General features: G+C 35.6%; 2 long non-coding RNA genes across 2 annotated transcripts; both read left to right on the forward strand.

The window, feature by feature from the left end:
- Positions 1-7,738: 7,738 nt before the first annotated feature.
- On the forward strand, positions 7,739-40,897 carry LOC146739249 (uncharacterized). Its single transcript, XR_014930139.1, has 2 exons — positions 7,739-8,028; positions 40,273-40,897. It is a non-coding gene; the product is annotated as an uncharacterized LOC146739249 (long non-coding RNA).
- Positions 40,898-57,462: 16,565 nt separating this feature from the next.
- Positions 57,463-58,544, forward strand: LOC144343803 (uncharacterized). Its single transcript, XR_013419057.1, has 2 exons — positions 57,463-57,642; positions 58,142-58,544. It is a non-coding gene; the product is annotated as an uncharacterized LOC144343803 (long non-coding RNA).
- The last annotated feature ends 13,545 nt before the right edge of the window (positions 58,545-72,089 follow it).

Consider the following 72,089-nt stretch of genomic DNA (forward strand, 5'->3'; position numbering starts at 1 on the left):
AAGACTATTCATTAGAAGCCCAAGTACTCCAATCATTTCCCGGCTATTTTGAAATAACTAAATCAATTGATGAATGATAGTTTCTCCCCCTACTTATATAAATTGACCTCTACTCTAAATCTTAATGATAACTTTGTTACGAAGTCATGGTCTCTCATATTAATGGTGTTTCTAAATTAAATCAGCACTCTTTGTCGCTTCGCTCGTATATTATCTTTGCACGATAATGTGATGTCAGCGCATGTGATTATTTGACACTCTATGCACGACATTGCCCTGTATCTTCGCACAAGGCGGCTCTGCGTTTTTCAACTATTTGAATGATACCAATCTACATCACTGCTACATAAGACGATATCCTGTACACTTCACCTCAGGCGCTGTGCTCTGTTTCCATCCAATTCAAGGTTGTCTGGCTTTGTGCATAGTACCACAGCATGATGCAGCCATGTGACATACAACAACCTCAATGACAGGAAAAAAACGGCTAAATTCTGTACTATTTGCGATCCTTTCAAGGGTTAAAATGGATATCTTTACTGATTGGTTATCAAACCATGCTCTTTGAAATGTATTTCGGCATTTTTGATGCAGCACATGCGGTACCTTATGATCAGTGTCGACACCATGTTGAATAACCTGGCATTAACACTCGGTCAGTTTTTAAAAATTTCATTTTAACGCACCCCGTCCCGGATTTGTCACTGTTCACATGGCAAATAAGTGATTTAAATGATAAATTTTCATCCAAAAGTATTCGCAATATCGCTTTCAGATACTCCACTAAACGTATTTAGCCGATTTTGAATTTCGTTTTATTTCTAAAATAGCAGCCCTCCGTATGTTAGCGTCGCGAAAATAAACATCGCCATAACTCTTTTCGCCTCCACCCTACCCTAATCTACCCCTACGTGAATCACGCCTGTTGAAAGACTGAACTTGTAACGTGAATTTACACACGCGAGCGAACACCACCAGATATCCAGGATCAGGGCTGGAAGGAATGTTGTATTGTTTTTGCATTTATTATAGACTGTATATTTAGAACTTGGAGAGAAATCATTGGAAAACGTCAAATATTGTAAAAAAAACGAGACAAGATTACCAAGACACAATCAAGTAGCTATAAATTCGAGTTAGCCATAACACACAGAACACTGTTAATCTTTCTAGAATAAGTGCTTACATTTACGTAGAGATGAGAATGAACGGTTTAATGTTCAATTGTAACAATTACTTGTGATAGAAATAAGCACTTCCAATTAATCTATCCAGATGTGTAATCCATTTCACATTACATCAAAGCCAATATATCATGTCATATTATAAGATTACGCCAGTAAAGGAAACAATTGAATTCGAAGATTTACTTTTGTGTGTAGAGCAAATACTAAAAGGTAAATTTTTCGGGTTATTCATGATCACAAAGAAAAAAATTTATTTTATATTTATTCATTTAAATTCCCGTTGTGTTTAATGCATCATTATTATTTGGTTTATTTTATTGTTGTTATGTATTCCACTTGACAATGAACTTTTCTAGTGATGTCGATTTTTGGAATGTCGTTTGTTTATAACACCAAGTAACTATCATATCTTAATAGCCAGGGGACAATTTAATGTTTCTATTATTGCAATTATTCACACAGGTGGTTATATTGCATTATATGTACAAGACAGTGATTCGTAGAAGCTACAATAAGCTACGGTGCATTTAAGTAGTTATTATTGATGTTTGTTTATGGACATGTTCAATGTCCACATCCATGTGAGTGGAAATAATATACCCGACCGTAAATATTTAGACAAATATCGGATAGGGTAATTTACAATTACAAAAATAAACAATCTACAAGAAAAACAACAACTGACAAATGTACTAGACAACATAGTCAAATTAAAACGATACCACTCCGTTGTATACATGCGACACGGGTATGACACTTAAAGCGGCAGGGTCGACACCTGCGCACGCGCGGGAATTGAGCCCCAAACGACGATAACAACACACGCTAAAACGCAAAGGCTCATATATAGACGCTTGTTTGTAAGCAATGACACGCTATGGCCATCTGACGCATGCGCAGGTGACAACTCCCCCGCTTGAAGTGGACACATATACTCGATTCATTCGTGATCGCATTATCATCTATGTTATGCTATGCACGAAAGGCCATAATGCTATGAACCTGTCGTTGAACTTTGTATCCATATTCATAACGGGTGTTAAACGCTGACCTATTCATGATTGTTACTTAGTGCATTCATTGGCCACCTGCCATATATCGCATGAATTATTACAAGCTTTCAGTATCACCTGGTAACATAAATATTGTCAACATTTCCCACTTTGCTGTAGCAGTCTCTGGAGACCATAACACATTTCGTACATCTGTGTCCTTAGAGTGAGTGGACCCGATGCTATGACTGAGACTGCGCAATAACCTCTAAATGACCAAAACAGAATGTCTAGCCGTATAATGTGACTAGGTATTATGGGTATACTGTGTATATTACAATATTCGCCTGAGAGACAGATAACATTTTACCCACATATTAACTCAACTTTTGAAAATTGCAATTCTACAGAAAATAATATAAATGTGACAATGACACAAACTGTATGTGACCATTTTATTAGCATACAATATCAGCATACACTCTCATTGTCAAATGACCGTTGAATAGCAACACATAAACTTTAAAGTGTGAAGACAGCTTGCGCTTTAATTCACGTACAATTCACACTTCTGGTATGATTCATGCAAATGTTTATATATAGCCAATGGGCTAATGTAACAATATCTGTGTGTACAAAAAATATGGACCAACCTTGCATTTTTTGAGAAATTCAAAGTTATTATTAGTTCCACAGTCAGATGTGAGTATCACTGGAATTTACAGTTTCGAAAGTCTTGCTCACATCGGAAGTCACATGGGCCTAAGAAGTATAACACAGCTTCAGAAACGCACGAAATATATTTAAAAGAACATGAATCTTATGTAAAAAAATATGTTCTTAAATTATCACCACTAAAAAACAAATAAAATTTCGATAAACAAAGACGTTAACAATGTTATTCGTTATTTTAATTCGTTGATAGAATTGACAAATTACACGCTTAACTGATTAAAAAGTATGTTCAAAAACTGTGAAAAAATGTTACAGAAAACCAGTGACTACTATTCTAAACGAGCCTTGAACGATTCGTGCTTCTACGAAGAATAGATATCACGAAGTTTCTCTTCTAGAATTTCAATATGCTATTACAGTATTGTAGGCCTTATGTGCAATAAAAGTCTATAAAGAAAATGATCATGTCATCTTAGTCAACATTAGAAATAATATTTTCTCTTAATTTGGAACCATAGAATATATACCATTGATGAAGACAGATGGACAAAAGATAATTTAAAAGTAGAATACATTTTGTAAATTTTGAAAATATTGCACACAAGTCGAATAAAGTCGGAAGCTACATATTTGAAACATTCAAATGGGATACCATCTACACAACAGATTTTAACCAATTTCAATGGAGTTGATTTCATCTAATGTGATTGGTTGGTCTAAAACGTTTAATGCGCATTCGCCATAATTAACATTGGTATTAGATCAATTAAGGAGAAGGTTGCATTGATGTATTCTTTCATTTCATTGTAAAAGTCCTTCAATTCAATGTCATAATTCTCCGGGATGTTAAATAAACGTTGGAAACATTGTAACCAATATTGGAAAGATTGATTCTGGTATACTAGTGGTAACTTGCCTGAGTAGTGACCAGACCCGCTTTGGCTCACAGGTGGAATCAGCAAGATGAGTTTGCTGAGGGAAATAATTTATTCTTATGACGTAATGTAATTAAGTAATATCTTGTTTGTTTTTCTAACGCACTTTAATTTTAAGGGATATATTGTTAGGAATCGTTTGAGTTTGCGTACTGAAAGACGAAAATTGTCCTTTCGTGTTTGGCACAGATCTACTTCTTATATCCGAACTTTATCTATTCAACGCATTCACCGATTAGTCATCTTCGTCATCTGACATCACCTGACCGGTATGTCTTGTAATTAAATAACTACATTTTAAAACTCAAGTTTCTGTATTCGGGAAAGATAGTTCGTGCAACAATCCCCATACATAATAAAGGATATGATATTATTACGCAGTGAAATCGCATTTATCGCTGGGGTTTGCATCGAATTATAGGGCAATAAATTCTGTTGACTGTTCTGTGCCTTGAGAATAATTTCAGGTGACAATATTTGTTCAATTTTTACTTGTCAACTTGTTTGCTGTTTTTATTGAAACACACAAATAATGTGGTTGTCTGAACGCACACTGTTACAGAGTCGTTACATTGCAAATTACATACATCTCTGATAGCTATTTTGTATGCGAAACGACTTCCAGATTGCTTGTTCATTCTGGTCATGATGCCGGCCTTGGATTCGTTTTTACTTTACAGTATGACACTAATATCAATACGTATATAGTTCTATACATTAAATGTATTCACATTAGTGATGTTACAAACGGTTATAGTGCAATTTTGTTTTTATATCACAGTAATTACTAAATAAACAAACAACTCAATCTGATATGTATAAAGGTGATGCCATCGTTTTTTAAATTAAAGCTAATTTGTCGAAATAATTAAAGCACATGTATATTTTTTATTTAAATTTCAATAGAAAAAAACAGACAATTCCATAATGCACAGAGCATAGACAATATAGTGAGTATTTAGTGACCATGTTTATTCAACTATTGGTCATACTGTCTATTCAAGCATGTACTGTATTTGTGATTTAAAATAACACGTAAGCGACGTCATTCCACATTACATGAAACAGCTATAAATGAAACATGCAAATGATGACATATGAGTCCAAATTACTGGAATGAAAGGACGAAGGAACGAATGGAGAAACATTACATGCCGGGTTAGAGTACATAAATACACGAGAAGGATAGTTTTAAAGATAATGTATACGGAACCTTGGTCACCCAATATAATTAATCATACCCTCTAATTGTAGCCACCGATGTTAGTGATATAGAAAAAGAAGAGAGCCATGGTTTATATAACCATTAAATAAACGTGGATATTTTGTCCACTTATAGTGTTTATTCCTGTCACGTGTTCTCGCTAATTGATTTCATTAATATGCTAACAATGTGCCATTCAATCTTCTTCAGTGTACCATGACGTCATCCGTTCTGGGAATAATGCTTTTCTCTCAATTTCAGGGGTTTTACAGGTACCGCTATGAAAATTGATGCGAATAATTGAGTTGTTCTACAATGCTATTCATGTGGCAGTATATACACACTTAACTAAACACGTTATCATGTGAACTGCATCATATTTATTAACATTTGTATGAGTTCTGTGTATGCCAAGCACGGATGAATGGGACACTACTGAATGTAACAAACGAGAATATAACAATACTAGCGCCATTTCGCGTCTTGTCGGTTCAGTTGGGGATCAGTGGTCTAAACCCATATACTATTAACGTGTCATTATATTAATATAAATGCGTGTACCTACCAAAAGGATTATAAAAACGAATTCTAACATATTAATTAATTAATACTGATGTGTAAATCACTATGAATATGCTAATGAATGGATTTGCATATATTAAGAGACCCTGGCGACTTCATTAAAAAAAGCTAACATTACTCTCATAAAAAATATAGAATGCTGAAATGTGCACATTTCCAGTGAAACGTACTAAATAATGTATATTACCTATTATAGGAAATGCGGTATTTTTAGGAACACATTTAAATACTATATGTACAAAATAGAGTAAGCGGAACCGGAAATGCGTCTACATAGGATATGAAGCAAACAAGAACAGTTTTGAAATTTGCGAAACATCTCATTTTAATCTTTATATCGTATTTGTTATTTTCTTTTCTTCGCGAATTCGATTGAAACGCTTCAAACAGTCACACTTTCTGTTGTCTATTCACAGCCGTATACCCCATGTCTCTCCCGGCCCTGATACCACGTGATATCTACAATTTTATTGCACAATAATTTATGCCGAATATATAAATTTTAACTGATTAATTGAGTAGTTGTAAAATCGTCACTATGGCAATTTATTGTTCACTGTCATAAATTCTCCATTTTACTTATCCTCTGAAGATGCTGTACGAATAACAGTAACTATGTTTATTAAAAATCGGGAAAAGATTTAAATCTACGCCTGAGTGGCTTACGATGTTATGTTTTGTACGAATAACTCAAAACTTTCAAATTTACACATATCTATGAATCTGTAATTAAGTTTCAAGTTCGGCTATATTTTGTTATGTACTAAATATATTTGATAAACACTGACTAAATATGGTGTAGTGACATTCTTGTCTTGTATAAAAGTTATCGTATTCTCCACACTTAACAAATGTGAGTCCTATGTGATGTTTCTGTCATTAATTTAAGACCGTTACACTCGCATAATGCTCCCAAAATGATGATGTTTTTTATTTATAGCAAATAAGAAATTAGGCTCATTGAGTTTAAAATACACAATATGCAAACTATGGCGCTCTAAACATTAATATCGCATAATGAATGTAATCGTCACAGAGTAATGTATTAGGCCCCGTAATAAAATAAACGAATCTGCATAGGGTAAATTAATATATCTGCACATAATGCATAATTTAGACATAATGTCAGCGTCCCATTTTGGGGTTAAAACAGAATATTACCGCCTGGCAATCATGTCCAACTGGAACGATCATTGCTTCCGTGTCATTGGGTATTGCAGGTTCACACCCAACATACGTATAGTCAGGGAAATTAAACGACACGGACATGAGCTACTACTTCCTTTTTACACGCACGATATGTATAAGTAAATATGATTTCAAGTTCATGACCCTATAATATCCGACTCATTAAGCTTGTACAGTAATATTCATCTGCTCCTAGCCAAAGGCTCTGAACAAATGACAATTAATATATTCATTTAATAAATTGGATTGAATAGGGTTACCCGTGGGAGATCCTGCATATATTATAGATGAAGAATATTTTTGGCTGCAAACTGCGTTAACCTGACGATAATTCTATAATTTTAACCAGCTAAAAAAAGTGTGACCCATCACAGCGATAGACAATAAACTCAATATGCTGTTCAGTGGTTTCAACCGGTTATGAAATACGAGCGCATACAATATATATGATTTATTGCTGTTACTACGAATGACTTATACAGAGACAAAGTAGTCACTGAAAACGACAAGACGGAAGGAAAAGTACATTTTAATATTATATTCAGAATTGTAATACCTTGCGCCAAGCAGGACATCAGCATTCCGTACTATGATGGAAAATATAATAGAATAGAAACATTTTAAAATTTTGTATCCGGCTTTCTACTTCCGTACACATCATTTGTGTTATTTAGTGTCCTTAACGTCCCATGAAACAGATGTTTTTTCTCTTTTATTCCATTTAATTGAAATAATGATCGCCGCGTGCATCCATCAGTTGCCAAACGCTCCAGTAGTTTATTATCGAAACCTAGGTTAACAATTTATTTTTGTTTTTATATGTTGTAATAGGGAAAAATACTTTAATATCATTTAACTACGGTAGCTGCATTATGTTGTTTTGAACGTTGAAATCTTGTATTTTTTTTATTATTAACCAGCAGCTTGGAGGCTCTCATCGTTTTTCTCTGCAAACATAAGGAGTTCCCTTAACATCTGATTGCAAACGTGATGTATGACGAAGCGAGGTGTGTGTTGGCAAAACTCCGTTGAAAGATACATATTGCTTGACGATGCAAGACAGCCGGTGACATTACTCCCTCTGTATATCCCGGTGGCTGTTATACTTTTGAGTCAACCCACGTGAATTCAACGTACCTTTCATAGAGAAAATCTGGCTCCGGTGAAGTAGCAACATCAGTGTTTCTAGCATTTCGCCTTTTTAGGTTATGATCTGAAAGTGAAGTCAGCCGTAAACATATGCGAAGGTTGTACAAGATCTGTGGGTAAGTGGATATAATGATCGACACATGTGTTCAGTGCATCTTTCCATACGCAGTGTTCCGTTATATTGTGAATACCTCATATGTTTTCATTGTATGTGCTGCTACATTTACAGTAACCGTTTTATGGGATTTTGTTCAGTTGTGGCTAGTTACGCGCTCTGCAATGTTACAATGCAAACTGGGCAGCTCCAATATTATACGTATTGGGTCTAATAAAGTTATTTCCGGGAACAACAGATAGTTATTTCGATTATAATATATTTCTGTTCAATTAAAGGTACCTGCATTAAGGTATCATGTTAACTGTGCATAAATGTCATAATATGTAATACCTTTTATTGGAAATGGGAGGCACCCGGGGCTCCGTGATATATTGTTTGCGGGACGTCTTCTGAGAGTTTCTATGCTGATTGAAATTCAAAGCACCTGCTTTGCTTGCTAAGAAAAGCGATGTAATCTTAAACTATTAATATTTATAAGGTATTTGCCAGGGCAATACATAAGAATAAGTTAAAAATGAAAATGAACGAGTCACGTGGTTGTATGGAATCTATGACCAACTACAATACACCCTGCCGTGTCACTCTGTGATATATACTCGACACATGTGACAGAACCTGTGTTAAAATGCCAAAGAAATGAATGTGTCATTTTGAAAACAGTTATGATACTGAACAAATCTTTTAACATGTCACACAAAAAATATAGTAGCAACTCTCAAAATAACATGAAACGAATCTCCTACCTTTCACAATTATTTAGCATCGGTACGGGGCATCGCATACGTTAACACGAGTGGGAACCTAAACATTTGAACCTGAACGCATGTTTCTACCGGTTTTGTTTATAAACGTTAGAAAAATGGATGTCACCCCTTTAACCTAGTCATTTGTTTCTTAGAAATTTGATTAAACTTTTTTTATCATAATTATTACACTGAAGACAAATGTTTATACCCACACATATTAACATGACTTGTTTGGAAGGCACGCATGTATTTTATACTAAAGCAATATAGGCTCACAAGAATAGGTCAAGCGACATTTACGACATTACCATGACGCAGGCCACGTGACGGCAATGCCAACAACCGTAGCTTAAACAATTTAATTGAATGCATGGAACCCGTGAAGTATAATTAACTTCTTGCCACAAAGATATCAACAAATCCCCAGGCATTTAAATCCCATCTAGTCTTATTATGGCATGGCATAACCCTAATTGGAAATTCCCACCAGTCAAAAAAATAGCATTTATCATAACGACAACGAAAGCCTGTCAAATAAATATACCGTAATGTTTAAACCACGGGTAGAGCGGCGTATGTATACAGCATGTATATCGATGCTCCAAATATTCTGCCTCATAATAAACCACGTTCGAAAACATTACAATATATAGTGCTCCCCCATGTCCCATATTGGAATGGTTCTCAGTCTCATTCATAAATAATCTATTTCCTGGGTCAGTTTTGAATGAGACGATGACTGGGATATAATTGACCTTAGCCTTAGCTCACACTCAGGTATGACCTTGTATATTAGCAGGATGAGACATGTAATGTTTACCAAAGTAAGTAGTGAACTAGAAAATATGAGTGATGTAATGCGACTGGATTCGAATCACCTATTCATTGTAGTATCAACGTTAAATGTGCTTCTCGATTTACAAGCCATATTTAATAGCTATATCCATGAGAACAATATTTAAGACTTCTATGACAGATGATGATAATTAGTAAGCATATATTCTCCTCATTTATCATTCTTCTTATGTTTCAAATATTGATTTTCTTTAAACCAAACGTCACATTGTCAACGTTCCCATCTCGATCTAATTGATACTAATTGCGGTCGACCACGCGCACTTTATTTGCATTTGGAAAAACATTTTCATAATGCTATATAAGCAATTGCCTTTTTGGTGTGATGTATATTTCATACGATGTAAGTTTTTTTCAGATATGTGAAAGAAATACAATGACTAAAATTTTTGAATTAAATTTTCAGGTATTACACATTTAGTGAAATGACCTTTCCCTAAAACATACAGTTATGAATAATTAGTTACCCGTCTGCATATCTTACAATATCAGTGTATTATTACATCACATTATAGACAGTGATACCGAGTTGCACGGAAAAATAGTAATATTGTTCATCTAACTTTGTCTAATTATAGTTTGACTTCCGTTAGGGTTTCACCCAGTGCACATAATATAACAATGGACACATCGCAATAATTTCCCGACGCTGTTTCGTCTACATCACATTGCAACAAATAGCAGGTCGAGTCCATTTGTAGATTCATTTTCCTGTCTAATATCATTTCCGGGTCTGAGTCTAATTTCACTTTGGTGTAAAGTATTACGTTTATAACTTCTGGGAATTGTGTGAAATGTTATTTTGTTTCTAAGGAATACACGCACATCCTGAGTTTACGTGATCTTACGTACTCGTGTGTGGCATACTAACTTTCATGTAATGTTATTCATGGAATAACACTCTGTAAAGTCAAGTAAATTTATAAGGCGAGTCACCATTCCCCAACTATTACCACCATCTATGTACTGAGTTCATAGTATTTGGAAAGGGCGAAAGGTCTACACACCTACAAGTTGCGAAAACAAGACGTGTTAAGGAATCACGACTTCATTCGGTTCATGAATATATTTGATTGGAGATTACTAGAATTTAAAAATCATCGATAATTCTAGGAATTTTGTCTTTATAATTGTAATTGTACCAACAACAATAACAAAGACATCCCAGGGTCCCAGAGTGAAATCTTAAAACAAAAGCCTGCTGCTTAGTAGTTATGATACATTTGTGTAAATGCATGAACATTCCGACATTTTACATATATGCCAGAATAAAAAAAGATTATCTGAACCATTATGGTAAAGCATACTGCTTGAGATTGTCTACACTACATTTATTCTGCGGACGATTGTTTTATTTTGCATCAACCGACAACGTAGGGCCGTGTCGATTTCCTTATTGACATATACATATCATATACATATTTATCATATTGCAGTTTTGGTGAGGACATATTATTTGATAATGCTTTCATTTGAATATTTAGTGTACGCGACTAAGCTAACAAGTCGGATAGTTGATATGCTATAATATATCCAATTATTCAGTAATTTAAAATGTATTTAGAATTACAGTAACATACACATACCAGTGTGTTACGTGTAATTAATTATTTCGTAACGATAAATCAAACCTAGAACCATAATCAAGTTCGCAGCATATGTCGTGCTCCTATCAGGTGTGAGCAAACGTAGTGGTCGTTTGGATTATGTTGTCAGTGAATGCTCGCTAACACGAATACCCATTTACTTGACTACGTTTGAAATTAAGGAATGGTAGTTTCATTTTCGATTAATTTAAAATTGTTACCCGCCATCACTTAGACACAAATTCCATAAACTATACAGTTATTTGGTAATATGTAGGTGTTGTGAGTTTTAGATAGTTTACTGCAATACTAATACTCCTTGTCTCGCCAAGAAGCACGTGATCTGAATTGTAATGATAGTTATCTACTTCATACTTATAAAACGCTAACCCCTGTGATAACTCTTTCAAAACACAAACCATGCTGGTATTGTTATACTGTCATTTGTGAATACTCGGGCGCATTACAAACGCATATCTATCACTATATTCAGGTATATGTAGATGATTATTTTCGTAATTATATGCAAATACGCAGCAAACAGTTAAACGTGCACGGAGTATTCAATTATAATAATGAAATATTCAGATAAGATGTTCAGTATTCATACATGTACGCTGTTGTGTGTAAGTTTGGTGTGTATCACATTCATTTGTATTTTCTGCCATCGAGTTTTTACCTCGGAACATGCTAGAGTTTGGTCAATGTAAACGAATATTAGCGCATGCTGTTGTTGCAGTGGGGTTCACCTTCGCTACCTACATGGACTCTTAAATGTATTTGTAATGTGGTATCAACAAAGAACGCTCGGGACGTTCTTATTCATAAACAATCAGTCAGTGTCTGTCTCATTAGCAAATAGGGTTACTATGCCCCAGCCACCAAGAATAACCAATTTTTATTACGAAGAGATTTTTACTGTTTCGGCTTCAGATTTGATTTTATATTGCATTGTTAGCTGTAAAATTCAAATGTGTTATTTATTAATACACACTGGTGAAGCGGGAAACACAAGAAGTTGAATACAAATACTGATTTAGCCATATCTGCGAACCAATTGTAACTGCTGTAAGCCGTCTCACGAATGGGTGGTTATGAAATCGACACATATTACAGAAACGACATCGCGCATGTTCATTAACCTAGCAACCGAATACCGCGAACGTGATTATTTGTTTTGTTTCAATAACGCTAAGATAACACCCACACGACACCAAATATAGCGATTAACTATGGTCGTCACAATTATGAGTTCTCGTTTCACCCACATTTCCACGGCCATCTTGATGATGTATTGACTTCTAAAAACGTCTCAAACCTGTGTTCTGGAAGAAACATGTTGGTTTGTTTGAAACGGTTGTTAGAACGTTTTATTGGGGTTCGACTCCCCCCCCCCCCAAGGGTTTGGAAGTTCCATGGATTGTTTGCTCCTAACTACTTGGCTTTTCTGGTGTTGATTCTATACGAACACTTGACGCTCTTACATACAGGACAATAGGGACTCGGTTCATTGGAACTATTCCTCATTCTTTTGAACTCTGTTCCTACTTTTGTGTTCTATACACCGAAACAGCGCTATGAGTGTTGTATCCTGGGCTTTACGCAACGTCTCGTGATAACTAGCAAGAACTAGAAGGTTTTAACGAGTTAGATAGGGTATTTGTCAGCGAGTGAAAATACTCATACTTTTTAATAACAACTGAATAAAATAAAACATAAAATAGAATTAACGTTATTTGTATTATCTTGACTATTATAAAATAGAGATTTGGAAATCTTCCCTACAATGAGTTACATTACAGACAGTGGTTTGATTGACACAAACACTGACATCGCGTCCCCGACAGTCGATATACTTCGATAATAAACACTTGGCTGTCTAATACTATGTATTATCATTATTGTCAGAATGTCAATGTGTTGTGAAATTAGATTTTATCACCACTCCTTGGCTTACAGCGGTCAGAGCATTAGCACAAAATTAATTAAGTTCATTATTTCTGAACAAGATACTTTATCTATTTTCGCATAACAATGAGTCATATCTGAGATTAAGAACATCGACTTGGATGTTACTAGAAATGTGTGTCTTGATGATTCATTTGTCATGGCTAGGAAGCAAATGTCATTAATATAATCTTTTTACGCACCTGTTTGGGAAAAGTATCCGACAGCGTCGCGTGCATGTGTGCTGTTATAGGGTTGTTCATTTTATATGTTGTGTTCATGATATTTGACAGTACTGAGGTTGTGTGCGTGACTTCCACATATTCCCCGTCATATTATATGCTCTAAGTATTGCCTATTATTCCACAATGATTTTTTTTTAGATTATAGGGCTTGGATTCATTGATGCAAGTTAAATAATTTCTGAATATGTATCTAATTTGCGCAACGAGGTGTAATCCCGCAATATTTCAACATGTTTCTGGGTCATATCATGTAGTTGGAAATTTAGAAGCGGTTTACAATTATTCGTCGGTCCTGGCTTTGTGTGGATGCTCAAATGTCATTCAGATTTTAACGCCGTCCGATTTGTGTTCACATCGACAGACTTCTTACTTCGATTCTAATATATCTTGTCTCGACACGCGAAGAAGTGATCTGAATCCCAATAGCAATCTCCCATGTACTTACAGCCCTTAATCCATCTGCTATTGCTGGGTCTCTTCTAACATGTATGCCGTAGGCAAAACAATTTGGTGGCTTCTAATTTCTATAGCTGATATCATGACTAGTGACGAAATATGACAAATCACCTAGGCAGATGATCTTTGATTTTCTCTTCACGAATTGACTATTAGTACTTAGATTGATATATATGGCGGGTGCTACCTTTTTCTATAACGTCTTGGTCTCGAGGTCCATATATCATTCTTATTACATTATTTTTTGTGAGTGATCTGATACTTGTTATCATTTCGTGAAGCCCAATAATTTCTGTATTTCTGCATAAATTGACCTATGTATGTGTGTAAACGTACTTTGTCTAATGTACATTGTTATTGTTGTATGTTAGTTCCCCTTGTTAAAGTCCCTATGGGAATATTCAGATTAATGGATGAGTATGTCAATGCTTCTTATTGTTCCAATCCATTAATTTGTGTAAATTGACTTTCATTTTAATGATTTTTGGAAAAGGTAACATGAGCTCTTGAACACAATTGTAATTATGTCATAAAATCATAAAGTCACCACTTGTCTGATGTAGTCCCAATTTTATTATAACATAATGAAACTATTGATCACTCAATAACAAATTCTTAATCTATCCCAAATACTGGGTGTAATTCGCAGTTGTTTTAGTCTAGTAGAGATGTGGAGCCGAACATATAACATCATATCTCATTGTAGATCCAGCCATGTTTTAGTGTAGCCCCCTTATAAATAAACCAAATGCCTGCAATGCACTCTAATAAACCTTGGACTACGGTGCATTTTAGGGCTTAGAATGATAAGGCAATAAAACTTAGGACAGATTCTATAAATAAAACAATATATCTGGCAAAATAAATATAAATAATAAGTGCTCATTATCACTACTTGATTTTAACTAAGCCAATCATATCAGTGTCGAGTTACATTTGTATTGGTTTCACGTTTCAATTCAGAAAAAAACATCAGTTACATTTCAAGTTCCCATTACTGTTTAGGCTATATTTTTCCAAACTTTACAGCTATACCAAATTTGAACTGCACCGACATTAAACATTGGTTGATAATATCATAAAGTTTGGAAAAATATTGAACAAAAATTACCGGAGTTATCTCAGCCACAATAAATGTTAACGATGACAACGACGATGACAACAGACACTGTAACCACTATATACCTCGCACGTTCATTATAATTTCATACAAGTTAATAAGAAAATACAATATTTGATATACAATATTTGGGATGTAATAAGACGGATGTCACATGAATTGTCTATATATTGGTTCTTTTACTATGTATCTTCATTACTTTGCATGAACTTAAACTTTAAAAACATTTATCGAGAAACGTGTTATAGGGACAATTTGGTGATGAAGTTGAGTACATTGTTAAGAAATGTAAACTTGCAGTTAATAATGTATTTTGTGACGTATATTTGTAGTGTCCGTACGTGTCAACACGGGCACGTGCCCAATAGTTCGTTTTAATATATACAATAAACCTATCTAACTCTAAATAACAACAATTTACATCTAAAACCAATAGACACTTAATCCGTGTGTATGTTAATTGCCTAACATGTACGGTAGATTTCAGAAATCCGTACCCTTGAACTTTGTACTGGTATGAATAGTTTGAAGTTGTTGACTTCAAACATATACCTATTACCTTCATTTATTTAACGAGGGTGATTGATTTATGACAAACATCCCTGTTCTAATACATTGGTTCGGATGTACCCGATTGACAATAACATATGTCTTCTGAGAGGATCAATTGCAGTAGAAGTTTACGTCATGGCTTACTTTTATGGTTAGCAAATACCTAACAAGGATCACAACGTTAAGCCGACTAAAACATCTATTTCTAATTTCCGATTCACGTAGCCACTGTAGCATAATTTATAAATGACAAACGATTATTAAAAGTCTTTCTCCGTGTGATAGACACATATTATTACTGATTCATTATAACATATTTGCTCGTTCTCCTTTCAAGCAATATTTCAGAAGTTCGAGTACAAGTATCATAGGAATAGAGTTTTTACTTTCACAATTTCCAACTTTGTGCTTTCTAGAATAACAATAAATATATTATAATATATTGGTCATTAAGCGCATATCGCTATGAAACACTGCCTTTTTTTATATGTATACTGAATTAGTTAACGACTTTTGGAATAAACATGTATTTCAGTTTTACTGAAACTTGGGAATACACTTTAAATCAATTCCATGAAGTTTCTATTTTTAACTGCGAAATTACTATTGACAGTGCGCTAGTGGTCTCGTGTGGACGAGTCGCCAAACTCGTTAAATATCCACCGGAGATATTATTACCTAATATGAAAAAAATAACTATCGAAGAAATAAAAATAAAAATTATAAATTGCGATCCATAATAAGAATTTAAAAATGAGTCCCGGAAATTACTTTGCAGGTTAAGTAATTAGTACCGCGCATATCAAAAACAGTTCTATTCAGATATTCAGTTTCAATTAAAACGGTGGTGATCGTCGCACTGCTCATGCACGAGATAAGGGGCCCATATTAAAAACGACGCCGACTTTGATTATTGCGCACATCAACGTGTAAACAAGAGACGTCATCAGAAGACTCAAAGTCGGTATTTAGTGCACATCACGACCATATTGATTTTTACAAAATTATTGTTTATCATCACAAATTTCGCACATGCGTGGTACGACGACCACCGCCCTTTAGATGTATGAAAACAGTGCTGAATATTATATTGATCCTCTGAAACATTGCAACAACATGCTTCACATATTTTTTACAGTTATGTACCTGTACATGTGCGTTGTGTACTTTGCAAATTTAGCCTGTCCATTTGCGTGTGGACTGGCGGTATCTCGTGCTTGTTTAATGTACTGTGCCTTGTTTATTATTCATCACTAGTTTATTCATAATGAATACACATCACAATTCCTAATGATTCATTTTATGCTAGAAACATCGAAAGTAATATTGATAGCCATCCTTCACATATTTATTTCTGTTTGTGTCACCGACCTATTCATCAAACCGTCCTCTACTGGGAATTGGTCCAAGATACTTCCCGACGTGGCCATCCAATTAAGTGTTCATGTTTCGCAGCGTATGCCGCGGCGACTGTTTACATTATTTGCACGTCGTCTTACCTGTATTTTTAACTGCAGGTATGGGATATATAAACAATGATTGAACAACGAGCTGCCAACAAATTACTGACATTATGAACGAGACGACTTTAAGGCCGTGCACCTCTTAAATGAATGAAAAAAATATTGAATAAAAATTAGGAGCATATGTGTTAACATTTTATGAGCGTATGAAACAACTATAGTGTAGGTGTCCAGTGTTAATTCAAACAACAGCTCGACACAAGTTGACGACGTGAATTCCTCAGTGACATAGTTTGTATATAATCGTACATAAATAATAGAATGTCGTATAATTTTATTCAAAAAGCGATACATGGACAGGGTGTGTTGAGGGCAGTTCAATGATGAATGTCAGTGTATGTAATTCAGTCCATAACTTTGACATATTAATATCGTTCACAAAGAGAAATAGCAAGTAAGCTTTTTCCTGACTAAGTAATCGGTGCTATTTCGAACGTCAACTAACAATTAATTTGTCTCTTGTCAGTTTTCACAATTAATCAAATCAAATGTGTAAACAATTATATTATTTCTACTTTTTGAGGCTCATAAGAACTACAGGAATTTGTAACCTGGAAGCCAACCAATTGTTCGGCTGGTCACTCGCCCTCCACTGAAGTCTGGCGATATATTGCCTACACTATCATTGGATAACCATGGCGCTGATTGACTAATCCATACATTTCGCATCTAATTTCAATATTCTAATTATCACAGAAAAATTGTCAAGTAGAAGTTGTAAAACATAAGATGAATACCCAGAAATGTTAAAGCGCGGCAGTCGTCGCACTGCGCAAGTGCGACATTTGTGTTGACAAACATTGATTTTCCCACAATCCAATGTGCTCTTCTAATGGAAATCACAAGTATGAGGTTTTACCTGGACGCGACCATAGCCACTCTATGTGAATATTCTAACAATGGCAACTATAAGTGAATATTCTAACCATAGCTACTCCATGCGAATATTCTAATCACAGCTACTCAATGTGAATATTCTAACAATGGCCACACTATGTGAATATTCTAACCATAGCTACTCTATGTGAATATTCTAACCATAGCTACTCTATGTGAATATTCTAACCATAGCCACTCTATGTGAATATTCTAACCATAGCTACTCTATGTGAATATTCTAACCATATCTACTCTATGTGAATATTCTAACCATAGCCACTATATATGAATACTCTAACCATGGCCACTCTATGTGAATATTCTAACCATAGCTACTCCATGTGAATATTCTAACCATAGCTACTCTAAGTGAATATTCTAACCATAGCTACTCTATGTGAATATTCTAACCATAGCCACTATATATGAATACTCTAACCATGGCCACTCTATGTGAATATTCTAACCATAGCTACTCTATGTGAATATTCTAACCATGGCCACTCTATGTGAATATTCTAACCATAGCTACTCTATGTGAATATTCTAACCATAGCTACTCTAAGTGAATATTCTAACCATAGCTACTCTATGTGAATATTCTAACTATAGCTACTCTATGTGAATATTCTAACCATAGCTACTCTATGTGAATATTCTAACCATAGCTACTCTATGTGAATACTCTAAACATAGCTACTCTATGTGAATATTCTAACCATAGCTACTCCATGTGAATATTCTAACCATAGCTACTCTATGTGAATATTCTAACCATAGCCACTATATATGAATACTCTAACCATGACCACTCTATGTGAATATTCTAACCATAGCTACTCTAAGTGAATATTCTAACCATAGCTACTCTATGTGAATATTCTAACCATGGCCACTCTATGTGAATATTCTAACCATAGCTACTCTATGTGAATATTCTAACCATAGCTACTCTAAGTGAATATTCTAACCATAGCTACTCTATGTGAATATTCTAACCATAGCTACTCTATGTGAATATTCTAACCATAGCTACTCTATGTGAATATTCTAACCATAGCTACTCTATGTGAATATTCTAACCATAGCTACTCTATGTGAATATTCTAACCATAGCTACTCTATGTGAATATTCTAATCATAGCTGCTCTATTTGAATATTCTAACCATAGCTACTCTATGTGAATATTCTAACAATGGCCACTCTATGTAAATATTCTAACCATAGCTACTCTATGTGAATATTCTAATCATAGCTACTCTATTTGAATATACTAACCATAGCTACTCTATGTGAATATTCTAACAATGGCCACTCTATGTAAATATTCTAACCATAGCTACTCTATGCGAACATTCTAACCATAGCCACTCTATATGAATATTCTAACCATGGCTACTCTATGTGAATACTCTAACAATGGCCACTCTATGTGAATATTCTAACCATATCTACTTTATGTGAATATTCTAACCATAGCTACTCTATGTGAATATTCTAACCATAGCTACTCTATGTGAATATTCTAACCATAGCTACTCTATGTGAATATTCTAACCATACCTACTCTATGTGAATATTCTAATCATAGCCACTCTATGTGAATATTCTAACCATAGCTACTCTATTAGAATATTCTAACCATAGCTACTCTATGTGAATATTCTAACCATAGCTACTCTATGTGAATATTCTAACCATACCTACTCTATGTGAATATCCTAATCATAGCCACTCTATGTGAATATTCTAACCATAGCTACTCTATGTGAATATTCTAACCATAGCTACTCTATGTGAATATTCTAACCATACCTACTCTATGTGAATATTCTAATCATAGCCACTCTATGTGAATATTCTAACCATAGCTACTCTATTTGAATATTCTAACCATAGCTACTCTATGTGAATATTCTAACAATGGCCACTCTATGTAAATATTCTAACCATAGCTACTCTATGTGAATATTCTAACCATAGCCACTCTATGCGAACATTCTAACCATAGCCACTCTATATGAATATTCTAACCATGGCTACTCTATGTGAATACTCTAACAATGGCCACTCTATGTAAATATTCTAACCATATCTACTCTATGTGAATACTCTAACAATGGCCACTCTATGTAAATATTCTAACCATAGCTACTCTATGCGAACATTCTAACCATAGCCACTCTATATGAATATTCTAACCATAGCCACTCTATGCGAACATTCTAACCATAGCCACTCTATATGAATATTCTAACCATGGCTACTCTATGTGAATATTCTAACTATAGCTACTCTATGTGAATATTCTAACCATAGCTACTCTATGTGAATATTCTAACCATAGCTACTCTATGTGAATACTCTAACCATAGCTACTCTATGTGAATATTCTAACCATAGCTACTCCATGTGAATATTCTAACCATAGCTACTCTATGTGAATATTCTAACCATAGCCACTCTATGCGAACATTCTAACCATAGCCACTCTATATGAATATTCTAACCATGGCTACTCTATGTGAATATTCTAACCATAGCCACTCTATGCGAACATTCTAACCATAGCCACTCTATATGAATATTCTAACCATGGCTACTCTATGTGAATATTCTAACCATAGCTACTCTATGTGAATATTCTAACCATAGCCACTCTATGCGAACATTCTAACCATAGCCACTCTATATGAATATTCTAACCATGGCTACTCTATGTGAATATTCTAACTATAGCTACTCTATGTGAATATTCTAACCATAGCTACTCTATGTGAATATTCTAACCATAGCTACTCTATGTGAATACTCTAACCATAGCTACTCTATGTGAATATTCTAACCATAGCTACTCCATGTGAATATTCTAACCATAGCTACTCTATGTGAATATTCTAACCATAGCCACTATATATGAATACTCTAACCATGGCCACTCTATGTGAATATTCTAACCATAGCTACTCTAAGTGAATATTCTAACCATAGCTACTCTATGTGAATATTCTAACCATGGCCACTCTATGTGAATATTCTAACCATAGCTACTCTATGTGAATATTCTAACCATAGCTACTCTAAGTGAATATTCTAACCATAGCTACTCTATGTGAATATTCTAACTATAGCTACTCTATGTGAATATTCTAACCATAGCTACTCTATGTGAATATTCTAACCATAGCTACTCTATGTGAATACTCTAACCATAGCTACTCTATGTGAATATTCTAACCATAGCTACTCTATTTGAATATTCTAACCATAGCTACTCTATGTGAATATTCTAACAATGGCCACTCTATGTAAATATTCTAACCATAGCTACTCTATGTGAATATTCTAATCATAGCTACTCTATTTGAATATTCTAACCATAGCTACTCTATGTGAATATTCTAACAATGGCCACTCTATGTAAATATTCTAACCATAGCTACTCTATGCGAACATTCTAACCATAGCCACTCTATATGAATATTCTAACCATGGCTACTCTATGTGAATACTCTAACAATGGCCACTCTATGTGAATATTCTAACCATATCTACTTTATGTGAATATTCTAACCATAGCTACTCTATGTGAATATTCTAACCATAGCTACTCTATGTGAATATTCTAACCATAGCTACTCTATGTGAATATTCTAACCATACCTACTCTATGTGAATATTCTAATCATAGCCACTCTATGTGAATATTCTAACCATAGCTACTCTATTAGAATATTCTAACCATAGCTACTCTATGTGAATATTCTAACCATAGCTACTCTATGTGAATATTCTAACCATACCTACTCTATGTGAATATTCTAATCATAGCCACTCTATGTGAATATTCTAACCATAGCTACTCTATGTGAATATTCTAACCATAGCTACTCTATGTGAATATTCTAACCATAGCTACTCTATGTGAATATTCTAACCATACCTACTCTATGTGAATATTCTAATCATAGCCACTCTATGTGAATATTCTAACCATAGCTACTCTATTTGAATATTCTAACCATAGCTACTCTATGTGAATATTCTAACAATGGCCACTCTATGTAAATATTCTAACCATAGCTACTCTATGTGAATATTCTAATCATAGCTACTCTATTTGAATATTCTAACCATAGCTACTCTATGTGAATATTCTAACAATGGCCACTCTATGTAAATATTCTAACCATAGCTACTCTATGCGAACATTCTAACCATAGCCACTCTATATGAATATTCTAACCATGGCTACTCTATGTGAATACTCTAACAATGGCCACTCTATGTGAATATTCTAACCATATCTACTTTATGTGAATATTCTAACCATAGCTACTCTATGTGAATATTCTAACCATAGCTACTCTATGTGAATATTCTAACCATAGCTACTCTATGTGAATATTCTAACCATACCTACTCTATGTGAATATTCTAATCATAGCCACTCTATGTGAATATTCTAACCATAGCTACTCTATTAGAATATTCTAACCATAGCTACTCTATGTGAATATTCTAACCATAGCTACTCTATGTGAATATTCTAACCATACCTACTCTATGTGAATATTCTAATCATAGCCACTCTATGTGAATATTCTAACCATAGCTACTCTATGTGAATATTCTAACCATAGCTACTCTATGTGAATATTCTAACCATAGCTACTCTATGTGAATATTCTAACCATACCTACTCTATGTGAATATTCTAATCATAGCCACTCTATGTGAATATTCTAACCATAGCTACTCTATTTGAATATTCTAACCATAGCTACTCTATGTGAATATTCTAACAATAGCCACTCTATGTAAATATTCTAACCATATCTACTCTATGTGAATACTCTAACAATGGCCACTCTATGTGAATATTCTAACCATAGCCACTCTATGCGAACATTCTAACCATAGCCACTCTATATGAATATTCTAACCATGGCTACTCTATGTGAATATTCTAACCATAGCCACTCTATGCGAACATTCTAACCATAGCCACTCTATATGAATATTCTAACCATGGCTACTCTATGTGAATATTCTAACCATAGCTACTCTATGTGAATATTCTAACCATAGCCACTCTATGCGAACATTCTAACCATAGCCACTCTATATGAATATTCTAACCATGGCTACTCTATGTGAATATTCTAATCATATCTACTTTATGTGAATATTCTAACCATAGCTACTATGTGAATATTCTAACCATGTCTACTATGTGAATATTCTAACCATATCTACTTTATGTGAATATTCTAACCATAGCTACTATGTGAATATTCTAACCATAGCTACTATGTGAATATTCTAACCATATCTACTCTATGTGAATATTCTAAACATAGCTACTATATGTGAATATTCTAACCATATCTACTCAATGTGAATATTCTAACCATAGCTACTATGTGAATATTTTAACCATATCTACTCAATGTGAATATTCTAACCATAGCTACTCTATGTGCATATTCTAACCATGGCCACACTATGTGAATATTCTAACCATGGCTACTATATGTGCATATTCCATCCATGGCTACTCTATGTGAATATTCTAACCATGGCTACTCTATGTGAATATTCTAACCATAGCTACTCTATGTGAATATTGTAACCATAGCTATTCTATGTGAATATTGTAACCATGGCTACACTATGTGAATATTCTAACCATAGCTACTCTTTGTGCATATTCTAACCAAAGCTACTCTATGTGCATATTATAACCATGGTTACTCTATGTGAATATTCTAACCATAGCTACTCTATGTGCATATTCTAACCATAGCTACTCTATGTGCATATTCTAACCATACCTACTCTATGTGAATATTCTAACCACAGCTACTCTATGTGAATATTCTAACCATAGCTACTCTATGTGTATATTCTAACCATAGCTACTCTATGTAAATATTCTAACCATAGCTACTCTATGTGCATATTCTAACCATGGCTACTCTATGTGAATATTCTAACCATGGCTACTCTATTTGAATATTCTAACCATAGCTACTCTATGTGAATATTCTAACCATTTCACACTATGTGGATATTCTAACCATAGCTACTCTATGTGAATATTCTAATCATAGCTACTCTATGTGAATATTCTAACCATACCTACTCTATGTGAATATTCTAATCATAGCCACTCTATGTGAATATTCTAACCATAGCTACTCTATTTGAATATTCTAACCATAGCTACTCTATGTGAATATTCTAACAATGGCCACTCTATGTAAATATTCTAACCATAGCTACTCTATGTGAATATTCTAACCATAGCCACTCTATGCGAACATTCTAACCATAGCCACTCTATATGAATATTCTAACCATGGCTACTCTATGTGAATACTCTAACAATGGCCACTCTATGTAAATATTCTAACCATATCTACTCTATGTGAATACTCTAACAATGGCCACTCTATGTGAATATTCTAACCATAGCCACTCTATGCGAACATTCTAACCATAGCCACTCTATATGAATATTCTAACCATGGCTACTCTATGTGAATATTCTAACCATAGCCACTCTATGCGAACATTCTAACCATAGCCACTCTATATGAATATTCTAACCATGGCTACTCTATGTGAATATTCTAACCATAGCTACTCTATGTGAATATTCTAACCATAGCCACTCTATGCGAACATTCTAACCATAGCCACTCTATATGAATATTCTAACCATGGCTACTCTATGTGAATATTCTAATCATATCTACTTTATGTGAATATTCTAACCATAGCTACTATGTGAATATTCTATCCATAGCTACTATGTGAATATTCTAACCATATCTACTTTATGTGAATATTCTAACCATAGCTACTATGTGAATATTCTAACCATAGCTACTATGTGAATATTCTAACCATATCTACTCTATGTGAATATTCTAAACATAGCTACTATATGTGAATATTCTAACCATATCTACTCAATGTGAATATTCTAACCATAGCTACTATGTGAATATTTTAACCATATCTACTCAATGTGAATATTCTAACCATAGCTACTCTATGTGCATTTTCTAACCATGGCCACACTATGTGAATATTCTAACCATGGCTACTATATGTGCATATTCCATCCATGGCTACTCTATGTGAATATTCTAACCATAGCTACTCTATGTGAATATTGCAACCATAGCTATTCTATGTGAATATTGTAACCATGGCTACACTATGTGAATATTCTAACCATAGCTACTCTTTGTGCATATTCTAACCAAAGCTACTCTATGTGCATATTATAACCATGGTTACTCTATGTGAATATTCTAACCATAGCTACTCTATGTGCATATTCTAACCATGGCTACTCTATGTGCATATTCTAACCAAAGCTACTCTATGTGCATATTATAACCATGGTTACTCTATGTGCATATTCTAACCATAGCTACTCTATGTGCATATTCTAACCATACCTACTCTATGTGAATATTCTAACCACAGCTACTCTATGTGAATATTCTAACCATAGCTACTCTATGTGTATATTCTAACCATAGCTACTCTATGTAAATATTCTAACCATAGCTACTCTATGTGCATATTCTAACCATGGCTACTCTATGTGAATATTCTAACCATGGCTACTCTATTTGAATATTCTAACCATAGCTACTCTATGTGAATATTCTAACCATGGCACACTATGTGGATATTCTAACCATAGCTACTCTATGTGAATATTCTAATCATAGCTACTCTATGTGAATATTCTAACCATACCTACTCTATGTGAATATTCTAATCATAGCCACTCTATGTGAATATTTTAACCATAGCTACTCTATTTGAATATTCTAACCATAGCTACTCTATGTGAATATTCTAACAATGGCCACTCTATGTAAATATTCTAACCATAGCTACTCTATGTGAATATTCTAACCATAGCCACTCTATGCGAACATTCTAACCATAGCCACTCTATATGAATATTCTAACCATGGCTACTCTATGTGAATACTCTAACAATGGCCACTCTATGTAAATATTCTAACCATATCTACTCTATGTGAATACTCTAACAATGGCCACTCTATGTGAATATTCTAACCATAGCCACTCTATGCGAACATTCGAACCATAGCCACTCTATATGAATATTCTAACCATGGCTACTCTATGTGAATATTCTAACCATAGCCACTCTATGCGAACATTCTAACCATAGCCACTCTATATGAATATTCTAACCATGGCTACTCTATGTGAATACTCTAACAATGGCCACTCTATGTAAATATTCTAACCATATCTACTCTATGTGAATACTCTAACAATGGCCACTCTATGTGAATATTCCAACCATACCTACTCTATGTGAATATTCTAACCATACCTACTCTATATGAATATTCTAACCATGGCTACTCTATGTGAATATTCTAATCATATCTACTTTATGTGAATATTCTAACCATAGCTACTATGTGAATATTCTAACCATAGCTACTATGTGAATATTCTAACCATATCTACTTTATGTGAATATTCTAACCATAGCTACTATGTGAATATTCTAACCATAGCTACTATGTGAATATTCTAACCATATCTACTCTATGTGAATATTCTAAACATAGCTACTATATGTGAATATTCTAACCATATCTACTCAATGTGAATATTCTAACCATAGCTACTATGTGAATATTTTAACCATATCTACTCTATGTGAATATTCTAACCATAGCTACTCTATGTGCATATTCTAACCATGGCCACGCTATGTGAATATTCTAACCATGGCTACTATATGTGCATATTCCATCCATGGCTACTCTATGTGAATATTCTAACCATGGCTACTCTATGTGAATATTCTAACCATAGCTACTCTATGTGAATATTGTAACCATAGCTATTCTATGTGAATATTGTAACCATGGCTACACTATGTGAATATTCTAACCATAGCTACTCTTTGTGCATATTCTAACCAAAGCTACTCTATGTGCATATTATAACCATGGTTACTCTATGTGAATATTCTAACCATAGCTACTCTATGTGCATATTCTAACCATGGTTACTCTATGTGAATATTCTAACCATAGCTACTCTATATGAATATTCTAACCATAGCTACTCTATGTGCATATTCTAACCATAGCTACTCTATGTGCATATTCTAACCATACCTACTCTATGTGAATATTCTAACCACAGCTACTCTATGTGAATATTCTAACCATAGCTACTCTATGTGTATATTCTAACCATAGCTACTCTATGTAAATATTCTAACCATAGCTACTCTATGTGCATATTCTAACCATGGCTACTCTATGTGAATATTCTAACGATGGCTACTCTATTTGAATATTCTAACCAAAGCTACTCTATGTGAATATTCTAACCATGGCACACTATGTGGATATTCTAACCATAGCTACTCTATGTGAATATTCTAATCATAGCTACTCTATGTGAATATTCTAACCATAGCTACTCTATCTGAATATTCTAACCATAGCTACTCTGTGTGAATATTCTAACCATGGCCACTCTATGTGAATATTCTAACCATAGCTACTCTAAGTGAATATTCTAACCATAGCTACTCTATGTGAATATTCTAACCATGGCCACTCTATGTGAATATTCTAACCATAGCTACTCTATGTGAATATTCTAACCATAGCTACTCTAAGTGAATATTCTAACCATAGCTACTCTATGTGAATATTCTAACTATAGCTACTCTATGTGAATATTCTAACCATAGCTACTCTATGTGAATATTCTAACCATAGCTACTCTATGTGAATACTCTAACCATAGCTACTCTATGTGAATATTCTAACCATAGCTACTCTATTTGAATATTCTAACCATAGCTACTCTATGTGAATATTCTAACAATGGCCACTCTATGTAAATATTCTAACCATAGCTACTCTATGTGAATATTCTAATCATAGCTACTCTATTTGAATATTCTAACCATAGCTACTCTATGTGAATATTCTAACAATGGCCACTCTATGTAAATATTCTAACCATAGCTACTCTATGCGAACATTCTAACCATAGCCACTCTATATGAATATTCTAACCATGGCTACTCTATGTGAATACTCTAACAATGGCCACTCTATGTGAATATTCTAACCATATCTACTTTATGTGAATATTCTAACCATAGCTACTCTATGTGAATATTCTAACCATAGCTACTCTATGTGAATATTCTAACCATAGCTACTCTATGTGAATATTCTAACCATACCTACTCTATGTGAATATTCTAATCATAGCCACTCTATGTGAATATTCTAACCATAGCTACTCTATTAGAATATTCTAACCATAGCTACTCTATGTGAATATTCTAACCATAGCTACTCTATGTGAATATTCTAACCATACCTACTCTATGTGAATATTCTAATCATAGCCACTCTATGTGAATATTCTAACCATAGCTACTCTATGTGAATATTCTAACCATAGCTACTCTATGTGAATATTCTAACCATAGCTACTCTATGTGAATATTCTAACCATACCTACTCTATGTGAATATTCTAATCATAGCCACTCTATGTGAATATTCTAACCATAGCTACTCTATTTGAATATTCTAACCATAGCTACTCTATGTGAATATTCTAACAATGGCCACTCTATGTAAATATTCTAACCATAGCTACTCTATGTGAATATTCTAATCATAGCTACTCTATTTGAATATTCTAACCATAGCTACTCTATGTGAATATTCTAACAATGGCCACTCTATGTAAATATTCTAACCATAGCTACTCTATGCGAACATTCTAACCATAGCCACTCTATATGAATATTCTAACCATGGCTACTCTATGTGAATACTCTAACAATGGCCACTCTATGTGAATATTCTAACCATATCTACTTTATGTGAATATTCTAACCATAGCTACTCTATGTGAATATTCTAACCATAGCTACTCTATGTGAATATTCTAACCATAGCTACTCTATGTGAATATTCTAACCATACCTACTCTATGTGAATATTCTAATCATAGCCACTCTATGTGAATATTCTAACCATAGCTACTCTATTAGAATATTCTAACCATAGCTACTCTATGTGAATATTCTAACCATAGCTACTCTATGTGAATATTCTAACCATACCTACTCTATGTGAATATTCTAATCATAGCCACTCTATGTGAATATTCTAACCATAGCTACTCTATGTGAATATTCTAACCATAGCTACTCTATGTGAATATTCTAACCATAGCTACTCTATGTGAATATTCTAACCATACCTACTCTATGTGAATATTCTAATCATAGCCACTCTATGTGAATATTCTAACCATAGCTACTCTATTTGAATATTCTAACCATAGCTACTCTATGTGAATATTCTAACAATAGCCACTCTATGTAAATATTCTAACCATATCTACTCTATGTGAATACTCTAACAATGGCCACTCTATGTGAATATTCTAACCATAGCCACTCTATGCGAACATTCTAACCATAGCCACTCTATATGAATATTCTAACCATGGCTACTCTATGTGAATATTCTAACCATAGCCACTCTATGCGAACATTCTAACCATAGCCACTCTATATGAATATTCTAACCATGGCTACTCTATGTGAATATTCTAACCATAGCTACTCTATGTGAATATTCTAACCATAGCCACTCTATGCGAACATTCTAACCATAGCCACTCTATATGAATATTCTAACCATGGCTACTCTATGTGAATATTCTAATCATATCTACTTTATGTGAATATTCTAACCATAGCTACTATGTGAATATTCTAACCATGGCTACTATGTGAATATTCTAACCATATCTACTTTATGTGAATATTCTAACCATAGCTACTATGTGAATATTCTAACCATAGCTACTATGTGAATATTCTAACCATATCTACTCTATGTGAATATTCTAAACATAGCTACTATATGTGAATATTCTAACCATATCTACTCAATGTGAATATTCTAACCATAGCTACTATGTGAATATTTTAACCATATCTACTCAATGTGAATATTCTAACCATAGCTACTCTATGTGCATATTCTAACCATGGCCACACTATGTGAATATTCTAACCATGGCTACTATATGTGCATATTCCATCCATGGCTACTCTATGTGAATTTTCTAACCATGGCTACTCTATGTGAATATTCTAACCATAGCTACTCTATGTGAATATTGTAACCATAGCTATTCTATGTGAATATTGTAACCATGGCTACACTATGTGAATATTCTAACCATAGCTACTCTTTGTGCATATTCTAACCAAAGCTACTCTATGTGCATATTATAACCATGGTTACTCTATGTGAATATTCTAACCATAGCTACTCTATGTGCATATTCTAACCATAGCTACTCTATGTGCATATTCTAACCATACCTACTCTATGTGAATATTCTAACCACAGCTACTCTATGTGAATATTCTAACCATAGCTACTCTATGTGTATATTCTAACCATAGCTACTCTATGTAAATATTCTAACCATAGCTACTCTATGTGCATATTCTAACCATGGCTACTCTATGTGAATATTCTAACCATGGCTACTCTATTTGAATATTCTAACCATAGCTACTCTATGTGAATATTCTAACCATGGCACACTATGTGGATATTCTAACCATAGCTACTCTATGTGAATATTCTAATCATAGCTACTCTATGTGAATATTCTAACCATACCTACTCTATGTGAATATTCTAATCATAGCCACTCTATGTGAATATTTTAACCATAGCTACTCTATTTGAATATTCTAACCATAGCTACTCTATGTGAATATTCTAACAATGGCCACTCTATGTAAATATTCTAACCATAGCTACTCTATGTGAATATTCTAACCATAGCCACTCTATGCGAACATTCTAACCATAGCCACTCTATATGAATATTCTAACCATGGCTACTCTATGTGAATACTCTAACAATGGCCACTCTATGTAAATATTCTAACCATATCTACTCTATGTGAATACTCTAACAATGGCCACTCTATATGAATATTCTAATCATAGCCACTCTATGTGAATATTCTAACCATAGCTACTCTATGTGAATATTCTAACCATAGCTACTCTATGTGAATATTCTAACCATAGCTACTCTATGTGAATATTCTAACCATACCTACTCTATGTGAATATTCTAATCATAGCCACTCTATGTGAATATTCTAACCATAGCTACTCTATTAGAATATTCTAACCATAGCTACTCTATGTGAATATTCTAACCATAGCTACTCTATGTGAATATTCTAACCATACCTACTCTATGTGAATATTCTAATCATAGCCACTCTATGTGAATATTCTAACCATAGCTACTCTATGTGAATATTCTAACCATAGCTACTCTATGTGAATATTCTAACCATAGCTACTCTATGTGAATATTCTAACCATACCTACTCTATGTGAATATTCTAATCATAGCCACTCTATGTGAATATTCTAACCATAGCTACTCTATTTGAATATTCTAACCATAGCTACTCTATGTGAATATTCTAACAATGGCCACTCTATGTAAATATTCTAACCATAGCTACTCTATGTGAATATTCTAATCATAGCTACTCTATTTGAATATTCTAACCATAGCTACTCTATGTGAATATTCTAACAATGGCCACTCTATGTAAATATTCTAACCATAGCTACTCTATGCGAACATTCTAACCATAGCCACTCTATATGAATATTCTAACCATGGCTACTCTATGTGAATACTCTAACAATGGCCACTCTATGTGAATATTCTAACCATATCTACTTTATGTGAATATTCTAACCATAGCTACTCTATGTGAATATTCTAACCATAGCTACTCTATGTGAATATTCTAACCATAGCTACTCTATGTGAATATTCTAACCATACCTACTCTATGTGAATATTCTAATCATAGCCACTCTATGTGAATATTCTAACCATAGCTACTCTATTAGAATATTCTAACCATAGCTACTCTATGTGAATATTCTAACCATAGCTACTCTATGTGAATATTCTAACCATACCTACTCTATGTGAATATTCTAATCATAGCCACTCTATGTGAATATTCTAACCATAGCTACTCTATGTGAATATTCTAACCATAGCTACTCTATGTGAATATTCTAACCATAGCTACTCTATGTGAATATTCTAACCATACCTACTCTATGTGAATATTCTAATCATAGCCACTCTATGTGAATATTCTAACCATAGCTACTCTATTTGAATATTCTAACCATAGCTACTCTATGTGAATATTCTAACAATAGCCACTCTATGTAAATATTCTAACCATATCTACTCTATGTGAATACTCTAACAATGGCCACTCTATGTGAATATTCTAACCATAGCCACTCTATGCGAACATTCTAACCATAGCCACTCTATATGAATATTCTAACCATGGCTACTCTATGTGAATATTCTAACCATAGCCACTCTATGCGAACATTCTAACCATAGCCACTCTATATGAATATTCTAACCATGGCTACTCTATGTGAATATTCTAACCATAGCTACTCTATGTGAATATTCTAACCATAGCCACTCTATGCGAACATTCTAACCATAGCCACTCTATATGAATATTCTAACCATGGCTACTCTATGTGAATATTCTAATCATATCTACTTTATGTGAATATTCTAACCATAGCTACTATGTGAATATTCTAACCATGGCTACTATGTGAATATTCTAACCATATCTACTTTATGTGAATATTCTAACCATAGCTACTATGTGAATATTCTAACCATAGCTACTATGTGAATATTCTAACCATATCTACTCTATGTGAATATTCTAAACATAGCTACTATATGTGAATATTCTAACCATATCTACTCAATGTGAATATTCTAACCATAGCTACTATGTGAATATTTTAACCATATCTACTCAATGTGAATATTCTAACCATAGCTACTCTATGTGCATATTCTAACCATGGCCACACTATGTGAATATTCTAACCATGGCTACTATATGTGCATATTCCATCCATGGCTACTCTATGTGAATTTTCTAACCATGGCTACTCTATGTGAATATTCTAACCATAGCTACTCTATGTGAATATTGTAACCATAGCTATTCTATGTGAATATTGTAACCATGGCTACACTATGTGAATATTCTAACCATAGCTACTCTTTGTGCATATTCTAACCAAAGCTACTCTATGTGCATATTATAACCATGGTTACTCTATGTGAATATTCTAACCATAGCTACTCTATGTGCATATTCTAACCATAGCTACTCTATGTGCATATTCTAACCATACCTACTCTATGTGAATATTCTAACCACAGCTACTCTATGTGAATATTCTAACCATAGCTACTCTATGTGTATATTCTAACCATAGCTACTCTATGTAAATATTCTAACCATAGCTACTCTATGTGCATATTCTAACCATGGCTACTCTATGTGAATATTCTAACCATGGCTACTCTATTTGAATATTCTAACCATAGCTACTCTATGTGAATATTCTAACCATGGCACACTATGTGGATATTCTAACCATAGCTACTCTATGTGAATATTCTAACCATAGCTACTCTATGTGAATATTCTAACCATACCTACTCTATGTGAATATTCTAATCATAGCCACTCTATGTGAATATTCTAACCATAGCTACTCTATGTGAATATTCTAACCATAGCTACTCTATGTGAATATTCTAACCATAGCTACTCTATGTGAATATTCTAACCATACCTACTCTATGTGAATATTCTAATCATAGCCACTCTATGTGAATATTCTAACCATAGCTACTCTATTTGAATATTCTAACCATAGCTACTCTATGTGAATATTCTAACAATAGCCACTCTATGTAAATATTCTAACCATATCTACTCTATGTGAATACTCTAACAATGGCCACTCTATGTGAATATTCTAACCATAGCCACTCTATGCGAACATTCTAACCATAGCCACTCTATATGAATATTCTAACCATGGCTACTCTATGTGAATATTCTAACCATAGCCACTCTATGCGAACATTCTAACCATAGCCACTCTATATGAATATTCTAACCATGGCTACTCTATGTGAATATTCTAACCATAGCTACTCTATGTGAATATTCTAACCATAGCCACTCTATGCGAACATTCTAACCATAGCCACTCTATATGAATATTCTAACCATGGCTACTCTATGTGAATATTCTAATCATATCTACTTTATGTGAATATTCTAACCATAGCTACTATGTGAATATTCTAACCATGGCTACTATGTGAATATTCTAACCATATCTACTTTATGTGAATATTCTAACCATAGCTACTATGTGAATATTCTAACCATAGCTACTATGTGAATATTCTAACCATATCTACTCTATGTGAATATTCTAAACATAGCTACTATATGTGAATATTCTAACCATATCTACTCAATGTGAATATTCTAACCATAGCTACTATGTGAATATTTTAACCATATCTACTCAATGTGAATATTCTAACCATAGCTACTCTATGTGCATATTCTAACCATGGCCACACTATGTGAATATTCTAACCATGGCTACTATATGTGCATATTCCATCCATGGCTACTCTATGTGAATTTTCTAACCATGGCTACTCTATGTGAATATTCTAACCATAGCTACTCTATGTGAATATTGTAACCATAGCTATTCTATGTGAATATTGTAACCATGGCTACACTATGTGAATATTCTAACCATAGCTACTCTTTGTGCATATTCTAACCAAAGCTACTCTATGTGCATATTATAACCATGGTTACTCTATGTGAATATTCTAACCATAGCTACTCTATGTGCATATTCTAACCATAGCTACTCTATGTGCATATTCTAACCATACCTACTCTATGTGAATATTCTAACCACAGCTACTCTATGTGAATATTCTAACCATAGCTACTCTATGTGTATATTCTAACCATAGCTACTCTATGTAAATATTCTAACCATAGCTACTCTATGTGCATATTCTAACCATGGCTACTCTATGTGAATATTCTAACCATGGCTACTCTATTTGAATATTCTAACCATAGCTACTCTATGTGAATATTCTAACCATGGCACACTATGTGGATATTCTAACCATAGCTACTCTATGTGAATATTCTAATCATAGCTACTCTATGTGAATATTCTAACCATACCTACTCTATGTGAATATTCTAATCATAGCCACTCTATGTGAATATTTTAACCATAGCTACTCTATTTGAATATTCTAACCATAGCTACTCTATGTGAATATTCTAACAATGGCCACTCTATGTAAATATTCTAACCATAGCTACTCTATGTGAATATTCTAACCATAGCCACTCTATGCGAACATTCTAACCATAGCCACTCTATATGAATATTCTAACCATGGCTACTCTATGTGAATACCCTAACAATGGCCACTCTATGTAAATATTCTAACCATATCTACTCTATGTGAATACTCTAACAATGGCCACTCTATGTGAATATTCTAACCATAGCCACTCTATGCGAACATTCTAACCATAGCCACTCTATATGAATATTCTAACCATGGCTACTCTATGTGAATATTCTAACCATAGCCACTCTATGCGAACATTCTAACCATAGCCACTCTATATGAATATTCTAACCATGGCTACTCTATGTGAATACTCTAACAATGGCCACTCTATGTAAATATTCTAACCATATCTACTCTATGTGAATACTCTAACAATGGCCACTCTATGTGAATATTCCAACCATACCTACTCTATGTGAATATTCTAACCATACCTACTCTATATGAATATTCTAACCATGGCTACTCTATGTGAATATTCTAATCATATCTACTTTATGTGAATATTCTAACCATAGCTACTATGTGAATATTCTAACCATAGCTACTATGTGAATATTCTAACCATATCTACTTTATGTGAATATTCTAACCATAGCTACTATGTGAATATTCTAACCATGGCTACTATGTGAATATTCTAACCATATCTACTCTATGTGAATATTCTAAACATAGCTACTATATGTGAATATTCTAACCATATCTACTCAATGTGAATATTCTAACCATAGCTACTATGTGAATATTTTAACCATATCTACTCTATGTGAATATTCTAACCATAGCTACTCTATGTGCATATTCTAACCATGGCCACACTATGTGAATATTCTAACCATGGCTACTATATGTGCATATTCCATCCATGGCTACTCTATGTGAATATTCTAACCATGGCTACTCTATGTGAATATTCTAACCATAGCTACTCTATGTGAATATTGTAACCATAGCTATTCTATGTGAATATTGTAACCATGGCTACACTATGTGAATATTCTAACCATAGCTACTCTTTGTGCATATTCTAACCAAAGCTACTCTATGTGCATATTATAACCATGGTTACTCTATGTGAATATTCTAACCATAGCTACTCTATGTGCATATTCTAACCATGGTTACTCTATGTGAATATTCTAACCATAGCTACTCTATATGAATATTCTAACCATAGCTACTCTATGTGCATATTCTAACCATAGCTACTCTATGTGCATATTCTAACCATACCTACTCTATGTGAATATTCTAACCACAGCTACTCTATGTGAATATTCTAACCATAGCTACTCTATGTGTATATTCTAACCATAGCTACTCTATGTAAATATTCTAACCATAGCTACTCTATGTGCATATTCTAACCATGGCTACTCTATGTGAATATTCTAACGATGGCTACTCTATTTGAATATTCTAACCAAAGCTACTCTATGTGAATATTCTAACCATGGCACACTATGTGGATATTCTAACCATAGCTACTCTATGTGAATATTCTAATCATAGCTACTCTATGTGAATATTCTAACCATAGCTACTCTATCTGAATATTCTAACCATAGCTACTCTGTGTGAATATTCTAACCATGGCACACTATGTGGATATTCTAACCATAGCTACACTATGTGAATATTCTAACCATAGCTACTCTATGTGAATATTCTAACCATGGCTACTCTATGTGAAAATATTCTAACCATAGCTACTCTATGTGCATACTCTAACCATAGCTACTCTATGTGCATATTCTAACCATGGCTACTCTATGTGAATATTCTAATCATAGCTACTCTATGTGAATATTCCAGCCATAGCTACTATGTGAATATTCTAACCATAGCTACTCTATGTGCATATTCTAACCATAGCTACTCTATGTGAATATTATTTCGTGTCTTACACTCAATAATTCATGGAACGTGATAAGAGCGTGTAATCCCTGGCGTAACAGCAATGAAGTAATATGATGTCAAACCTTGGCGAAAAGTGCCATCTGTATTGCATTTCATTAGCATTACATCCTGGGGGTGTATATTCTGAAGATAGCCATGATTAGTGGGTGATTCATAGTGAGCATGTACGCTTTCAAACTACATTATTAGTTAACACAGCGTGTATACACAAATAACACGACAAACACACTGACAAATAAGCCATAGTAACGAATGTACAAGTCTAACAGCACATGCGACTGACACCTTATCCACAACAAATCTACAAGTCCAAGATTACTCACGACTTTCAAACAATTAACTGACAATGATGTGCGTAATATGGTAATATGCAAAACAAAATTTAACATTTTCTAAAAAAAAGTGTTATAGTTACTTTGATAAAACTCAATTATATAAACATTTGATATATTCAAACTCAAACGAGAAACAGTGATTGGATATAGGAATCGATCAACGCTAGAAAAACACAATACAGGTATCGACCTATCCGATGAGATACAAGGGCCCAATAAGCTGTACACAGGTTTGTTATCAACATTTTTGATACGTAAAAAAAAGCCTTGTCATATGTCATATTCTCCTCAATCAGTGTTGCCTGTATCTCCATGTAGACGTGCAAGTCACCAGGGAAAAAACACAGTCTCTGTGTCGCACAGTCCTAAACATAAAATGCTATAAACGATACGTCCCTTGATGTCGTAAGTCTTATTTCCACCTGCTCCCCTTGCCAACGAATATATTGTCAAGTATAACACGTTATTTTCATCTCGATATTTTCAGAGGAACGCCACAAACAAAACGCACGGATAAAAGTACAGTCAAACATACTGGCTGAACAATAATGTGCCTAAGGTTAGGTAAAGGTGATTCAAGCATACAGCATACAGGGTCAACGACCTGTCAAGTACGTTTTTGCACCATTTAAAAAAATATCGTTACTGAGATAATTAAGTTTTCCCCCAATATTTATATACCAAAATGCATTCCAATGCGTGATGACCTTACGATGGTTCATACATAACTCAGCCATGTAATACATAACTTAAACAATACAATGCCATAATAGCCAATACGAAGTATATTTTGACCAACACATGGCTTAACCTAATATGACCGTACTTATTGAATATTAGCCAATACGATGGACATCTTACCCAATACAAGGCCTCACTTAACAAATATGAAACCTTATTTTGTCATTACGATATGCATCTTAGCTAGTACAATGTCATATTTACATAATAAATTAATTGTAATTAGTCGTGTCAAGCATTCTCTTATAATTGTGTTTACATACATTAGTAATTCCATGGTATGTTTCTTGTATATGATATCATTATTGAAAATGGAACGTATAATTGTCAATTACATAATTGTACTATTTTATTTTTTACTGGTGATTTGCATTTTAAAGTTTTGTGCACGACAAAGTCTGTCTATCATTGTAGTATACACAAGTTCTTTTTGCCTAATTACAATGCATGTTTATTTCTAATTAACATTACAATTCTAAGCGGTTATAACATGTATATATCATGTGATATATGCAATACTAGTACGCAAATATACATACCTCGATAGTCGATGTACCCCGTGGAAATTTGGATAGAGAGTCTTGATAATAAAGTTTCAATTTCTTACTGTCAGAAACAAATATTTAACACGAATGATGAAGGTAGGATAGTGGTTTGACACTTTGTGATTGGTTTACGTTGACGGACGTGTAAGTCGTGATGTTTGTTTAATGGAGGATAGTGGTTTTACACTTTGTGATTGGCTTACGTTGACTGACGTGTAAGTCGTGATGTTTGTTTAATGGAGGATAGTGGTTTGACACTTTGTGATTGGTTTACGTTGACTGACGTGTAAGTCGTGATGTTTGTTTATTGGAGGATAGTGGTTTGACACTTTGTGATTGGTTTACGTTGACTGACGTGTAAGTCGTGATGTTTGTTTAATGGAGGATAGTGGTTTGACACTTTGTGATTGGTTTACGTTGACTGACGTGTAAGTCGTGATGTTTGTTTAATGGAGGATAGTGGTTTGACACTTTGTGATTGGCTTACGTTGACTGACGTGTAAGTCGTGATGTTTGTTTAATGGAGGATAGTGGTTTGACACTGTGATTGGTTTACGTTGACTGACGTGTATGTCGTGATGTTTGTTTAATGGAGGATAGTGGTTTGACACTTTGTGATTGGTTTACGTTGACTGACGTGTAAGTCGTGATGTTTGTTTAATGGAGGATAGTGGTTTGACACTTTGTGATTGGCTTACGTTGACTGACGTGTAAGTCATGGTGTGTGTTTAATGGAGGATAGTGGTTTGACACTTTGTGATTGGCTTACGTTGACTGACGTGTAAGTCGTGATGTTTGTTTAATGGAGGATAGTGGTTTGACACTTTGTGATTGGCTTACGTTGACTGACGTGTAAGTCGTGATGTTTGTTTAATGGAGGATAGTGGTTTGACACTTTGTGATTGGCTTACGTTGACTGACATGTAAGTCATGGTGTGTGTTTAATGGAGGATAGTGGTTTGACACTTTGTGATTGGCTTACGTTGACTGACGTGTAAGTCGTGATGTTTGTTTAATGGAGGATAGTGGTTTGACACTTTGTGATTGGCTTACGTTGACTGACGTGTAAGTCGTGATGTTTGTTTAATGGAGGATAGTGGTTTGACACTTTGTGATTGGCTTACGTTGACTGACATGCAAGTCATGGTGTGTGTTTAATGGAGGATAGTGGTTTGACACGCTGTGGTGTGTTTGCAATTGTAGTCGTGATGTTTGTTTGCGGTTGGGTTTGTTTGTTTTTTTGTTTTCGCGTTTTGAAAATGAGTGAGTGTTTTCATCATTTAAAATTTTCTAACCAATTTCTTTTTTCTCTTGTAGGCACATTAAACAACTGGTATTGCCACTCTATGGAACGACACAGACATACTATGGTATAAAACAGCAAAGGGTATAATATGAAACTTAAATTGCCCTTTGACAGGGGCGTAACTTTCCGATGACCGGGTCTCCGCCTGAAGAGATCCCCTTAGTTTGCCGGGGGTCAGCCAAAGTGGAAAATACCACAGATCGCACATCCAGTGAAACTTCGATGGGTAGCCCGAGTTTGCTGGAGACACTAGTAAGGTGTTCTTGGGCGATGACATCTGTGTGTATATGCGGTGCAATAGTTATGTTCGGTACGGGGGCAGCGGCAAAGTCGTCCGTGTTTAACTACATGGGAGTATTTTGTATGTCATTGTTTTTTGTTTTCTTTATCGTGGCTGTTATATTCTCGTGTATAAATTATAAATGCATGTCACAAAATCAGCTTAGGAACCAGGTGGAAGCTCTGCAAAGTGCTCCCGTGAATGTCAATGCAAATGGAACAGCATAACTATTTGCACCTTCATCCGATTTTTACTTGAAGGTTTAGTATCGATGGATTTGAATTCGCTGCATTAAGTGTTTCAACTGCAGTGAAGTGTGGTTACCAATGTATATACTAGTAACAGGAAAAAAGAAATTATCTTTCCCGCTTGGCGTTGGTGGCGCGTTTCTTACCGAATTTTCGTAGCTTTTGGCGCAAATTGTATATAAATGAATTTAAAGTTGACTTTTAGCATTTTAATGTATAATTATGCAAACAATGATATTTTCGGGGTCATATGTCTATAGGTTATTGTACAAGAGAATAGTATAACGTGTAAATAATTAACTGACAGTTACCACAGACATGTCATTGCTGGTATGAACGCTGTAGCCATTGATAGGCGGGTATTTGTCAAACAACAAGTATATTAGATACATTTAGTCACGTGATAAGAGTGTCCAAGACACGTATAGTTGACAAATCTAACAAATTATTGAATATTATACGTTGGACAAACTGCACAGTGAAACTTCGAGTTTTGTTTCCACGATTTTGAAAATGACTTTTGAGGGAATGTTCATGCAACAGTTTCCGAGCATGATCTCAACAACCGAGTAGTTTACACAAGTAAGCGTAGTTAGGAGTGAGCCATTATTTCTGCTGAGGAGTATAGTCGGGTTAAGTGTATTAAGTCGCTTCTGTTTTTCTCTAATGATTCTAGGCTGTGTACCCTATCAAGAATATTGGTTCATCCCTTAGTACGCAAGCGACTAGCCTGAGCAACACGCTTCTTAATTCCAACAGTAGAACATTAACATATTAACTATTTTGAAGACTATAACGTTGGCCATTCTAGTTTATTATTATATTTTTATGCAAAATATTGTCTTCCATTTTTCAACAGCTGCTTGAGTTCAACGGATCATTTCACTTATTTACATGGCTAAGATATTTTTTATAATTATATTTCTGAGAAATCTGATTACTATTTAAGCAAGAAAATGTCCCGACTTTTCAGCTAAACTTTAAGGTGAAATATGGGGTGTCATAATACTAAAAGAGATGTTTATTACCCATTTATCAGGTAGCTGGACTCGGGAATTACAGTCAAGGGGTGGGCAAAACTACGTAGACGAAAGGCGAGGGAAACTTTACACATTGTTGAAACAGTTAAAATCTGCAAGTCGTGGTCGTTTCTCACTTGTTTATTAGTAAATCTCTACTTCATTTTTAAATAGAAATGCCCGTATTTGAATTAGTACAGTATAATGGAAATCCCCTATGCGAATGACAAAAATAAGCTTTTCTCAAATGAACATATATGATATCGCATGTGATATTGCACCGATTTCATTCTAAGAGTAAATACACAGATATGGATCCGTGATATCGCACCGATATTGTTCTAATGCATCACTACACAGATATGGATCCGTGACATCGCACCCATATCGTTCTAATGCATCAATACGCAGATATGGATCCGTGATATCGCATAGATATTGTTCTGATGCATCACTACACAGATATGGATCCGTGATATCGCATCGATATCGTTCTAATGCATCACTACGCAGATATGGATCGGTGATATTGCACCGATATCGTTCTAATGCATTACTACACAGATATGGATTCGTGATATTGCACCGATATCGTTCTAATGCATTACTACACAGATATGGATCCGTGATATCGAACCGTTCTAATGCATTACTACACAGATGTGGATTCGTGATATCGTTCTAATGCATTACTACACAGATATGGATCCGTGATATCGCACCGATATCGTTCTAATGCATTACTACACAGATATGGATCCGTGATATCGCACCGATATCGTTCTAATGCATTACTACACAGATATGGATCCGTGATATCGTTCTAATGCATTACTACACAGATATGGATCCGTGATATCGCACCGATATCGTTCTAATGCATTACTACACAGATATGGATCCGTGATATCGCACCGATATCGTTCTATTGCATCACTTCACAGATATGGATCCGTGATATCGCACCGATATCGTTCTAATGCATTACCACACATATGGATCCGTGATATCGCACCGATATCGTTCTAATGCATTACTACACAGATATGGATCCGTGATATCGTTCTATTGCATCACTTCACAGATATGGATCCGTGATATCGCACCGATATCGTTCTAATGCATTACTACACAGATATGGATCCGTGATATCGCAACGATATCGTTCTAATGCATCACTACGCAGATATGGATCGGTGATATTGCACCGATATCGTTCTAATGCATCACTTCACAGCTATGGATCCGTGATATCGCACCGATATCGTTCTAATGCATTACTACACAGATATGGATCCTTGATATCGCACCGATATCGTTCTAATGTACTACTACACAGATGTGGATCCGTGATATCGTTCTAATGCATTACTGCACAGATATGGATCCGTGATATCGCACCGATATCGTTCTAATGCATTACTACACAAATATAGTTGGTAATATGAGGCCAATATCATGCTTAGGCAGCAAAATTGTTATCACCAAGTCAGATGAATGAATCATTGTCGTAAACGGTGAGCACTATTCTCTTTTGAAACAAATGAAGTTTTAATAAGATAAACCCGGAAATATAACATGTATCCTGAATTTAATTTTCATTATAGTGGTACATGTGTTTTTTTCAATTTAAAGAGCTAAATAGTAGCAACCTCTTCCACCCTCCTCATTTTAGTTCAGAGTATGGAGCACTTGTATGTTCCAGGAGAAAATGTTGCTCATCATTTAGAACAACGATTCTACCGACTTAATCTGGATTAATAACATCACAACTCCGTTGATGTTAAACTATGAAATAAATGAGATTAAAGCGCCCCAGTCGTCGCCCACATTGTGTTATGGGTCTCATATGACAGACAAACCACGTGTAAATCTCTAACTAGGGTCCGTTCATCGCATGCTATTATTCTATTTCACGAGGTGAGCGCTTTTATGATCAGGTAACACCATACACAGAATTACTGCAATGTCATTTATTCATTAATTGAGTTTTCTGTCTGTGTCACGGTGAAAATAAAAATTCGCTCAGTGTAACCTATGTAATAAACTATCACATCATACACCTTTACTACGTTTTACATATTCCAATGTGTAGTTGTTGATTGAGATTTGCATTTCGTCGCCATGGCAATACACTATGACATCTTTTATTCGCCGTGCTGTGCGTTTAAAATAAACATTATGTTCTTTGGGATTTTTTAAATGAAGAACAGTATATTAAGTAGTTAAACACAATATTACTAGCGTTTAGAGAACATGGTGGTGTAATATCAGCGTCCCCTTTGCCAAACACTGGCAGGATGCTATCAATATTTACAAGGGTTTCTGCTCTTTACATTCTTTGACTATGAGGGCAGTGTTCAGGTGTTTGCTTGCCTAGACTTTGCACAATACAACACATATTTAAGATATGTTACCATTATTACTTTATATAAAAATCGAGTACCTCTGTCACAATTTATCTTACTGAATATTATTAAAATAATATAAACCAAGTTGTATGTGTGTTATTTCTTATCAACATCAATTTGGAATACTTACTACGGCTCGACTGATTTAGGAGTACTGGTTTGGGGGGGGGGGGGCTATACCCCGTATTTGCATTCGTACAGTTCCCACATATTACGCTTGATACCACGATACTACTTATACTCAGCTCCTTGAACAGTGTGACTACTCACACCGTTGAACTTTGGTGTACACATTGGAAGAGTGCGTTTTCTATAATAATGAACACACAGACGCATATAAGTGAGCATGACGAATATGCCAAAACGTGCCAAATTTGAGAGCAGTGACTATTCCCCTCGTTGTTTTATTGCGAAAATACAAAAATTTATATTATGACCTCGACCTTTGATCCGAAATTGTAATCATGTCATGCGAGTTACAAAAGACAGAATTTTTGTTATTAAGAAAATCATGACAGACCTCAATATACTAAAGTCGAAATAATGAATGAGTGTAAGGCTTGCTTATTCGTAATGAGAGGGCACTCACAGAGCTCACACTGGACAGAGGGTTCTTTCACTGCTAGTATGGGGTAGACAAGACAATAGTACTGTAAATGAAATACACGTACACCAAAATATCAAGTCAAAGCTCCTGGCTTTAATACCTCTCAAAATAAGAAATAAAACACAGGAAAATACAATGAATAAAGTCACTAAAATAGGGGATTGCTTAGGGAAGTGTGCATTGGCGATAACTCACAGTTCCAGGATGTAGAAATGGGCGACAGTCAGTGGCTTCTGTAACACAACAACGAAGAAATACAGGAGTCTTGCTTGCAGAGGAACACTGTTATTCTGGAGGGTACCACTGAAAGCAGGAGGTCGCAGAGCAGTTCATACAAGTCTCACAGAACGATGATTGAAGCCTGTATCACTTGTCACACAATACACGGTGGGGTACACGGTAGAAATGATGGATAAAACAGTCAGATTCACCACCTGGGTTTCCACATGAGCCAATCAGAATGTGATCTTGCTAGCAGCTGTGTCACATAGGCAATTCAGTAGATCATAACATCTTTTTTATAACAGCATCATCAAATAACAGCACACCTGGTAGTTTCCAATTATCCTTCCAAAGTTGTAAACACCCTTTGTTATGTAAATCACAAGCACACCTGGTAGATTCCAACTGTCCTTTCCTGTTGAAAACAAGTATGACTGTCAATCACCTTTATGACAGTTATCACACAGCAATGCACACGGCTATTTGCAGGGTTTGAGGTAATATGACAAAAACATATAATAAAAGATGCTGACATTAACGATATCTTAAAATTGTTTTTTCGATCCACGATTTTATTTCAATTGAATTGTACATTAAAATACTATTCATCAGATATGTGAAGTGGGGTGTATGTTGAACAATGTATACCGTAATAATCACCCGATTATTTCATTTTAACCCAAATTTGGTATATCATTCCAACATTCATTGCTGAGATGCTGTGGATTGGAGCGCGCGGTAACCTTTATAGCGAATTGGATTGATGAATTTATTCTAATTAGGAAAATTTCCAATGTGGCATCAAACGATTTCTGACTAAAGACACAAAGAGTCTGGAAACCAGACTAATCGAGTTACATAAAGACACACATACATCATTTGTATCTCGCGTATCGCAAAGTGTCCCGTGCAAACCGACAAATCGAATAAATTAAATATTCGGACAATTCCTGAAAAAATCGATGGTCTTCTGTGAATTTCATCATATGTATACGTCACATGGGTAGACCTGTCCCATATTAAACACGGAAAATCGGAGCCATCCCCTCGGCAGGTAAACGTTTTATGTAAAAATTATGTTCTAGTAGTGTGTACACTGTGTGGTAGAGATGTATTGGGCAACGTGGGGTTCATAAACGAATACACTAAACGAACCAGTGCGAAGTAGAGAGGGCGCCGTGCTCAAGCTTCTGGCCCATGATCTATTATGGGCCACACGTCTACGTGTAGACGGTTATTCGCTCTATTGTTAGAATGGTCTGTCATATCGCATAAGAGGTGTTTTGAGTCATGTGATGTATCAATTTGTGATTTACCTTATAAAAAAAATCTTGTTACTTTATATTATATACCTGAGTTCACTTGTTTGCTCTCTAGACTTGGTCTGTCCAGGGTTCATCTTTCCGATGTCACTATCCGAAAAAAGACACCAGCTCATACCACCTTACGCCTTACAGTTTTAATCATTTATTGGCAATCATTTACTGACATGGTGGACGAAATCCTGTATAAGCGGAATGAGTCCCGCTAACGGCCATTCGATGAAAAGCGAGGCATGCCTCTACCACTGGAAGCAGTCGCCCCTCACATGAAGATTCCCTAAGACAAGAAGAACATACAGCGACACATCACAGAAACGGTGAACGGCAATCAAAAACAGACGGATGAAGGCAGTACCACCAAACCTCGGCACAGAATAGCACCCATAAACTACTGCAAAGTCAAGTTCAACCAAATGGTGATTACATGGGTCACTACTGTGCAGAACACAGCAAATCAACCAGACATCACTGTTCATGTGCTGTTTTTAAAATAGTCCCTTCTTTGGGTGATTTTCTTAGTTAGATGTGTGGGATATTTGATGACATTTCTGATTACTAGTATTTTCAAATTGAGGATATACACAAACCATTATGCAATATCTTAGTCATGCCATCATTTCGATATAATTGCTAGCAATCTATATTCTTTTGCTAATATTTTTGTACTTGCTGTTCAGAATATTTGCACAAATTAGAGTTTTTTTCACTTTTATTTCTTCTTTGATTACATTAGCGTGACGAGGACGCTTTAATTTAAAGCAGGGAAGTCGTCACCTGCGCATGCGTCAGATAGCCTTTGCGTGTGTTGTTATCGTCGCTTGGGACTCCACGTGCGCAGGTGACGACCCTCCCGCTTTAAATCGATTGTACCATGTGTTACGGACACCCATCATGGGCGTTGTCAGAATTTCCACGGGTAACGCTTGTATCGGTTGTATTGAAACAATGTCAAGCGTATCTTCACATTGCTTTCAAAGCGTGGTTTCTAAAACAATACCAGTGTCGCTTTTAGAAAGTGTGTGGTGTATGGGCAGATGACAGTGTTTGACACCACGTGTACTGATTCTAAAACAATACCAGTGTCGCTTTTAGAAAGTGTGTGGTGTATGGGCAGATGACAGTGTTTGACACTGTAGTGTCCTGTTATGTCATATGACCTTTGACCTGTAATTAATATACATGGCCAGTAGAGGGCGTGCATTATTATTAAAAAATCCATCATGGCTGACTAGATTAAATTCTGTGTGTGTGTGAATTATTATCCAGTGCCATCCTGCACTATCGAGTATCAGACACTCTACAACTGGCGACGAGGATCAAAAATAATCAAGGAACATTCTGGTAAAATAAGAAATGGCTGGAATCAATATTGGTGACATCACGGGAGTGAAACCATTCAACCCAAATGGAGACCCAAACAGTGTTGGCACACGATGGAAAAGATGGGTGAAAAGTTTCTCCATGTACGCTGATAGCAAGGGAAAGATTGTCACAGCTGGTGAAGAGACCAACAAACAACAGAGAAGAGCATTGCTACTCCATTCAGCAGGTGAGGATGTACAAACAATATTTGAAACACTGGACGATACTGGTAGTCCCAAAGAATATGAGAAGGCAGAGGAGGCTTTGAACAATTATTTCAAAACTCAAGTAAACACTACCTACTAGAACCACATTTTCCGAGCCATGAAACAACATGAAAGTGAAAGTGTTGCCCAATTTGTGACCAGGCTGAAACAAGTTGTGAAAGATTGCGATTATGGGGCCCAGTCTGACAAACAAATACGTGATCAAGTGGTTGAAAACTGCCGATCAACAGGTTTACATAGAAAACTGTTAGAGAAGGGGCAGAAACTGACACTGAGGAGGTACTAGAAATTTCTGCTGCATATGTGGCTGTCGAAATTCAACTTGAGGGTATGGCTACTAAGAATACCGAATTGCCCATTCACCGTGTACAAGAGAAAAACACAGGGAGAAAAACGTTTCGTAAGGAAAACAACCCCAGTGCAAAATCTGCTGCTACATGTTACCGATGCGGGAAAGTGGGACATTATGGTCGAGATCTTGAGTGCCCGGCCAGAGGGAAAATCTGCTCCAAGTGCAGTAAACCAGACCACTTCGCAGCACAGTGTAAAACAAAAACAACCAACCCTAAACCCAAATGGAGAGGGAAAAGGAGAAATAAACCATCCATAAATTACGTCAGCGCTGATGAGTCTGAGGATGAATATACATTTGCAGTCCAACAGAGACGCGACATTGAGAAAATCAAAGTGATGGTAGGGGGTATTCCAATTAATATGGTAATCGACTCCGGAGCCAGCAGCAACATAATTGATAGTGATCTATGGGAAAAGCTGAAGAAGCTGAAAATAAAATGTATTGACTGTACAAAAAACTCAACCAAGAAATTGTACGCATATGGATGCAGTAAACCACTAGAAATAAAAGGGAGCTTCACTGCAATAACACGAATTGCAGACACACAAATTAAAGCTGAATTCATAGTCATCAACGGAGAGGGAGAGCCCTTGCTCGGAAAAGAGACTGCAGTCAAACTAGGAGTCTTGAAACTAGGCGCGAACGTTAAGGCCATTAGGAGTGAATCAGCAATAACCGATAAATAAAGTGATGTTTTCACCGGCGTCGGTAAGCTGAACGATTACCAAATCAAACTACATATTGACCCTGAAGTGAGACCGGTAGCGCAACCAGTGCGTCGTACACCGTTCAGCATGCGTGACAAAGTCAAGGCTAAGATTGACGAATTAATTGACATGGACATCATCGAACCAGTTGATGGTCCAACACCGTGAGTGAGTCCAGTTGTTGTTGTACCCAAACCAAATGGGGAAATCCGGCTATGTGTGGACATGCGTCAGGCGAACAAAGCAATTATTCCCGAACGCCACCCGATACCAATGGTAGAAGAAGTTCTACATGAAGTAAACCAAAGTACTATATTCAGCAAGCTTGACCTCAGATGGGGTTACCACCAACTTGAGCTTGACCCTGAATCGCGCAGTATTACTATTTTTGTTACACATTGTGGACTATACCAATATAAGCGTCTTATGTTCGGGATCAATGCAGCACCCGAAGTATATCAACACGTAATACAACAAGTACTACACGGATGTGAGGGTGCCAACATATCCGACGACATAATCCTGCATGCGAAAAATGAAGCCGAGCATGATAAACGACTAGCGCAAGTCCTCGAGAGACTGAGAGAGAAAAATCTGACATTAAACAAAGCAAAGTGTGAGTTTTACATGTCACAATTAACCTTCATGGGGTTATTACCAACTAAACGCGGAATCGGACCAACCGACGCGAAAGTAAACGCAGTACTCAATGCACGCGAACCTGAAACTGCAACCGAAGTTCGTAGTTTTTTTGGGCTAGCCAACTACAATGCTAGGTTTATTCCTGACTTCGCAACAATGGCTGACCCACTACGGCAGTTGACGAAGAAAGGTGTACCATTCGAATTCGGCGAACAACAGAAAGCATCGTTCAATGAGCTCAAACAACGACTCGCAAGTGCTGAAATCCTTGGATACTTTGATAAAGACGCAGACACGCAAATCATAGCAGATGCCAGCCCAGTTGGACTAGGTGCAGTCCTCGTGCAAAAGCAGCAAGGTGTATACAGAGTCATCAGCTATGCGAGTAAAAGCCTGACAGATGTTGAACGTCGGTATTCACAAACCGAAAAGGAAGCATTAGCCATAGTATGGGCTTGTGAACGGTTTCATACATATTTATATGGAACTGAGTTTGTAATATGTACCGATCACAAACCACTTGAAGTAATCTATTCGACAAAGACTAAACCATGTGCTAGGATCGAACGGTGGGTTCTGAGACTGCAACCGTACGAGTTCAAGGTGAAATACATACCTGGCAAGGCGAATATCGCAGACCCCCTGTCGCGACTTATTTCATCAGAGAATCAACCGTCAGTTCGAATACACTTGCCAACCGATGACTACGTCAAATTTGTTGCTGTATCTGCTACACCAAACGCAATGACAACCCAAGAAGTCAGGGAAGCGTCAGCAGATGATGAAGAGCTAGTCGCACTAAGACATTGTATCGAATTCGGTCAGTGGGAAGATAATCGCTGCAAGCCATATATACCAGCGTCTTCTGAATTATGCGTAATCGGGAAACTGGTACTCCGTGGTACCAGACTTGTCATACCGTGAAAACTGCGTCAACGTGTATTGATACTAGCGCACGAGGGACATTTAGGAATCGTGGGCATGAAACAGACGTTACGGACCAAAGTGTGGTGGCCCGGAATCGACAAACAAGCTGAGAAATTTTGTAAAAGTTGTCACAGTTGCCAACTGGTAAGTCGACCAACGCCACCGGAACCGACTAAAAGTACCAAATTACCGCAGAGACCATGGCAGGATCTCGCTATAGACTTTCTAGGTCCAATGCCATCGAGTGACTATGTACTTGTCTTGGTAGATTATTATAGTAGGTTCTACGAAATTAGTGTGACTAATTATATAATATAAATCTACGATAACAGAGCGAGTGATCGAGAGCCTGGAGAGATTCTTCTTAATGCATGGCCTACCGCTGTCCATAACAAGTGACAATGGACCACCATTCAACTCAGAAGGCTTCACAAAATATCTAGCAGACAACGGAATCGAACATCATCGAGTTACACCATTGTGGCCTCAGGCCAACGGGGAAGTTGAGCGACAAAACTGGTCATTACTTAAACGAATGAGAATCGCCCAAGCTGAACACAAAGATTGGAAGAAGGAAATAAGAGCGTATCTATCCGCATATCGCGCAACGCCACATCAAACAACAGGAGTTAGTCCGTCTGAGTTGATGTATAAACGACAAATTCGCATGAAACTTCTGAATCTGAGCGAGAACCGCAAAGTCAGTGAAGTCCGTGACCGCGATACAGAGATGAAAGCCAGAGCCAAACTGTACGCAGACAATAAACGACACGCAGTCGAATCCGAATTAAGACCAGGAGACAAAGTACTCGTCAGACAGAAACGTGAAAATAAACTGTCAACCCCATTTGCCAGTGAGCCATATGAACTACTCAGCAAAAATGGAAATAGCGTTGTGATAGAATCACCAGAAGGAGTACAATACAAGAGAAACTGTACTCACGTCAAGAAATATGTTCAACCTGAGGAAGAATCTACTCATGATGAAGGGAACCAATCCACGAAAGAAACTGTGAGAGCTAAGGAGCCTATCCAAAGTGATCCAATTGAGCTGCAAGTTTCATCTAGACCAACACGCATTAACCATGTGCCTAAGAAATATAATGATTATGTGATGACTTAATATCTGACATACGTCAGAAAAGGGTGTAGGCGGATCGCTGCCCTTATTCAAATTTGATTGTCAATTTCGTTATAAAATGCAGATTTGCATAAAGTGTTCAAATGTTAGACATCTACTTTTGTTATAAATATTAACTCCTGATGAACGTACTACAAAAGAGGCTGAACTCTGAACAATCTTGTTTATATCTGAACTGAGCAAAATAGGAAATAGTAATAATGAATGTAGAACAGTAGTAATAGACTTGAACATTGTAGTAAATGTACAAATCAGTGAGGACACTGTTAGTAGTTCATGGTTCGATTTTTGTTAAAAAAAATAATAATAATCATCAGTCAGACTACAACATCTATTATTGATGCATTAAAACGAGAGAAGGAGGGATGTAGTGTCCTGTTATGTCATATGACATTTGACCTGTAATTAATATACATGGCCAGTAGAGGGCGTGCATTATTATTAAAAATCCATCATGGCTGACTAGATTAAATTCTGTGTGTGTGTGAATTATTATCCAGTGCCATCCTGCACTATCGAGTATCAGACACTCTACAGACACCACGTGTACTGATTTTAAAACAATACCAGTTTCGCTTTTAGAAAGTTTGTGGTGTATGAGCAAATGACAGTATTTGACACCACGTGTACTAATATAATTCGTAAAACATTATCACCTGCGTCAAATAAGCCTGTAAAACATTTCACCGCAATAGGGAGGTGTGAAAATCACTATTGTATTTTTATTCAATGTATTTTTTGAAAATCCATGCGTGATGGTGTTTTGAATCACGTGATGTACCAATGTTGATCCTATGATTTACCTTATAAAAAAGTGTTACTTTATACTATTCACATAAATACTCGAGTTCAACCTGTAGAAAACGGGAATTCCAATTTAACGACAAAGTTATACATGTAGAAAAATATATCCAAATTTCTTCCAGCAACTTTTTACGTAGGAAAACATCACAGCCTTCAAAAAGTAGAATTACACCTTATTATTCTAATTCGAATGAAAACAAATTGATGAGCTTCAAAAAGCAACTCATATTAGCAGAATGCTATAATAAGGAAAGAAATTTTTGCACAATAATAAACTGAATTCAAGTTAATTCAAATCAAATAAGTTAAAACAATTGAAAGCTTAGAAGTATGGTAGCAAACGCGCTTGTTTGAGTTCTATGACGTCACGAACTCCTCAGTATCTTGTAAATATTTGATGCCATATATCTTATTGCTTATTGATATTTCATGTTTCTCAACACGCGTTCGCCTGTAGCCTGAGGGAAACAGATTCAGTGGCCTTATACAAAACGCATCGACAGTTGCTTGACATTGACAGATTTGCTGCTAACTGACCTTGAATCTAGTTGTTTTCCGAGGTCTCCGAGACTTCAGATTATTTTAGCGTAAAGCACTTAATTTTTAGGACATAGCGGACTGTACACAGTGATATCTGTCACAACGGGCTGTACGCAGGGATACCTGTATAATGGGCTGTACGCAGTGATACCTGTCATAGCGAGCTGTACGCAGTGATACCTGTCCTAGCGGGCTGTACGCAGTGATACCTGTCCTAGCAGGCTGTACGCAGTGATACCTGTCATAGCGGGCTGTACGCAGATACCTGTTCTAGCGGGCTATACGCAGTGATACCTGTCCTAGCGGGCTATACGCAGTGATATCTGTCATAGCGGACTGTACGCAGTGATACCTGTCCTAGCAGGCTGTACGCAGTGATACCTGTCCTAGTGGGCTGTACGCAGTGATACCTGTCATAGCAGGCTGTACGCAGTGATACCTGTCCTAGCGGGCTGTACGCAGTGATACCTGTCATAGCAGGCTGTACGCAGTGATACCTGTCATAGCGGGCTGTACGCAGTGATACCTGTCATAGCTGGCTGTACGCAGTGATACCTGTCATAGCAGGCTGTACGCAGTGATACCTGTCATAGCGAGCTGTACGCAGTGATACCTGTTCTAGCGGGCTATACGCAGTGATACCTGTCCTAGCGGGCTGTACGCAGTGATATCTGTCATAGCGGACTGTACGCAGTGATACCTGTCCTAGCAGGCTGTACGCAGTGATACCTGTCCTAGCGGGCTATACCAGTGATTCCTGTCCTAGCGGGCTGTATGCAGTGATATCTGTCATAGCGGACTGTACGCAGTGATACCTGTCCTAGCAGGCTGTACGCAGTGATACCTGTCCTAGCGGGCTGTACGCAGTGATACCTGTCATAGCAGGCTGTACGCAGTGATACCTGTCCTAGCGGACTGTACGCAGTGATACCTGTCCCAGCAGGCTGTACGCAGTGATACCTGTCCTAGCGGGCTGTACTCAGTGATACCTGTCATAGCGGGCTGTACGCAGTGATACCTGTCCTAGCGGGCTATACCAGTGATACCTGTCCTAGCGGGCTGTACGCAGTGATACCTGTCCTAGCGGGCTGTACGCAGTGATACCTGTCCTAGCGGGCTGTACGCAGTGATACCTGTCATAGCGGGCTGTACGCAGTGATACCTGTCCTAGCGGGCTGTACGCAGTGATACCTGTCATAGCTGGCAGTACGCAGTGATACCTGTCCTAGCGGGCTGTACGCAGTGATACCAGTCTTAGAGGGCAGTACGCAGTGATACCTGTCCTAGCGGGCTGTACGCAGTGATACCTGTCCTAGCGAGTTGTACGCAGTGATACCTGTCCTAGCGGGCTGTACGCAGTGATACCTGTCATAGCGGGCTGTACGCAGTGATACCTGTCCTAGCGGGCTGTACGCAGTGATACCTGTCATAGCGGGCAGTACGCAGTGATACCTGTCCTAGCGGGCTGTACGCAGTGATACCAGTCTTAGAGGGCAGTACGCAGTGATACCTGTCCTAGCGGGCTGTACGCAGTGATACCTGTCCTAGCGAGTTGTACGCAGTGATATCTGTCCTAGCGGGCTGTACGCAGTGATACCTGTTCTAGCAAATCTTTTCATGATAACGAGTCACAAATCATGTCAAACCACATCGTATTTTCTCTCACAAGATTGCACAGATATTAATAGCACAAGCCTATACCGGTACTTTTATTGATACGATTTGTGAAGTTGAATAGCAATTTCACATCCAGTGACGTTGGAGTAAACACAACAAACTATAATGATTTTATATTAACAACTTTCACATACAGTGGTAAAGGTTGTTTAGGAGGATTGTGAGATTTGTGGCACGTTACTGTGAATAGATTTTCTGTTGCAATTAGCGACAGATTATACACGATTTGTCGCTAAATTAACTGGACTACATTGTCTGAAACAACCTTAACTTAATATATCAATGATGACACTAGGTTATGTAGAAATACATTCTCAAATTGTTTAAATACTCGACGCACAGTTTTGTCTCAGAAACCTAATAATTATTGCACAATTTAAAACATGTTATTTGTAGTCCTCAATGCATCTCCGATAAGGGAATGTGAATATATTGTTACCATGGTTAGTTTAAAACACGTACAGCCAACGCGTCGACGTTAAGTTAATCGTTTCTATGAACCGTACCATTTTATTTCAGGGGCGATTTGAATTTGTACAATGCTACTCGCCCACTCAACCGAAATAGACGCATTAATTGAATTCAATACCTTGGTGTGTAATATTTACTAAAGAAAACACTTTTCAATCTCCAATTATTTAATGACAACACATACCTAACAATAAGAAAATGTAATTACTATGGTTACACTGTATTATTGAAGATGAGTAGGACGTATTTAGTAACACGCTGATTCGTGCATAATATTTTTTTAGAAGAATTTAGTTTAGATGTCAGATAACCTCAGACGATATTTTAAATTATTCCGTTTTTACTGTTTTATTTTATGTATTCGATATTTATTTAGTATCTGTGTCGCCATCAGCGGAATCAATATAGACTAATAACCCAATAATAATAAAATGTGGTATGTTATAAGGCATGATATAATTTGTCAAGAATCTGACCAATCACGGGTGTTTATTATGACATAAGCACGTTATAGTCAGTAATATATTATCAATGTTTCATTTTACAGGGTTTAATGCCCCTTCATGTAAGTTATTACATGATTCAGTATAAAATAACCCCGCCCACCCCGTGTTTTCAATTACAATCAGTATAAAATAACCCCGCCCACCCCGTGTTTTCAATTACAATCATGGAGTGCAATTTCCAACAACACTAACTGTCCGATGTAAAGAATTACATTAATTAATAATAGAAGCAAATTCATTTAGTTCGATGTATACTTGCAATCAATAATCCTATCTCACTAGACAGTCGACTATTATATAGCGAGCATAATGTTATAAAATACCTAATACCCATTTTATCGTAAAACAATGGATATAACCCCAGTCGACAATTCCATTGCCATGGGTAATTGTCCCAAAGTAAGGTGTCCAACCTTGAAAACGAGCTAAAATGTGACCCTAGACACGTTTGTTGCCTATGTATAACTGAATAACTACACTTTCCACGTACCATACTCTAAACAATGTTCACGTAAACATGTAAATCAATTGAATTGCTGGACTCCTATAGATTTTACTGCATACTGGATGACGAACGACTACACAAGTTGGCTGGTTCCCGCCTCATGGCGCACCAAGCCACAAGAGGCTCAGATTCGTTCTATATATAAAGCAGTCTCCCAAAAGTTGCGTGAATATATAACACATGATTGTTTTAAAATCCGAAAGAACAACTTGAAAAAACTACTACCAGCTGCCTCAAAATAAATAAAAACATTTACTTTAATTTATTATATTCTATTAATAATTTTGTCTTATACTCTTAATTTTTAATTTTATTTTTTCATTGCTATACCTTTATTGTATTTTATATTCAAAGTCCCATAGAGGATATGATAACAATAAAGATTATTATTACACAAATAGCAGTAATACAGACTTGTTTACGGAAAACGAAAATTGGAATGTTTTCAAATGACGTCACATTTATCACGTGCTTTTGGGACGGAATCCCGGCCCAGTGGAACAATATAGCGATTACTAGTTACATGCGTCCTATTTGCAATTCACAAAGGACGCCGGGAACCAGCGAACTACACAGGCAAACACAGTCGTCGATTGTATTCACCATATTTGGCGACACAGAGTGTTCCATCATACGAGGGTGCGATTTACATGAGTTTGAAAGGTGTATTACGTGTTTTTTTTTTATTTCAAGGTCGCTTGCGTACTCGACTTTGTGTGGAGAAGCCCCCGGGCTAGATTAGTGGTACGAACGATTCGTCTTATTTTAAAGCCGCCCAGCTTATGCTGCAAAGCTTGCCCAGAATTCCCTTATATATACACTTACCACATCGTCCTCAGTTATGAATGATTGGTTTATTCAGGAACTATCAACGACATTTACTACAAAGTGCCAAAGCTCCTATATTGTAAAGCCTGATTGTAATATGGCATATATAGTATGGTTAATTGGTGTACGTGATATCAGCCATGGCTGAAACTAACTCTGTTGTGGAAGTCTGAAATACTGCGCATTTGGCTCCGGGCTATATAATACGTCGGTTGACTCGCTTTATTTGGTGTAATTTAGCTTCATAAAATACAAGTATTGATTTTAATAACATTCGCCACTCACACTTTCACTGGTGATGCGTATTCATTGAAACAGACTGACGTGTTGGGAGCTAGGGGGTTGGTTTAGTGATACTCAGCGTAAAGCTAGGTCGTTCATAAATATATCGAAGGTCGCAGGAGGTTATTTGGCAGTATTGAAGCTTCAGTAGTCCGTCTTTTGTGTCAGCTACAAATAAGGGTGACCCTTAACAATAAACCACAGCTTGAATGGTGACATAGTATGCGTTGATTACTACTGGAACTTGCGGCTTGATGAGTGTTATTCACCGTATTCGCAACCGTGATGAGACCAATAGGTAAATATGAAATTAAAAATTATCGGCGAGTCCCACTCTCTCTCCACGTGTATTTACATGTAGTGAGTACTTATATATGATGCATATCCGTCGCCGCCGCGGATAGCACCAGTGTGTTTATAACATGGTCTGACTTTAACAGTAGTGACTCCCCATTAACCGTCGATTTACCCGACAGATAACATCGAAATGCGACCATTAACGCTGTGACGTAAATACCCAAGCATATCGTGATGACACCGCATCTTGACAAGGGCTGCTATGCACTATGTACGATGTTACGTGTAAATACGAAACACCGTGCGGGCCTCTCCCGGATACGTTATTTTATTACATTGACTAGCCTCGCTTCGTTTCACACAGTTTCCACCTATAATAGAATTTTGTTCCATCATGTCACATTGAAATCGTACCCAATTTGTGTGCTCGTTGATTACAGTAATGATATTTTTCTCTTATAAAATTGTGACTATCTTGACTGCCGTTTTGTTCACTCTAGGTAGGGGTTTGGAGGTTGAAAGGCGGCGATTGAGTGCTGTATTTCCGCCGAGCAAGACTGTGCAAGACATATATACGTCGTGAGTTAAGTCTGCCTTTATGAAAAGAAGCTAATATATTAATGGATTTTCTGGTATATATACTCTAACCTTGTCCAACTTCTCAGTACTAGTCGAGTTACGGAGAAATGCTAATGACGTCTGTGGGTTCACGCATGCGCCTTATTATTCTCCAGTAACATAACCAAGTCGGCGAAATCAGACTTTTTCAAAATTAGTCGTACTGTACCTCTTGCCAAGTAATGTAAGCTGTCAACAAAATTGCGCTTCATACGTACTTTTCGCGTTAACATAAAAGCTACCGCTGATGGTTCAGCCGGTCTGGTTTTGTTAATACTGCAGAAATTACGTTTGTTGTTTTGTTTTTAAATACCAAACCAAGATTTCTCGTTACCGGAACCGCCAGCTCTGTGCGCAGTGAATGCTAGTCGGCTGATCCACTGACCACCACCAGGTATATCCTATTTGTTTGTGAAGAAGGTCGTTTTTTACAATGGAGAAAGTGGAAGAACAGAGTGGACCTGGTTTATATTTCTGGCTTGGGGCAATTGTCAGTTTAGTGTTGCTTCTATGTGGAGTCATCATGACTAGCGTAGACTACAGATATATCGCTACTGTGGGTTTCATTCTCATCGTTTTCGCCATCGCCATTTTGTTTGTATCCATGGTGATATGTGTGTGTAACGTCCTGAACGAGAGTTATCAGAATCCTGCCATGCAAGCCAGCAAAGACGTAGAAGACGTCCTCATTTTTAGAGGTAAAAAAAGCAGACCTTCGAAAAAGATGTTTAAGTACGACACTTTGGTCATAAAAGGCGGCGAGACATTCCACACGTAGAAAACGACACTGTCCGATATGGTTTATCGTGAGAGATCAAGGAATAGACGCCCAGCATGACTTGATAATGATGGGAGACGTCGACATGTCCTGCATACTCACGTGGCACATATACCGGATTAAACAGTTGAGTTGTTTCATGGTATGGTGGCCGGTTGAGTTATCGTATAGTATAATTATGATTGGTTACTGCTTGCCAAGCATAAACCAATGGGCAAAGATTAAAGATCACGCGAACAAGCCATTTTTCTACCTCTATTGTTACGGAGCATATGATTTAATCAGTTGCACATTTGTGATCCCACATTTGGTTTTACGATATATAAATATATCAATATGCTGAGATGATCGTCCATTTACATATTTCAGTGGGTTCATGTAGTATGTGTGCTTTGTGTGCCCCCTTAGACGTGTACAGCAGCAGCACGTGTGCCAGTGTTATATAGTCACTAAACATCGTGACAATAGCAGGATTACGAAATAGATTCACTATCTACAAATGTTTGTGATTTGTTGAAACGTATACGACAGTACTATGTAAAAAGTATAGTTATTAGACAATTATTCGGCATTGTAAATATATTTATTGCGCAAATCTTTGTCAATGCTAATAACATCTACATCTTACCCACTGGCAGGTATTTGCATTGGCGATAGCTGCCACCTTGCCTGTAGCATGATTCTGAAACATAATCTACATTTAAAGATTGTTTATTTTTTTCTTATCGAGTTTTGTAACGTATGGAATTCAAGTCCTATGGACTACAACTATGCACTACTCAATCTCTCAAATTATAGTATGATCTACGTAGCGAAATTAGCTATAGTTAACGTGATTTCGTATTTGTATGCATTATTGGTGTTAAGTATAGCTCACTAGGGAGAACGGTTCTCATTTAAAGGCTCCAACTGTGACCATGTGCATTGGTTAAGCCATTGAGTGATTGATTTGCGTGGGGATGTATTATGCTACAACCTAAGAACACCTTGGTAATCACAAAGTCACGGCTGTGATTCTCTACATAACTGGTAAAAACTCAGGGTGTGTTCTCACAGTACTATAGTATTAATGACATTCGTGCGATTGATTTTGACTGTTTCCACTGTGTTTTCTTGTTTCAGAACATTCTATTCTGAGTAACTAATTACACGTCACCTGGGGCTGCCTTGTACGCATTTTGAAATAACTGTCCTGTATGTTTCGTTGCCTAGCAATACGAGTTCAATCATATTTACCTATGAACATATCTATTGCTTAATTATGTGATTGCCTCTACTCAAGACTCCCAGGGTGCATCAGTATTACTGTGCTCATTACCATATAGCAGGCTATTCATCTATATATTTGTATTTTTTTCCTCCACTCAGTTTTAAACGTCTTTTGAACAGGGTATAGACGCAAAGCACGCTGGGAACATGATATAGCTTGTTAGTGAATGAATAAATGTATACATAATTTAAGTTGTCTCCACTGTGACTGCTGTTACTCGCCTTAAACGAGTATACAGTTTAATTTGCCAGGTCATGGATGCGGACTAAACACAGCATGATCATTCAAACGACGACAGTTACCGCGCTCTGCGTAGCTGTCATTCAGTATTTGCATGACTCAGATGTTTCGTGTATATTTCAATGTATATTTCAAGCTCGCCAGATACATTCCGTACCTGACACATTATAATTCATATCGCAAATCTATATAATGCGTTAATCCAATTCAATCAATCACTGGAGTGGCTCATTACAAAGTTTTTTTTTATTTCTCTCCTTCAGAAAACTTCCCTGATTGCTCCAAATTACTAATCAAACAACTGCCAATCACTCAGCGCATATTAATCATGCACTGATTGGACAGGACCCACTGTATTTACTGCGACAAGAGGCAATTTTATGTGATATCATGTCAGACTATTTCTATATATCCACCTAAATCATAAAACAAATAATTCTACCATTATTCATGCACGACAGAGCTACATTTTGTTTTTAGTATTTCTTATTTTAGTAAACTATTATTTGAACACAAGTGAGGGATTAATCAAAGTAACCAAAGGCGGAAATAATATACAGGCCTAATCATGGTTTTGGAATGTATGCGGTATAAAACATTAGTTTCGTATTCATACTATTGCATGTTGATATGAACATTCTACTTCAGTAAGGGAACACCGTTACAATCACGCAATGTATTATAAAGCACCCATAATGCACAGTGCAAATGAACATATGAGACCACGTAAAAAATGAACGCTAAATTAGCATATCTAGTTATAAATTACTTTCGTATTCAACTCGAGTTGATTGCGTGATTTCGATGAGGTTTGTCAAATCGTCACCTTTGATACCTGCATGATTTACGATAACATGGATTGACAATTTACTGTTTATTTATTGCAGTAGTAAACGTGAAACAAAAAAGAGCAGAACAGACCGTAAAATGTATTTTATAGCGAGTTTAAACGTTTGAATGACATTGAACAACGCTTTGAGGAAGCTTACAAAACTAGTAATTTCATGGACGTGCAAACATTGAATTATTGACACTTTTATTGGATACTTACTAAAAATAATTTCACAACGCCACTGACGAGGAGACTCGTTACCATTGCGTACTAATTAATATGGTAATTAGAAATTTATATAGTAATTAGAAATTGCTATTTATATTTAGGGATGAACTTCAAATACAATTTTTGTGAATAGATAACTTAACAATGTAAATACATAATATTAATATTAACGTAATATTAATCTTCACAGTAACTATATGTCTATATGAGTTATGTGAGAAACGATGTGACGCCTATGGGGTTTTCAATCTACTGAGATATACTGGATATACAATCTATGGGTTGTACGATCTATTTGTCATCTATGAGTTGTACGATCTATTTGTCATCTATGGGTTGTACGATCTATTTGTCATCTATGGGTTGCACGATCTATTTGTCATCTATGAGTTGTACAGTCTATTTGTCATCTATGAGTTGTACAGTCTATTTGTCATCTATGGGTTATACGATCTATTTGTCATTTATGAGTTGTACAGTCTATTTGTCATCTATGGGTTATACGATCTATTTGTCATCTATGGGTTGTAAGATCTATTTGTCATCTATTGGTTGCACGATCTATTTATCATCTATGAGTTGTACAGTCTATTTGTCATCTATGGGTTGTACGATCTATTTGTCATCTATGGATTGTACGATCTATTTGTCATCTATGAGTTGTAAGATCTATTTGTCATCTATGAGTTGTACGATCTATTTGTCATCTATGGATTGTACGATCTATTTGTCATCTATGGGTTGTAAGATCTATTTGTCATCTATGGGTTGTAAGATCTATTTGTCATATATGGGTTGTAAGATCTATTTGTCATCTATGAGTTGTACGATCTTTTTGTCAACTATGAGTTGTAAGATCTATTTGTCATCTATGGATTGTACGATCTATTTACCATCTATGAGTTGTGAGATCTATTTGTCATCTATAGATTGTACGATCTATTTGTCATCTATGGATTGTACGATCTATTTGTCATCTACGAGTTGTACGATCTTTTCGTCATCTATGAGTTGTACGATCTATTCGTCATCTATGAGTTGTACGATCTATTTGTCATCTATGGATTGTACGATCTATTTGTCATCTATGGATTGTACGATCTATTTGTCATCTATGAGTTGTACGATCTATTCGTCATCTATGTGTTGTACGATCTATTTGTCATCTATGAGTTGTACGATCTATTTGTCATCTACGAGTTGTACGATCTATTTGTCATCTATGAGTTGTAAGATCTATTTGTTATCTATGGATTGTACGATATATTTGTCATCTATGGGTTGTACGATCTATTTGTCATCTATGAGTTGTAAGATCTATTTGTCATCTATGCATTGTACGATCTATTTGTCATCTATGGGTTGTACGATCTATTTGTCATCTATGGATTGTACGATCTATTTGTCATCTATGGGTTGTAAGATCTATTTGTCATCTATGAGTTGTAAGATCTATTTGTCATCTATGGGTTGTACGATCTATTTGTCATCTATGAGTTGTAAGATCTATTTGTCATACATGGGTTGTACGATCTATTTGTCATCTATGGATTGTGCGATCTATTTGTCATCTATGGATTGTAAGATCTATTTGTCATCTATGGGTTGTACGATCCATTTGTCATCTATGGATTGTATGATCTATTTGTCATCTATGAGTTGTACGATCTATTTGTCATCTCTGGATTGTACGATCTATTTGTCATCTACGAGTTGTACGAACTATTCGTCATCTATGAGTTGTACGATCTATTTGTCGTCTATGGATTGTACGATCTATTTGTCATCTACGAGTTGTACGAACTATTCGTCATCTATGAGTTGTACGATCTATTTGTCATCTATGGATTGTACGATCTATTTGTCATCTATGGATTGTACGATCTATTTGTCATCTATGGGTTGTAAGATCTATTTGTCATCTATGAGTTGTAAGATCTATTTGTCATCTATGGGTTGTACGATCTATTTGTCATCTATGAGTTGTAAGATCTATTTGTCATACATGGGTTGTACGATCTATTTGTCATCTATGGATTGTGCGATCTATTTGTCATCTATGGATTGTAAGATCTATTTGTCATATATGGGTTGTACGATCCATTTGTCATCTATGGATTGTATGATCTATTTGTCATCTATGAGTTGTACGATCTATTTGTCATCTCTGGATTGTACGATCTATTTGTCATCTACGAGTTGTACGAACTATTCGTCATCTATGAGTTGTACAATCTATTTGTCATCTATGGATTGTACGATCTATTTGTCATCTACGAGTTTTACGATCTATTCGTCATCTATGAGTTGTAAGATCTATTTGTCATCTATGAGTTGTACGATCTATTTGTCATCTATGGGTTGTACGATCTATTTGTCATCTATGAGTTGTACGATCTATTTGTCATCTATGGATTGTACGATCTATTTGTCATCTATGAGTTGTACGATCTATTTGTCATCTATGGGTTGCACGATCTATTTGTTATCTATGGGTTGTATGATCTATTTGTCATCTATGAGTTGTAAGTTCTATTCGTCATCTATGAGTTGTACGATCTATTTGTCATCTATGGGTTGCACGATCTATTTGTTATCTATGGATTGTACGATCTATTCGTCATCTATGTGTTGTACGATCTATTTGTCATCTATGGGTTGTACGATCTATTTGTCATCTATGGATTGTACGATTTATTTGTCATCTATGAGTTGTACGATCTATTTGTCATCTATGGATAGTACGATCTATTTGTCATCTATGGATTGTACGATCTATTTGTTATCTATGAGTTGTACGATCTATTTGTTATCTATGAGTTGTACGATCTATTTGTCATCTATGGGTTGTACGATCTATTTGTCATCTATGAGTTGTACGATCTATTTGTCATCTATGGATTGTACGATCTATTTGTCATCTATGGATTGTACGATCTATTTGTCATATATGGATTGTACGATCTATCTGTCATCTATGGGTTGTACGATCTATATGTCATCTATGGGTTGTACGATCTATTTGTCATCTATGGGTTGTACGATCTATTTGTCATCTATGGGTTGTACGATCTATTTGTCATCTATGGGTTGTACGATCTATTTGTCATCTATGGATTGTACGATCTATTTGTCATCTATGAGTTGTACGATCTATTTGTCATCTATGGGTTGTACGATCTATTTGTCATCTATGGGTTGTACGATCTATTTGTCATCTATGGGTTGTACGATCTATTTGTCATCTATGGGTTGTAAGATCTATTTGTCATCCATGGGTTGTACGATCTATTTGTCATCTATGGATTGTACGATCTATTTGTCATCTATGAGTTGTACGATCTATTTGTCATCTATGGGTTGTACGATCTATTTGTCATCTATGGATAGTACGATCTATTTGTCATCTATGGATTGTACGATTTATTTGTCATCTATGAGTTGTACGATCTATTTGTCATCTATGGATAGTACGATCTATTTGTCATCTATGGATTGTACGATCTATTTGTTATCTATGAGTTGTACGATCTATTTGTTATCTATGAGTTGTACGATCTATTTGTCATCTATGGGTTGTACGATCTATTTGTCATCTATGGGTTGTACGATCTATTTGTCATCTATGGATTGTACGATCTATTTGTCATCTATGGATTGTACGATCTATTTGTCATATATGGATTGTACGATCTATTTGTCATCTATGGGTTGTACGATCTATTTGTCATCTATGGGTTGTACGATCTATTTGTCATCTATGGGTTGTACGATCTATTTGTCATCTATGCGTTGTACGATCTATTTGTCATCTATGGGTTGTACGATCTATTTGTCATCTATGGGTTGTACGATCTATTTGTCATCTATGAGTTGTACGATCTATTTGTCATATATGGATTGTACGATCTATTTGTCATCTATGAGTTGTACGATCTATTTGTCATCTATGGGTTGTACGATCTATTTGTCATCTATGGATTGTACGATCTATTTGTCATCTATGGGTTGTACGATCTATTTGTCATCTATGGATTGTACGATCTATTTGTCATCTATGGGTTGTACGATCTATATGTCATCTATGGGTTGTACGATCTATATGTCATCTATGGGTTGTACGATCTATTTGTCATCTATGGGTTGTACGATCTATTTGTCATCTATGGGTTGTACGACATCAATATTTACTTCTTTATTTTTGTTTTTTGTTCTCATAAATATTATCATCTTTCAACAAAAGAAGAGATTTTTCTCAATTCCAATGCGGCATAACAAATAGGCCATTTCTTTCAAAAGTAAAACAAAAATTCTTACTCAAAATATCACGCACCATCTTTTTTTAGAATTCGCCATACTAGTCACTAATGTATAATTTATTTTAGTGTCCATGGTGATAGTTACGTCAAACATTCATCAGAATTTAGTATCAAAAGTGTATTCAGACGATTTAGATTTAAAGTTATATCTGTAGGGACCATCATTTGTCCATGGTAGACCCCTTCTTTGAAATCGCATGGGCATTATTATCTTTAATATTTTATATGTACAGATACCTGGGTTATCTTATACATATAATGAAAGGATTGGGGAATGCTTCATTTGCATGTACTGTACCACAGCGTGTTCTCAGTTGGGATGTAATTGATCATACAACTGGCGAGTAAATATTTATACTGGAGAATTAAAAACAACGTTAATTATAGATATACTGCATGACTAGTTTCAATTAGCGCTGTATGTATTTAGCATAATAAATTTTATATTATCAATGTATTGATGTCCTGGATCTAACTATGTTATTATTACTCAATATTATACACAGTCAACAACATCATCATCCAATTTCCTTCACCTTTGCATATGTTGCCAAACACAATTCAAATATTGACTGATTTAATTGGCTCTTACATGCTTAAATGGTTGATGGCACATTGTTATGTCACATTAATTAATTTATTTGTCTTCTTCACATTATAAACCACACAAATGTATAATATAATGTGTACAGCATGTATACAATGTATTATTTTAAACTGGAAAATGTGGTTTATCAGTTATATTATGTTGAGATGGAAATGATTGCATAATTTATCGGAAAATGTTAATACTATATCTTTAAACTTTAGATCCTTTAATCCGACTCAGACATAATCCACTTCAGAACACCATAAACGCCCCTGGTGGCACAAGCAGTAACGCATATGTGATAAGATATGTTGTTATGTAAATAAAGCATCAGAATTCATTGGCATTGACTCAAGTCGAAAATAGGAAACCATTGTAACCATACTTTGTATTGTAAGTCAGTGTATAGTTCTTTGGCGTTATAAGTTTCACGCCAGAAATCAGAATAATAGTACTGTTTTGACAGAAAAACGTTTGTAAAGCGATACATGGTATTATTGTATTTTAGCTGATGGAATATAATATTTTGTTCGATACACATGTTGAGACTTTTCTCATGATGAGCGACATACGAAGAAGATGTTTAAGGTCTCCAACGTTCGTTTTGTAAATACTGAAAATTACCTGTTCACATTTAAATATTTTTTGTAGGACTTCCAGTAGCAATCCACTATAATATGATAAAATAAATATGCAATTTAAGTTAATTTGAATAAATATTAATAAATCATTCATGACAGCTTCTCACAGTACCATCCATGCATATTAATCAGATTGTTATAGAGATATAGTTTATGTAGGTAAAGTAGTTTGGAATCAGGAAAATTAATTAGTCCTATGGTTTCACATTTCTGCCCATAAAATCCGCGGGAGAAAATCGTGGAACATGATCCTCGATCTGTGCAATTATAGACTACTTGAGTGCGTCTTATAATGAACCCATTAACCCTATATACTGTGCGTTATCTACTAACATCCAGAGTAAGATTCCAATAGTTTTACTCTCAGACTGTCTCTTTGTAATTATTATTACGTTTTTTTTATATCAAAGATGAACTTTAAATAGAGGAGTGTAATTGGACTTGTGTGCGATGGGTAGAGGTTCTGTGTATTGTCTTTGTCTGAGTGTATTTTTATAACTCATTGTTAAATCTTGCTTTTTCCAGGCAGATTCCATCGTATGTTACATTACAGTAGTCTATATATACCTTAATGTAAATTGGTCGTGTAACAGTCTCTACAAAAATAGGGGGTGGCATATATTGGCAACAAGTTAAAATATATTCTAGAACATAAAAATTACCGACAATGTTGAAAATATTGACCTATTTTCTTTATTGCTTGTGTCGTTGGATAATTATGCACAATCTTCATAAATATGCTGTATCATAAACATTTTCAGGTCACATCAATAATATAGTTATTAGCCAGGCCTAAGGCCAATATCAAGACTTAAAGTGGCTGATTGGAAGAACAAAAATAATAGTTTCTTCGCCTAATATCTTCAAGGCACAAACATTGAATTAAGTGACTTTGTCATTAACTAATACCATGCAGTTACTGCATATTCAAAATGAATTGATGTCTTCAGAAAATTTGAAAATATTTTTTACCTTGTATTCGCTTAAAAATTTGCTCCGCGATGGTCGATATACGAGTAAATACCTAAATGTTGAACTGAAGTTTTAGTTTGAATATTTTAATTTGCAATAATAATAATAATAATAATAATAATAATAATAATAATAATAATAATAATAGCTGCATAGAGTCTCTGATTTGTTCTTGGACTACATGGAATTAAAGCCTTGTATTTGATTTCTCCATAGGCAGCACTGTTAATAACATTTGGTTGTGTGAAACACTCGAGTGTCGGATATATTATAGTATTATTATACACCCGTCTCCGTAACGCCATAAGTTACAGCGTGCCGCAATTTTGTGTTATTTTACGGGATATTTTCATCCAACCATATTAGGAAATGCGAATTCCGCGTAAGCATTCCCGAATAATAAAAAACAAATGCTGCCACCAGGGTTTGAGCGGACTCCTTACAAAGAAGTTCGCCGATTCTGTGCTATTCTCAGCTGCATTCAGAACGCCCAGATTTTAAAACAGAATTCCTCTCACCCTATATTAAACGAACATTAATATTATGCGTAATTCTTGCAGTACGACTGGTACTTCCACGGCGCGGCACTCTTGCGGAAATATGAAATCCACTCTCTCGTAAAATACCATCATTGCTATTTGTTATTAAAGTGTCATGCATTTATCTATCACTCAGCTTCAATTTCATTCGAAGCACACTCAATTTGATACACACACATAAACCAGACTGACGATGTGGCTTATTTGTTGTATGTATGTCAGCGCCTGGACAGGATGTCGCCATCTCAGTAAATTAGCTGGTGTGTCAACGCTCGTTTAATCAGCTGGTGTGCCGGCAGCACAGTCAGTTGTCTATACAACTCGGACAGACTTCACACTCCGCTTCACGAAGGCATGAACACATGTTTAAATGTTGAAGAAATTTCGAATGACAGTTGAAATCACAACACCATAATGGGCACTGGCCGTATAGAATACTAATATATTTCCTATGCATGGAAGTAATTGAATTGAAAAAAACAACGCAAAAACTCATAGGCGTTACCTATATTTAATTTGAGATTGAATTGCATGATTGAGGCAATAAACACTTTCAACTATCGTGGTCCAAATTAATATGCACGTGGTATCTTTATTTATAATCGAGAGGATTCTCATGAAAAACTGGGAGCAGATGTGTATACAGTTTCCACGGTAACATGATTTTTGTGAAAATTTGTAGTTTACTCACAAACGTAAGAATGGATTATCATAACATTTCCAGGAGGTTTTCCGCTTGATACGGACGATTATATTTTCGTGTGAATGCTCATCTGGTTGCGACAATAAGAACAATTTTGAGCCAAGATTCAGACATGGCTGCTATGGATTTTGCATTTATAACTTTTATGAACGATTATGAACGAATTGTCTTGTTCTACAGCAACTGGAAAGCTTTTCTATGAAATCGGTTAAGTTTCCCCATTGGACACAATCAGCATAAAAAGCTCAATATCATGGCATAATTCAAATAAATATACATTTTATTCATTCAAAATGACTAATCAACAAGCAGTCGCATTGATTCCACTAATATTAATCTCACTCACCCATAATAATTCAATAATAATTTAATCAACAAGCAGTCACATTGATTTGACCAATATTAATATCAGTCACCCATAATAATTCAATCAACAAGCAGCCGCATTGATTTGACCAATATTAATATCAGTCACCCATAATAATTCAATCGACAAGCAGTCATATTGATTTGACCAATATTAATATCAGTCACCCATAATAATTCAATCGACAAGCAGTCATATTGATTTGACCAATATTAATATCAGTTGCCCATAATAATTCAATCAACAAGCAGCCGCATTGATTTGACCAATATTAATATCAGTCACCCATAATAATTCAATCGACAAGCAGTCATATTGATTTGACCAATATTAATATCAGTTGCCCGTAATAATTCAATCAACAAGCAGTCACATTGATTTGACCAACATTAATATCAGTCGCCCATAATAATTCAATCAACAAGCAGCCGCATTGATTTGACCAATATTAATATCAGTCGCCCATAATAATTCAATCAACAAGCAGCCGCATTGATTTGACCAATATTAATATCAGTCGCCCATAATAATTTAATCAACAAGCAGTCACATTGATTTGACCAATATTAATATTAGTCACCCATAATAATTCAATCAACAAGCAACCGCATTGATTTGACCAATATTAATATCAGTCACCCATAATAATTCAATCGACAAGCAGTCATATTGATTTGACCAATATTAATATCAGTTGCCCATAATAATTCAATCAACAAGCAGCCGCATCGATTTGACCAATATTAATATCAGTCACCCATAATAATTCAATCGACAAGCAGTCATATTGATTTGACCAATATTAATATCAGTCACCCATAATAATTCAATCAACAAGCAGCCGCATTGATTTGACCAATATTAATATCAGTCACCCATAATAATTCAATCGACAAGCAGTCATATTGATTTGACCAATATTAATATCAGTTGCCCATAATAATTCAATCAACAAGCAGCCACATTAATTTGACCAATATTAATATCAGTTGCCTATAATAATTCAATCAACAAGCAGTCATATTGATTTGACCAATATTAATATCAGTTGCCCATAATAATTTAATCAACAAGCAGCCGCATTGATTTGACCAATATTAATATCAGTCACCCATAATAATTCAATCGACAAGCAGTCATATTGATTTGACCAATATTAATATCAGTTGCCCATAATAATTCAATCAACAAGCAGCCGCATCGATTTGACCAATATTAATATCAGTCACCCATAATAATTCAATCGACAAGCAGTCATATTGATTTGACCAATATTAATATCAGTCACCCATAATAATTCAATCAACAAGCAGCCGCATTGATTTGACCAATATTAATATCAGTCACCCATAATAATTCAATCGACAAGCAGTCATATTGATTTGACCAATATTAATATCAGTTGCCCATAATAATTCAATCAACAAGCAGCCACATTAATTTGACCAATATTAATATCAGTTGCCTATAATAATTCAATCAACAAGCAGTCATATTGATTTGACCAATATTAATATCAGTCACCCATAATAATTCAATCAACAAGCAGCCGTATTGATTTGACCAATATTAATATCAGTCGCCCATAATAATTTAATCAACAAGCAGTCACATTAATTTGGCCAATATTAATATCAGTTGCCCATAATAATTCAATCAACAAGCAGTCACATTGATTTGACCAATATTAATATCAGTCGCCCATAATAACTTAATCAACAAGCTGTCACATTGATTTGACCAATATTAATATCAGTTGCCCATAATAATTCAATCAACAAGCAGCCGCATTGATTTGACCAATATTAATATCAGTCACCCATAATAATTCAATCAACAGGCAGCCGCATTGATTTGACCAATATTAATATCAGTTGCCCATAATAATTCAATCAACAAGCTGTCACATTAATTTGGCCAATATTAATATCAGTCGCCCATAATAATTCAATCGACAAGCAGTCACATTGATTTGACCAATATTAATATCAGTTGCCCATAATAATTCAATCAACAAGCAGCCAAATTGATTTGACCAATATTAATATCAGTCGCCCATAATAATTCAATCAACAAGCAGCCGCATTGATTTGGCCAATATTAATATCAGTCGCCCATAATAATCCAGTCGACAAGCAGTCACAATGATTTGACCAATATTAATCTTAGTCTCCTATACAGAATGATTTAATCAACAAGCAGTTACGTCGATTCAGCCAATGTTAATTTAGTCACCCATAATATTTCAATGAATAAACATTCACATTGATCCCACCAATATTGATCACAGTCAGCCGTAATTATTCAATCATGAAACAGTCACATTGATCCTAACGATGGTAGTCAAAAAGT

This window comes from Saccoglossus kowalevskii, chromosome 8, assembly GCF_978046115.1.
Source record: "Saccoglossus kowalevskii chromosome 8, keSacKowa6.1, whole genome shotgun sequence".
Lineage (NCBI taxonomy): Eukaryota > Metazoa > Hemichordata > Enteropneusta > Harrimaniidae > Saccoglossus > Saccoglossus kowalevskii.